This window comes from Tasmannia lanceolata, unplaced genomic scaffold (assembly GCF_043159265.1).
Source record: "Tasmannia lanceolata isolate RefF3 unplaced genomic scaffold, GAP_Taslan_0.1 ptg000011l, whole genome shotgun sequence".
NCBI classification, from domain to species: domain Eukaryota; kingdom Viridiplantae; phylum Streptophyta; class Magnoliopsida; order Canellales; family Winteraceae; genus Tasmannia; species Tasmannia lanceolata.
Genome location: NW_027518688.1, coordinates 24,360,970 through 24,431,698, shown reverse-complemented (window position 1 = coordinate 24,431,698; position 70,729 = coordinate 24,360,970). Strand labels below are relative to the sequence as shown.

Here is a 70,729-nt window from a genome sequence, read left to right as displayed (position 1 = left end):
CCCACTGTGCCCGGAGGACGGTGAGAAAGTCGCTCTGATCGGTTCCTCCCTTAGTAGTAGCATTCAACATCAACTCACCGAGTTTCTCCAGGGCAATGCAGATGTCTTTGCATGGGTTCCTGCCGATATGCCCGGCATCGATCCAGAGATCAGCACTCATAGGCTTGGTGTCGATTCAACCTGCAGACCGGTGAAACAGAAAAGGAGACACTTTGCTTTTGAAAGGCGACAGGCAATAAAAGAAGAAGTGGAGAGGCTTCTGAAGGCTGACTTCATTCGCGAGATTCGATATCCGGACTGGCTAGCAAATGTAGTCCTAGTCAAGAAGACTAATGGAAAGTGGAGAACCTGCGTCGATTTTACTGATCTGAATAAGGCTTGTCCAAAGGACAGTTATCCGCTCCCGAAGATCGATCAGCTCATCGACGCCACGGCGGGTCATGAACTGTTGAGCTTCATGGACGCCTTCTCCGGATATAACCAGATCAGGATGTACGAATCGGATATACCAAAGACCTCATTCGTCACAGATCAAGGGACTTATTGCTATCGAGTCATGCCCTTCGGCCTCAAAAACGCCGGAGCTACTTACCAAAGGCTGGTGAACAGACTTTTTCAGAACCAGATCGGCCGAAATATGGAAGTGTATGTGGATGATATGCTGGTCAAAAGTCGAAGCGCACAGGACCACGTGTCTGATCTCAGAGAAACATTTCAGGTCCTCAAGAAGCACAACATGAAACTCAACCCCACCAAGTGCACCTTTGGTGTCAGTTCGGGGAAGTTCTTGGGATTCATGGTGAGTCAGCGAGGGATAGAAGCAAATCCCGAGAAGATCAGAGCTGTGATAGAGCTTACCGCCCCAAGAACCATCAGAGAAGTTCAGCGGCTCACGGGAATGATAGCGGCGCTGGGTCGCTTCATCTCCAAATCGGCGGAGAGATGCCTGCCTTTTTTCAGTGCGGTTAAGGGCCTCAAAACTGCGCCCTGGACGGAAGAATGCCAGATTGCCTTCGACGAGCTGAAAAGGTATCTGTCCTCCCCGCCACTATTAACAAAGCCGGAGCCAGGTGAGGAGTTATTTCTATATCTCTCCGTTAGCTCCACGGCACTGGCAGCTGTCCTCGTCCGCGAAGAGCACCGCCAGCAAAAACCAATCTATTATGTCAGCAAGGTTCTTCACGACGCAGAAACAAGGTACCAGCGGGTCGAGAAATTGGCTTACGCGCTGGTAATGGCTGCAAGAAAATTAAGACCGTACTTTCAAGCTCATACTGTAAAGGTCTTGACTGACCAGCCGCTCCGGCAAGTACTCCATCGACCAGATATCTCCGGACGACTTGTGAAATGGGCCGTAGAGCTGAGCGAGTTCGACATCCAGTACGCTCCAAGGCCAGCCATCAAGGCCCAAGTACTGGCAGATTTCGTAGCAGAGTGCACCATCCCCCAACCAGTCGCCGACCCTGAAACGGTACAACTCCCAGTTGCAGAGAAAGCGGTTCCTGACGAATGCATAGCAGAAACTCAGACAGAAATCTTGCAACCCCTGGCAGAGCAGGACTCCATGACCAGCACACCAACTTGGGAAGTATATGTCGACGGTTCTTCAAATAAAAACGGCTGTGGAGCAGGCCTCATCCTCACTGGGCCTGAGGAGTTCACTGCGGATTATGCTCTGAGATTCGGATTCCGTGCGTCCAACAATGAGGCAGAATATGAAGCCCTCCTTGCCGGAATGAACCTAGCAATTCAGACCGGCGCCCGGAAATTAAAAGCATACTGCGACTCACAGCTGGTAGCAAATCAGATCCAAGGGGTCTACGAAGCCCGAGATGAGCGTATGGTTAAGTATCTTGCTAAGGTTCATCAACTCTCCAGCCGGTTTGCCAGTTTCGAGGTCATCAGAATACCACAGACAGAAAATGCCAAAGCAGATGTACTGTCGAAGCTGGCTGCTTCTGGATACACCACTCTTGGAAGCATACGTATGGAATTTCTACAAAGATCTAGCATCGAAAGAGAAGCCGCAGATATAATGCAGGTGGAGAACGAGCCGTGCTGGATGGATGAGATCATTCATTACTTACGGGACGCGAAACTTCCCGAAGATAAGAAGGAAGCCCGTAAGGTGATACAGAGAGCCGCCCGATTCTCCCTCAGCGGTGACATTTTGTATAAAAGGTCCTACACTCTCCCGTACCTGAAGTGTCTGGGACCAAGTAACGCCGCGTACGCATTGCAAGAGACTCATGAAGGAATCTGTGGAGAACATCTGGGGGGCAAAGCCCTGGCGATCAAGGTACTCCTCAGAGGATTGTATTGGCCCACCATACGACAAGACGCGCTGAATCTGGTTAAAAAGTGCGAGAGGTGCCAGAAATTCTCCCCCACCATCCACCAGCCTGCTGTGGCGATGGCCCCAATTATCAGTCCACTCCCTTTTGCAGTATGGGGGATGGACATTCTGGGTCCTTTTCCACCGGCTTCCGGAAAGCGCATATTCGTAGTAGTGGCAATCGACTACTTCACCAAGTGGGTGGAGGCAGAACCTCTAGCCCAGATCACTGAGCAGAATATACAGAATTTCTTCTGGAAGGCAGTGGTCTGCAGATTTGGGATTCCCCGTGCCTTAATCACAGATAACGGCAAACAGTTCGACTGCCGGAACTTTCGGAAGTTCTGCTCTGACCTAAAGATTGAACAGAGATTCACTTCGGTTGCTCACCCCCAGACCAATGGGCAAACGGAAGTAACCAATAGGATCTTGCTTCAAGGGATAAAGAAAAGGCTGGATGAAAAGGCTGGCCGATGGGCAGATGAGCTCTACCATGTTCTGTGGGCTTACTGCACCACTCCTCGCACGACGACTGGTGAATCACCATTCAACCTCTCTTTTGGAACTGAAGCCGTGATACCTGTTGATATAGGCACCCCATCTCCCAGAGTCATCAGTTTCCATGAGCAACTGAACAGCGACGGACTCCGCGCCAACCTCGACTTACTAGAAGAAATCCGGGAGGAATCTCGAATCCGGGTCGCCGCTTATAAGCAGAGGGTGTCGAATTATCACGACTCCAAAATCCGCCCCAGAGAATTCAGGACAGGGGATCTGGTCCTGAGAAAGGCAGCCGTCTCCCAGCCGACGAAAGTAGGGAAACTTTCCCCAACTTGGGAGGGACCCTATCGAGTGAAGGAAGTTATCCGGCCAGGAAGCTACAAGCTAGAGACACTGGAGGAGCACCTATTACCTCATGCATGGAACTCCAAAAACCTCAGGAAATATTATCAGTAGTCGAATTATCCGGCGTGAAAAGGTGATCTTGTAAATTTGTATATTTGTTGTTATGAATAAATAATCTTCTTGCAAATTCAGTGTCATTTTTATATCTGGAAACCCAGTTCACAAAACTTGGGTACTCATTGGAAACCCAGTTCTTAAACTTGGGTACGCACTGGAAACCCAGTTCACAAAACTTGGGTACTCATTGGAAACCCAGTTCTTAAACTTGGGTACGTACTGGAAACCCAGTTCTTAAACTTGGGTACGCACTGGAAACCCAGTTCTTAAACTTGGGTACGCATTGGAAACCCAGTTCTTAAACTTGGGTACGCACTGGAAACCCAGTTCACAAAACTTGGGTACGCACTGGAAACCCAGTTCTTAAACTTGGGTACGCACTGGAAACCCAGTTCACAAAACTTGGGTACTCATTGGAAACCCAGTTCTTAAACTTGGGTACGCACTGGAAACCCAGTTCTTAAACTTGGGTACGCACTGGAAACCCAGTTCACAAAACTTGGGTACTCACTGGAAACCCAGTTCTTAAACTTGGGTACGCACTGGAAACCCAGTTCACAAAACTTGGGTACTCATTGGAAACCCAGTTCTTAAACTTGGGTACTCACTGGAAACCCAGTTCACAAAACTTGGGTACTCACTGGAAACCCAGTTCACAAAACTTGGGTACTCATTGGAAACCCAGTTCTTAAACTTGGGTACTCACTGGAAACCCAGTTCACAAAACTTGGGTACTCAATGGAAACCCAGTTCACAAAACTCGGGTACTTGTTAAAAGACCAGTTCGTCACAATTCGACCATCAACGGCCTCACTCACAGGTTATCAAAATAAAAAGACAAAGTCAAGCAAATCACTCAGTTGAGAAGTATCAGAGACAGACAAATTTCATTGATCAGAATATGTGGGGCCTCGAGGGCCATTACAAAATTCACTTTAAACATGCTGGTAAAAGCTGTAGGGTCTCAAGGACCATTACAAAAAGAGGTCAAAACAAAGACAAAAAAAAAAAAAAATCTAAGCATCTGGAAGAGAGGTGATGTCAGCAGGAGTATCAGCAGGAGTATCTGGCTCCTCATCAGTAATCTTCGGCCTGGCAGGGAGAGTCATGTTCTGCATCAATAGATTTGGATTGCAGGCCTGGAGCTCCTGGAGGCAGTCGTAGTATCCAAGACTGTAAGCCTCGCTCGACAGGCTGAAAAGTTCAGCCTCCTTTGCCTCTGTGGCCTCTTTCACTGCCTTCTCCTGCCTGTCAGTAGCCCTTCCTCTTTGAGCCTCCATGGCTTCAGCAGCCTTGGCCAGTTTCCTCTTCTCTGCGGCCAGATCTTCTTTTAACAACTTCCTCTCCTCCTCTATTCGCCCGATGCTCGTTTGAAGCTCCTGCACCTCAGCGGCCAACTTTCCGTTCACCTCTTCAGATGAAGTAATGGCTTGGGAGAAGCTCTTACTCTTCTCCTTGAGGTCATTATAGTATAGCAAGATCTGAAGAAAGAACAGAAAGAAACAGGCATCAGTATGGTGAAAGGAAGAAATGGGCAGAAAGTTAGCAAATCGAAGCACTACTTCCTTACCTGGTAAGCGGAGGACAACACAGCCTCCTCTCCTGTAGCTGGCGGCTCGTAAAGGACATGTTGCTTGTCCTTCTGCAGCAAACACTTGCTCATAAGCTCTGCTGCTACCCGGCTCTCGCCTAAGGCAGTGTCATCCTTCAGAACGGCCCAATTGGGTCGAAAGACTTGCTCACTAATCCCCGTAGGAGGGCGAGCCCCAGAACCGGCTCCGGTAGAAGCACCACCGGACTTAGAAGAGCCACCGCCCTGAGCAAAGGGGCCTATTAGCTTCACCTTAGTCTTGGGCCTCTGGGATAGGGGAGGAATGCCCTGTGACGGGGCCGGACTCCCCAGCACAGTCGCTTTTCTCTTCTGGCGCTCCTGCTGCGCCTGTTGAGCACCTTCTTGTGCTCGCGGTTGAGCTCCCTGCCTGATTTTCTCGACGGTTGATTGTTTCTTCATCTCTGCAAGACAAATGAGCAGCCAACGGTCAGAAGCAAGTATATAAAAAATAAACAGATTGCATAGACAAGTCTAGCTACATACGTCCTGGAGTCGCGGCACTCACGCCCAGCCCGACCAGAATCGCCTCTTCAGAAAACTCCTTACAACGGATGAGGCCCGATTGCTCGATCTCCTTCCGCATCAAGGCGAATGTTATCCTGTCCTCACCTTCGAGGAGCGGCTTTCGACTCAGTTTTGAGGTATCTGGAGTGTCCCACACTAGAGGGACGGACCAGGGCTCACTGGCCTCCTGATCCACAACATAGAAGAATCTATTCTTCCACGAGTGAATCGACGAAGGAATGCCAGTGATTATCTTCCGTTCAGGGCGCTGGCTAATGTAGATCCAGCCCCCTTCTTTATGCTTCTTCAGGTGTGCACAAGCACGGAACAATGACAAAGTCACACTCCTCTCTAACCGACCGTGGACGAGGTATAAAAACCCAACTAATAATCTCCATGAGTTCGGAGCTACCTGGGCCGGGGCTAGTCCGTAGTAACGTAGCACCGCTGAGAAAAAGGGGTGCAACGGAAACCGGAGTCCTGCCCTCAGTGACTCCTCATAAATACAGAGATCCTGGCTCTCGTTGCAGGCTCTGTCTCCCTCTATAGCTGCCCTCAGTTCAAATCTCGGGGGCACGCAGTATTTATCCCTGATATCTCCCAGCATAGACCTGGTGAGGTAGTTCTCCTCGACTAGAGCTCGCAAGTTGTATTTTGGATCGGCATCCATCCGCGCTCTAGCGATCACCTCCACCGCCCGGCCAGGATGGAATGTTGTGGACGCTTCATTAACGTCGCTCTCAACACTCCCTCCTGCTTGCGGGAGACTGCCAGTCAAGGGAGGAGTGGCATTCAGATCTAAGAACACTTCATCCCTATCCCCTCCGTCGTCACTATCTACAAGGTCTATCCTATCAGACGGACTAGCAAAAAAAGGCTCCTGAGGCATCCTAAACTCCGAAATACTGCTAGTGGAGGACCCCGTACCGGACTCGGAATTGGAAGTACTACCAGACATAGTAAAAGGAAGGGCTGAGAGGAATACCGGTGAGTGGAGCCCTTAACAGATCTTGGAACGCGACTGCGAGCTACGAACTGCGACTACGAACTGCGAACTGCGATCTGCAATCTGTGGACTGCGAGCTGCGAACTGAGAAGTGGAAACTCCCAGAGCAAGAAGAGGAAAAAGATGAAAGGTAAAAAGTAAAAAGTGAAGGGGGGTAAACCTCCTTATATAGTTTTTCAGAGGCGGTGGGGCAATAAATGCGATGCACGCATCTCGAGGCCATCCGGATTGCGCCACGTGTCCCCTATTTATGACGGACACATTCTCCCACCATCAATACGATCAAGCACGCGCGTAAACATTCACGTCCCAAAGATGGATCTCCGCACTCCGCACTCCGCACTCCGCACTCCGCACTCCGCATTCAGTCCGGAAAAAACCGTACTGGATATAACGCGTTCTCACAAGACGACAAAAATCAGTCTGGTCCGCACCGAACTGGCCGCTAGAAGACAAAATTCAGTCCGGAAAAAACCGTACTGGATATAACGCGTTCTCACAAGACGACAAAAATCAGTCCGGTCCGCACCGAACTGGCCGCTAGAAGACAAAATTCAGTCCGGAAAAAACCGTACTGGATATAACGCGTTCTCACAAGACGACAAAAATCAGTCCGGTCCGCACCGAACTGGCCGCTAGAAGACAAAATTCAGTCCGAAAAAAACCGTACTGGATATAACGCGTTCTCACAAGACGACAAAAATCAGTCCGGTCCGCACCGAACTGGCCGCTAGAAGACAAAACTCAGTCCGGAAAAAACCGTACTGGATATAACGCGTTCTATGAAGCATCAGAACCCAGTCCGGTTGAAGCCGTACTCCGGACTGCGGACTGCGGACTCCGGACTGCAAACTCCGGACTGGATATAATGTATTCCGTAAAGCGCCAGGAGCCAGTCCGGTTGAAGCCGTACTCCGGACTACGAACTCCCAACTCCGGACGCCGTACTGCGAACTCCGGACTGGATATAATGTATTCTGTGACGCGCCAGGAGCCAGTCCGGTTGAAGCCGTACGCCGGACTGCGAACTCCGGACTGGATATAATGACTCTGTAATGCGCCAGGAGCCAGTCCGGTTGAAGCCGTACGCCGGACTGCGAACTCCGAACTCCGAACTCCGAACTCCGGACTGCGAACTCCGGACTCCGTGCTAAATTCTTCGATTCACCCCCGAACAACGTCTCCCCATCCAGAAAAACGAGTGATCACACTTTCCCAAGTCCTTCAATGACTTGGAAAACTGGGGGGCAACTGATGGGGTGTGAAAACACCAGCCTCTCACAGGCTGCCACCTGTCCCAGAGTAGGTGAGACTCAGCCTCTCACAGGCTGCCACCTGTTCAGAGTAGGTGAGATCCAGCCTCTCACAGGCTGCCACCTGTCCCAAAGTAGGTAAGACCCAGCCTCTCACAGGCTGCCACCTGTCCCAGAGTAGGTGAGACTCAGCCTCTCACAGGCTGCCACCTGTTCAGAGTAGGTGAGATCCAGCCTCTCACAGGCCGCCACCTGTCCTGGACACCTGTCCAGGACACCTCAACAGATTTTCCCTATAAATAGGGGACTAAAGCTCAGACTAATGGGTAATGCGAAAATTCCTTCTCTCCCTAAACTCTTAAGACATCTCCCCTTCACTCCTGCTCATACTGACTTGAGTGTCGAAGGGCCTGTCCGGAGTAAAACCCGGTCTGGTCTTCTGACCTCGCTTGCCTTGTGCAGGACTAAGCACTCACCGCAGGACTCATACTCAACCTCCCTCGTCGCTCGCTCTCAGCTCTTACGCCACTGCTGTACCTGTTACCGATTTTTGGTCTAACAGTGTCCATCTCCTTGTTATCTTGTGTGCTTGTTACTTGTAGTAGAAGATTGTTTTCCTCCCATAAATATTGACATTATTGTCGAACTATATATGAACTCATGTCTTCATTGTGTGTGGCTTGTTGTGTTTACTATTTCTATTATGTGAGGCATGAGGCATGTAGTAGATTTGTACATGGGTCCTCCAAAACTGTGGGAAGTGATAGTACTTTAATTTGGGCATAGTGTGGTTTCATCCATATTAGATAGTGGTCTTTATTTTCTTTTGGTTTTCTACATTCTGTAGACAGTTTAGTCTTGGTATTCTACATCGTAACCTGCTCTGTAATCAAGGTCAGGGTGCCCACATATTAGAAGTTGAATAGCGTTTCATTTCATGTTGATTGACTAGGCCTTAATGGCAATGCCTCAGTTTTATTTTCTTATCTTTTTCTTCTTCTTTTTATTTTTTTGGGTACTCTGGTTCTTGCACAATCTCTGGCTAGACAGCTATCATGTTCTATGTTTCCTAGTGCCTTAAATACAAGGTTCAGCGTACCTACCCTTCCCTCTAATCAAACTTCTCTCCTGGTTCCTTTGGTTCAGCTTAAGGGCCATTGCCTTACATTCCGCCTTGGCTCTTTCACTCCTCTTATCGAATATCCATTCCTCCGCCCTCGCATTCCCTATAATAGTAGAATCTGTAACCCAATCCCCATTTTCTGCCCTGATTAAATCAGTGCCTTTACTATGGCATTCCATTAAGTATGATTCTCTTGTTGATGATTCTTTTGCTTTGCAGTGATCGAGCAACTATGTCAGATCTCGAGTATCTGAATCAGTTATCCTGATAGCCTTTGTCAAAATGCAGGAGATCCCTTGTCACAACACTTGCGCAAGAAAACAAGAGTGCGAATCCCTATAAAGTACAATGAAGAGAGGAAAATAACTAGCTCTCTTGCCTCTTAGTTCCAAAGCACTTCTCACGCTCAAAGAATGATTACTAGTTGATCCTAGTAGTCTCTCAAAGAAATTCACAAGTTAAGGCACTTGAGAGAAGTTGTGAGTGAAGAATTTGATCAAAGTGAAGATTTTTAGGCAAGTAAATGACCCTAAAAGGAATAGGTAAGCAATTGAGCTGGTTTTAAATGAGCCCAATGACCATATTTATAGAGGGGTGGCAAAACTAGCCGTTACTGGTCTCCCAACAGCTAGTACAGAGGCTTCGTGCGGCGCTCTGTTCAAGCCGTTACACAATTTTTTATTTTGGACAGAACCACTGTGCGGAGCTCCTTGGGATTTCACGGAGGTCCATGGGTGGAGGCGGCTATCTGTTTTCCAATTTTGCTTGGTATTTGCTGATTTTTCAATGAGCCTTGAACTCGCTTTTTACTACTTTCATGGGGTGTCATATTTGTCCAACCAAGTTTGGACACTACCTTGGCCATCCACTAATCCAATTTAGTTTTTTTGAGTTTTTTAATCCCTCTTTGAGGGCCTTATAACTTGAAATTCTAATGAGAGACAATACACAATTTAATTTAACAATAGTAAAAAGGAAAATGATATGGTCATATGGAGATCTAGAGTAGGACCTAAAACGGACCTGCAGTGAAAATCTGCCATGTGTTAAAAGAAAATTTACTTTTTGATATTTTCCAACACTTATGGGCCCATTCGTCTCTTTTCAGATCATATAGGGCCTGTTCAGTTGCGCATGGGAAACGGAAACGGAAAAGAAAATAGCTCTGCTTTCTGTGGAATCTCGCTAATTTGGTCGTTTAGTTGTCCAAGATACAGAAAGCGCTAAGAAACCATTAACTTACGTGGAATCCGACTAATCTGACGTGTCGAGTTAATTTCAGAGACTTAGAATTCGAGTCTAACCCTCGGATACCACCTCACCTCTCACACTCTTCATTCGAAGAAGCACTCGCGAGAAAAAAAATACAGAAACCCTAGCGCGTGATCTTCCACCTGCAGATCGGATTTGCAGACCCTCTCCTCCACTCATCCTCCTTCCCAAAACAGGTACGCCTTCCCAACACTTCACTACCCATCATGTTTTGCATGACGATATGTGCAAAATCTTTGGAGATGAGTTCGCGAAAGGGGCCAGGTCTAGGACGCATGAGAATCCAAGCATAGCAAGTTCGCAGGAGGTCAGTCTTGATGACATTGGGGATGACTTTGCAGATGACCATACCCCCATGTCTCACCACCCACCATCTGCAGAAGCAGATCCCACCAATGGTGGTAGTGAGACATCTCCCTTAAGACGGGCTGGTACCAGACGACAGAGGACTCGCCAGGGTGTGGCACATTTGGACAATATGTCGCATCTCTCAATAAGCACGGACAAGGTTGCCGATGCCCTCACAGGTGTGTATGCCCCTGCTTACCTTGCACAACTTCACGAAGCTATTAGAGGGGTTGGGGTTTTTTCGCAGGATATATTATTGAGGACCACAGAGTACCTCACAATAAATCTATCTCAAGCGCATCTTTTCATCATATCCGAGGAAGAGGAGAGGAGGTCGTACATCCGAATGAAGATGACTCGTTTCATCGGGCAACAGATGGATGATTGAGGGTGGTTATGGTGGTAGTTACGGTTATATGAATAATGCTTTTATGACACTTTTTGGGTGGTGGTTATGGTGGTAGTTACTATTATATGAACTTTATAGTCTTTTATTTTGGATGGTGGTTATTTATTTTGGATATTGGTAGTTATGGTGGTAGCTTTTATTTTGGATGTTGGTAGTTATTTTTATCTGTAATGATCTTTGACATTTGGATGGTGGTTAATGGCAGGCGGTGAATATTTTCTATTTTGACATTTGGATGATGCTTTGACATCTTTTCATCATGTGATATATTGTCTTTTTGTTAGGTGAGTATGAGGAAGCAGAAGTACTATGCTGTCTTTAATGGCAGGAGGCCTGGGATTTACTACACTTGGCTAGAGTGCAATGAGCAAGTTGACAAATTTAGCGGAGCATACTACTGCTCATTTGGGACGTTAGCGGAGGCTCAGTCACAGCTAGACGCATATTTCGAGAGAGCCAGTTACCGAAGCAGCGAAAGGGTCGAGGAAGTGCAAAGGGTAGAGGAGTTGCGAAATGAAAGGGCAGAGGCGGTGCCACAGAAGGTGTTACCATGGGTTTCCCTCTTTCTTGTTGGTTCAATTATATTGCTTTTAAAATCTGCTTCTTAAGTTTTTTTTGAGTATTTATTTGTAGTGTGGACTATTTGGTAGGCTTAGAGGGCATAACTTGCTTTATATGTGGTAAATAGCATATTCTGTGCTGTTTCTTTTTCGTTTCCCTAGCAACTGGATGCACATTTCTGTTGTTTCTTTACATTTTCTTTTCCGTTTTCAAGCAACTGAATGCGCACTCCTACTGTTTTCTTAGCAGTTTATTTTCCTTTCCGTTTCTTCTGCCATGTCATTTTCTTTTCCTTTCCGTTTCCTGCCAGCAACTGAACATGCCCGTAGGGTTACGTTCGTAGGGTTAGGGTTAGCTCCGTTCATACTGTAAGATTTTTCCCGTTCTCCGGCCTTGAGAAATCACGTAAGATTTCGGGCATTAGGGTTTTTGGTCTGCGTATCTGTGAAAAACTACACGTAAGATTTGGACTATTAGGGTTTTTGGTTCTTAGGGTTTCAAATCACGTAACAGATTTCGGCAATTAGGGTTTTGTTCTGCATAAATGGCTTCTTCTACGGATTTCATTTCTACAGCCATCAAATCCATTCCTGCTAAGAAGGAATCTCTTCGAAAAGCTTTCGAAGATCTCCAATCTTATTCCGCCTCTCTCTCCTCTTTCACCCTTCAATGGAAAGATATCGAGGCATACATCGACTCGGTTGAAAAATCGATCAAAAATGGCTTCAAAGAGGTGGAATTGAAGGAGATTGCGAAGGAGATTAAGAAGGAGAAAGTTTCAGTGGAAGAAGAATCAGTAGAGGCGACTCGGCGGGCGGAGCTGAAATCCTTGTGTGAAAAAATGGATGGAAAGGGATTGAAATCTTATATCATGAATAAGAGTAGGAATGTGATTGCGAAAATTCGGAATGAGATTGAGGGGGCTCTTAGGTTCGCTTCTGATCCCGCGAAAATGGTTTTGGATGCCATGGATGGATTCTATAGTTGTGATGATCTGAATTCAAAGGAAGATAAGGATGTAGGATTGGCGGCTATTAGACGTGTTTGCATTATTCTGTTAGAGCGTTTGGTCTTGATATCACCGGAGATTAAGAATCCGGTGAAGGAGAGGGCGATGAAATTGGCACTTGAATGGAAGGGGAAGATTAGTCCAGGGGGTGAAAAACTTATAGAAATTGTTGCTTTTATGCAGATTTTAGCTATATTTGGATTGGTTTCTGCATTTGATGTAGAGGAGTTATTGGAGCTTTTCGTTTTTATTCCTTGGCAGATTGATTTGTTTAAGGCGCTCGATCTTGCTGAGAAAGTTCCTGGTAAGGGGACCTGAGGAATAAACACTTTTAGATTCTGTGTTTTTGTCTTTGTGATTTTTCGTGCTTATCTTGTAGAGGAAATGTTATTTGTACTAGTGAAGATATTCAAAAATTTACTTGTTGGTGCTTTTGTCCTACGAAATTTCTCCTCACATAATAGTTTAAATCTTTGTATGCTAGTAATTTTATTTTTAGTCCACGTCTGTATGTTCAAATATTCATTCATATAATTTTAGTATCTGAACCTTTTATCCAGAACTATTGTCTTTTAGATGCTGTGTCAATTACTTCTGTGTTTTTCTCTTTGTGATTTTTCATGCTTATCTTGTAGAGGAAATGTTATTATGTGATTTCCACTAGTTGGGCTCTTCAAAATTTTGCTTGTGGGTGCTATTCTCCAATGTAATTTCTCCACACATGATAATTTGAATCTCCCTATACTACTAATTTTATTTTAATCAATGTCTGTAAGTTCAATTATTCATTCATCTAATTTTAATATGTAAGCCTTTTGTCCTGAAAGATTCTATCTTTCACCAACCCAATTATCTTAATGGCACTCTCTTGGTGATTTCAGCTGTTGGTAACTAGCTAAAAGTTCCCTTTCCTGTTTTCATATGCAGACCTTCGTTGTTTCTTGATTGTATTTCTTTTTATAGTTGCTGTAGTATGTGATGGGGAAGAATATTTTTTATTTTCTTGAATGGCAATGACGGGGAAGATTTTTCTGGGTGGAATTCTCCTTACCATGTTGGAGCAAACAAACCGTGTTTGTACATTCCTTGGTAAACGTCATTGATAAAGCTCTTTGGAGTTGATGGTCCTTTCTGAGGATATCCTCTTTTACAGAGCGGTCTCATATTACATCGCCTTGGGGAGCAGCGTTGCTGCCATTATCTCTTGGGACCGGCCATGAGGCGCACATTTTGTTTGTGCAATCCTCATTTCCATTGTTTGTCTATTTTAGTTTTTGTTCTTTTTCTTATGCAGAATAAATCACTGTGCATTGTCTCTCGATATTTATGTGCTGTTGATTCTCTTCAGTTTATCGATCTATATTTGGTTGCAATTGCCTTTCTAACGTTTTTCTTGCTCATTTTTTTTGTATTTGTCTGGGTGAAAATCTCTTTACCTTGTTGGGAAAACAAATCGTGTTTGTAGAATCCAAAATAAATGTCACAGATAGAGCTCGGAGTTGTGAAACACATTTTTTCAGTCTGTTGACATCTGCATTATCTTTTTCTATTCATTATTTGGTTCCCTGCTGATCCTTTTTATTGGAATAGATCATTTTCTTATATTTTATATGCAGTCTTTAGATTTGTATATACTGTCTGTGTATGTATATGGGTATACGTATATGTATATGTGTAATATATATATATATATATATATATATATATCTTTTCACATTTCTTCCCTTGTGAATGAGAAGTTGAAAAAGGGGGGCTACGCACATGAGTCGCCAAGTGGACCCGGTGGGCTTTTGGCTATACCACACGCCCGCCACCGGCTAGGCTCGGTTTTGCCGTCCTAGTGTGGCCCGAATCTTTTTCTCTTTTCTTTATTTTTTATTTTAAAGTTCATCAACCTTCGTCCCTTTACGACGACATTAAGAGATTTTTTTTTTCGAATAGCAATGACGGGGAAGATTTTTCGTGGGGAAAGTCTCCTTACCATGTTGGAGCAAATGTCGTGTTTGTACATTCCTCGGTAAACGTCATAGATAAAGCTATTTGGAGTTGATGGTCCTTTCAAAGGATCTCCTCTGTTACTGAGCGGTCTCATATTCCATCGCCTTGGGGAGCAGCGTCGCTGCCATTACCTCCTGGGACTGGCCATGAGACACACATTTCATTTGTACAATCATCATTTATTTTGTTTGTCCTTTTTCAGTTTTAGTTATTTTTCTCATGCAGAATAAATCATTGTGCTTAGTCTTTAGATATTTATGTGTTGTTGATTCTTTGCAGTTTATCGATCTGTATTTGGTTGTAATTGCCTTTATATGTTCTTCTTGATCATTTTTTTAGCATGTGACGGGGAAGATTTTCTGGTTGAAAATCTCCTTACCGTGTTGGAAAAACAAATCGTGTTTGTAGAATCCAAAATAAGCGTCACATATAGAGCTCTTGGAGTTCATGGTCCTTTCTATTGATCTCTTTTGCAGTGCAGTCTCATATTCCAGCTCCTTGAGGAGCATCCTTGCTGCGATTGCCTCCTGGGATTGGTCATGAGACACATTTCCATACTAGAAACGTTTTGTAAAAATCACACCAAAAAATTATGAAAAAGGAAAACAGTAGTACACATTGTAATAAAAATAGAAATAAGTAAAAAATTCTACTAAAAAATTAAATAGGTAAGGAACATATGTAAATAATCTGTATTTGCTTCTAATTTTAATAAAAATTATGAAAAAAGTTTGGTGCATTCCTCACATATTTCTCATGCTTCTCATGTATCTTCGTGTTTCTGTTTTATTTCATGTGTGTTTCCCTTGACGTTTATTATTGTTTCTGTCTTTTTGAAATGTTTTTAATGTGTTTATAAGATGTTTCTTAATGTGTTTATCATATGATTTTCTATTGTTTTTACGTTTCTCGTTTCCCCTTTTTTTTCGCTCTATTCCCTGCTTTCGTTTGGCATTTCGCTTCCTGAATTCGTTTCCCTACCTGGTAACTATGGGTGTAACCAAGGTTTTAAATTTTGACCGAAATCGAAACCCATATTATCCGAAAGGCCAAAACGCAACTCAATTTCGAAATTTCTGTTGAAATTTCATTCTCCTGAAATTTCGGTCCGAAATTTAAGGGATTTCACCAAAAAATCTGGAATCTAATACTTTTCCGAAATTTCCGCCAAGCCGGAAATTTCTATGGAATAAAATATTATTTTATTTGATTTCGTGGATTTTGTCCGAAATTTCAAAATTTCGGCCAAAAATTTCAGTTTCGGTGAGGACCGAAATGCATTCCGAAATTGAAATTTAAAACCTTTGGTGTAACTATGTGTTCAACATATTCAATGAAACAGGTTCCTTTTATCATTTTTTCTTCTTTCCACCCTCCATATACCTAATTCTGTGTAGTCATCTGTGCACTCCTGTTTATCTAGCAACTTTGTGTGTTGAAGAATTCTTTATCTAGCATCCACGTTTGCTCCTTTAGATTTCTTGTGAGGCTTTCTGATTGCCGTTTCATGGAAATATTTCCAATATCTGAGTGCTCCTCCGGTATGGAAAAAGCATCTTGACAATATGGCAGTCTAGGGTCTAGAGTCTTCACATTGTTGGGTAGTGATGAGATCATATTAAAAAACACCTTCTTTCGGGACTGAATGGCTTTTGAAGCCTTGATGTTATTCTTCAATTCTGAGGCCTCTTGTTACTTATTTATGTCCATTGCCTTCATCACGTGTTTGAGTCAACTCAACTCAACTCAACTCAACAAGCCTTTGTCCCAGACTAGTTGGGGTCGGCTAAATGAATCCTTTAGAAAAATTCATCACATGTTTGAGTGATCCTCTTTTTTAATTTGTAAAATCTGGAAAATCTCTCTGATACTTTTGCTGTAGTTTTGTATCTTCTTGTCATTGAGTTGCGTTGCATGAATTCGATTTTGCGTGTCGGGATCCGACACGGATTCGAGGTGTCGGATTCTGCAAACCCCAAAAAGTAGGATTCGTGGATTCGGTAATTTTAAAATAGAATAAAATTTTCAAAATTCAATATATATATATATATATATATATATATATGTAGAGAAAACGGTTCCTACACATATGTGTAGAGAGTTCTCTACACACTAGCTTAAAATACAGTGGGGGCCCACATTGTTTGGGTGATCCAAGCCATCCATTTTAAAGGCCCTCACATAGATAGGGTGTCTACAAAAAATCAGATCCATAGGATCATCCCAACCCTACGATTTGTGGAGGTAAAATGGATGTCTTTAAACCTTTACAAATTAGTCCATTTTTTGCCTCCACAGTTCGAATGGTTAGGATGATCCTATGGATCTGATTTTTTGTGGACACCCTATCTATGTGAGGGCCTTAAAAATGAATGGTTTGGATCACCCAAATAATGTGGCCCCCACTGTATTTTAAGCTAGTGTGTAGATAACTTATCTACACATATGTGTAGGAACCGTTTTCTCATATATGTATGTATATATATATATATATATATATATATATATATATATATATATATATATATATATATATGTATGCATTCATGAAAAATTTGAGGGTCGAGGCGAGTTTTTATCGGGAGAGTCGAAGGGGGGAGGGGGGGGGGGGGGGGGGTCGATGTTTGAGGGTCGAGCTGAGTATTTATCAGGATTCGCATTTTAAAAGAGACAACGATGAGTTGGATTCGCCTGAAAAAAACAGGATTCGTGAGGGACACGACTACGACAAGAATCCGGGTGTGTCCAACGCGAATCCATGTTCGATTTGCTTGTGGAAACGTGTCGACATGGATTCGGCATAGGGGGTCAAAGAATCCATGCAACAATATTTCTCTTACTGAACATTCAACAATCCGATAACTTTTAGGTGTTTTACAGTAGTGGTCTTAAACTCACTCTTGAAATCACCAATCGAGGTTCACTTCTGCTTTGGATAATTATAATTTTCTTTTTATTTTTGAATGAGATTATATGTCAGGTTCCATCCATTCAAATCTTATGTGGCTATATCAAATAGTAAAAAGTCGTCACTAATTGTACGAAGTTTTCATCTCTTGGTGTGATATAGTAGTTGGGTTATTTTTTGAAGATTGTTTTGGGCTTGCTTACCTAGCTTTTTGCTGGAAGAATGAATGAGGAATTTGAGATCTTTGCTCATTAGCTTGTGGATAAGTTCTTCCAGTGACCAGTAAGCTTTTTACTTGTATCAGATTTTGTTCAGAAACTGGCCAGCATGGGGAAGCAGCTTGAAGCTGTTAACTTTGTCTATGCTTTTGAGCTTGTGGATAAGTTCCCTCCAGGACCATTGTTGAAAGCATACTTGAAGGAATCCAAGAAGGTTGCTCAAGAAATCCGAAAAGAGGGCAAGCACTCCGCTACGTCTCAGGTATATAGCATCATTATATAGATTCCCAAAATATTTAAATGTCTTTCCTCTCAGTGATACTATATACTGTCTATTCTGCTACAGAGTGAGGCCATTGCAAAAGAAATTGAAGCTTTGAAAAAAGTAATCAAATCCATAGGGGAATACAAGCTTGAATCTGAATTCGCGTCTATGAATCTTGAGAATCGTATTTCTAAGTTGGAGCAGAAGGCTCAGAATGTAGACAAAGAAGCGCAGAAGGCAGCCAAAAAACGTGCTGCAATGGAAGCTCCCACACCTAAACCCAAGCAACAGCCACCAAAGAAGAAGCCTCGAGCTGCTGCAACAACCACCACTTTTGTCCCCCTTCCCACTGCACCTCAAAGAGCACCCAATCAACAACAACCACAGCCTGGTGGGCCGTCGGTCGATTGGATTCCACCTTACTCTGGTTCAGTTGCGCCTTACTCTGGTTCAGTTGCGCCTTACTCTGGTTCAGTTGCGCCTTACTCTGGTTCAGCTGCGCCTTACTCTGGTTCAGTTGCCCCTTACTCTGGTTCAGCTGCGCCTTACTCTGTTTCAGCTGCCCCTTACTCTGGTTCAGCTGGGCCTTACTCTGGTATGGCAGGACCCGGTACGCCCTACTCTGGTTCAGCTGCACCTTACTCTGGTTCAGCTGCGCCTTACTCTGGTTCAGTTGCCCCTTACTCTGGTTCAGCTGGGCCTTACTCTGGTATGGCAGGACCCGGTACGCCCTATGACCACGCAGGTACCAGTTATCTGGGAGCACCTTTGGGTTATAGTGTCCAATGTAGTCCTCCAAAGTCTCATCTCTACCCTTCCGAACATCTTCTTGGATCTAGTGTGTATGATAATAAGCCAGTGGGTTATAGTGGTTACCCTTTGTCTGGTGGTTTGCCATATCATCCAACATACTACCCTTAGTTTGGTGTGATAAACCAAACATAGAATGTTATTTCTGCTGTTGATATAGGTTGTGACAACTGACAATTATGGTTCTGTATATATAATTGTTACTTTGGCTTAGTTCTTAGCTGCTGTGGATCTTAATTGGATGGGTTATAATCTCCTTTGGGTTTTTATTTGCATTAGATGTGGTCTTTATTTTCATTTAGTTTTGTCCAGTCTATACAGAGCTTAGTCTAGTATTCTACACCAACCTGCTCTGCAATCAAGTTCATGGTGTCCCACATATTAGTAGTTGAATAGGGTTTCATTTGATGTTGATTGACTGGCTGCTTAATGACAATGCCTCAGTTTTCTTTTCTTTTCATCTTTTTGGGCACTCTGGGCTCTCTTCATGGGGTACTTGCACATTCTCTTGCTAGACAGCTGTCATGTTTTGTGTTTCCTAGTGCCTCAATTCAGTTTTATTTACTTGACATTTGGGTGCCACTTCAGCAAAATTCCTTGTTTGGTTGCTAAAGATGTCTCTTGGTTATTCGTTGCTTGTGTGCTGATGAGTCACTGTTCTCCCCCTCCCTATAATAACCAAGCCCAAAACCACACAAAAGGTGGAATTTTGCTTGGAATTATTGCCAATGATGCCCTCTCTCTCTCTCTCTCTCTCTCTCTCTATATATATATATATATATATATATATATATATATATATACTAGTAAAAAACCCCGTGCGATGCACGGGCCAACAAAGAACTGTACGGAGGGTTGATCCAAACCGTCCATGTGATGGAACACAACATAAATAGGTTGTGCCCCAAAAATCATTTCCATAGGCTGATCCTAGCCCTCCAATCTATAGAGGTTTCCATAATATGTTGTTCCTCTTAAATCGGATGGTTAAGATCACCCTATAGATTTTTTTATTAAAAAAGCATAAAGGAGGGGGGTAAGATTGAAATTATGTGGCTTTAATGGGTGCCTTCGTTAAAAAGTATAAAGGAGGGGGTAGGATTGAAAATATGTGGGTTTGTTAAAAAAAGTCAAAAAAAGTGATATGTAATTCTCATAGAATTTTCAAATAATTCAAAAAATCCTTTCCTTTTCTCTTCTCCCGCCCCAAAAATCATTTCCATAGGCTGATCCTAGCCCTCCAATCTATAGAGGTTTCCATATATGTTGTCCCTCTTAAATCGGATGGTTAAGATCACCCTATATATTTTTTATTAAAAAAGCATAAAGGAGGGGGTAAGATTGAAATTATGTGGCTTTAATTGGTGCCTTTGTTAAAAAGTATAAAGGAGAGTGTCGGAGTGAAAATATGTGGGTTGAATGGGTGCCTTAATTAAAAAAGGTAAAAAAAAGTGATGTGTAATTCTCATAGAATTTTCAAATAATTCAAAAAATCCTTTCCTTTTCTCTTCTCCTATATATATTAGTAATGACACCCCCTACCACTACTCTGCTAGGTTGACAACCAAATACTACTTACCATTAATCTCCGACAGTCCGACTCCGAGGTAAGTTCCGGGCAAATCCAATGCTTGTCTCCTCCCTATTGACTACTTATTCCACTACCCTTGGTTCTTTCACTTATTGAATATCCAATACTTGGCTCTCACATTCACTATAACAGGTGCGTGTTTAACCCTGTCCCCAACTTCTGCCCTTACAAAGTAGGAGTTAAATCAATGCCTTTTACTATGATCTGGCTTGACATTCCAATGTTTGATCTCAAATATCAGAATCAGTTATCATAAATGTACAAATGATTATGGGGGTTGCTAGCAACACTGGATCCTGTTTTGTAAAAATGCAGGAGATTCTCTTATCATGAGTCCGTATAAATGTAAAAAACGAGAGTTAAGAATCCCTATAAATGTCAAAAACCATGTAAAGTGACCAAATTGTCGGTCATTTTCAATTGCATCTTTAAGGGGATCCCGCTTTAGCAGTGTTTTCCAATGATTATTGTTGAAACTCTAAATTTCTGTCTTTGATCGGTCTTAGGTTTTATGATTAGTAAGATGTCACAAATTTGTCTCCTTATTTGTATAGCTGCTGAATGTCCAAATGTTGCAAGGTTAGTCTGTTCTTTAATCCAACCTTTACATGCCTTGTATTACTGAAATTTTTGTTGCTCTGTTCTGTGTCCTCTCTGGTGAGCTTCTTTCTGAAAACCAAATCACCATCTCCTAGAATAACTTATTACTATATTTACAGTATCATCCATTGTAAGCTACTTCATTCTCAAAAAAAATAAAAAAATAAAAAATCCATTGTAAGCTACTTGAACCTACATTTCTTTAGAATCAATTAGGGACGTTTGGATATGCGAATTTTCGAATCTTGGATTTCCTCCAAGATGGGAGACGAGCAGAGGAGACCTGCTGTCGTTTTCTGTTTTCTCGTCCTTCTTTCTGTCAGCAGGAGAGCAGGAGATCATCCCATGTTTCCAGGTTTAAGAAATCTCAGCATGGGGGAGAGAGAGATTTCTAAAACCTAGATTTCTTACTTTATATCCAAGATTCTAAAGAGAAGTGAAGCAGTCGGTCTCCTCCTTGTCTTGCCTCCCAACTACGATTTTGGGGAAATCCTAGATTCTAAAATCCGTGTATCCAAACGTCCCCTTAGTTTCAGCCAGCCTTGCCCCGTTTGGGTGAACAGTGGATCAACCATAATTTCTCACCTTAGAGCCCAGGTCAATTTGGGCACGTTTAGGTTTGTTCAGTGTTGGATTTACAATTGGTATATATGCCTTGCAGGACTGCAGGAGTCATCAACATCCACTGCACAGCACGCACTTCTACTAATACATTGGTTAATGGTGCCTTCCAGGAGTAATCAACAAGAGGTTTTATAAACTACTGCCAACTGGGCTTTACCAGTAGAGTTTTCATTTTGAAGAATATAGTATTTCATAATAGCATTGAGATAGAGGATCCTGAGCAGTAGATAGAAAGAGTGCATAGACTAAAGTTTTCCATGGCGGTTATTTCTCACCCTTTGCTTCTTTTTCATCTTTCCAACTTCTACACCAGGAAGAGACCAACAGCAACAACGATAGTAGGAGAAGCTATTTACAAGATCCTAACTCACCAATGGAAGCTAGGATCTCCGGTCTTCTATTAGAAATTTTAAAGTCGAAAGTGTTTTTTGAACCCAAAATTTGGAGGGAAGATTCAGAATTGGAATCTACCTTTTTGCTTTTCAAAAATCTTCATTTTCTTCTTCAGAAGAGAGACGGGATCGAAAGGTCTGGGACATCAATAGTAATTGAGACAATTGATCTTGTAGACCATCATGAGGTGACCCATATGTTCGCGGCCCCATATGCGCACGCTTTGGTCCGAATTCTTATGAGGATTTCCTCGGTTCCCTTACCAAACTTGAACAAAAATCAACAGTGGCAGAATATGAAGACCGTTTCGAACAACTGGCGAATCTAACCAAGGATCTTCCGGAGAGTTTTATGTTAGTTGCTTCCTTAGCGGTCTCAAAGATTAAATACGGACTAGTGTGCAAATGTTTAAGCCTAAAACGGTGTTGCAAGCAGTTGGATTAGCTAAGTTGCAAGAAGAGAATCATGAGGCGTTGTCAAAGAAGCAAAGAATAGGAGCAAGCAAAGTTGTGGCGCAGATTAGCGGTCAAGCCAAACAACCGATTGGAACTACTACTCCAATTGTGAAGAAGTTGACACAGGCTGAGATGAAGGAAAGGCGAGATAGAGGGTTGTGCTACAATTGCGATGAGCGCTACACCCCGGGACACCGTTGCAAAAGACAACAGATATTTATGTTGGACCTTGAACAAGATGGAAGTGATGGTGAAGAATTGGTCGAACCCGAACAACAAATCAGTGGTGAATCGGAGGAACCTCAAATTTCCGTGCATGCTCTTTCCGGGTCCACATCCCATCAAACAATGCGAATTCGGGGCTACATTAAGAGGCAGCCGATTATTATTTTGATCGACTCCGGGAGCACCCACAATTTTTTAGATCCGGGAATGGCAAAAAGGCCAACTTGTGAGGTACAAAAATCTCAACCATTGAAAGTTGTAGTGGCTGATGGTGGAAAAGTTACAAGCATGGCTGAATGCAAAGGGTTGAAATGGGTGATGCAAGGAACTATTTTTCAAACTGACGTCAAGTTGTTGCCACTTGGGGGTTGTGATTTAGTGTTAGGGATCCAATGGTTAGCAACTTTGGGACCAGCAGTTTGGGATTTTTCAAGGTTAAGAATGGAGTTTACATTACAAGGTCGGAAGCATACACTACGTGGTGGCAAAGAAAGGCTAGTGAAGATGGTTGGGTCTCAACGCATGAACCATATTTTGAAGAAAGGAAATATGGCCACTATGGCCCAACTTTTTACAACTACAACCAGTCATGATGACACCATGCTTGACAAGGAGATGGAAGAGCTCTTAAGTGAGCTCTCTGATGTTTTTAATGAGCCAAGTGGACTACCACCGCCACGGGCCAAGGATCATCGCATTCCTCTCAGAACTAGCACCTCACCCGTTAATGTAAGACCATACAGATATCCATACGTCCAGAAAAATGAAATCGAAAGATTAATGAAGGAGATGTTGGAAGCTGGAATTGTTTGGCCAAGTACTAGTCCATTCTCATCACCTATCATCTTAGTACGGAAAAAGGATGGATTGTGGCGTATGTGCGTCGATTATCGTGGGCTATATAAAGTGACAGTAAAAGATAAATTTCCGATGCCGATAATAGACAGACTACTGGACTAATTGCACGGAGCAAAATACTTTTCAAAGTTGGATCTGAGATCAGGATATCATCAAATCCGGGTGCACACCGATGATGACCACAAAACTGCCTTTCGAACTCATGAAGGGAATTATGAATTCTTAGTAATGCCATTTGGACTGACTAATGCCCCATCAACTTTTCAAAGCCTAATGAACGAGGTATTTCGTCCATATCTGCGCAAGTTCGTTTTAGTTTTCTTTGATGACATTTTAGTTTTCAATTCTACTTGGTCAGAGCATTTACAGTGTGTGAAGAAAACTATAGAAATTCTACGTGAAAACAGTTTATATGTAAAGAGATCAAAATGCTTGTTTGGAAAACCCGAGTTGGAATACTTGAGGTGCAGGTGTTTCTGTTGACCCAACAAAGATTTCCAGCATGACCTCATGGCCAAAGCCAAAAACTTTGAAGGCTTTGCGAGGCTTTCTAGGCCTCACCGGATATTACGGACGTTTTGTAAAAAATTATGGGAAAATTAGTAAGCCATTGACAGAGATGCTCAAGAAAGATAGTTTCAAGTGGTCCGCTGAGGCAGAAAAGGCATTTGAAGATCTTAAAACTGCAGTGACATCAATTCCAGTATTGGCATTACCAGACTTCTCCAAGCCGTTCATGGTTGAATGCGATGCCTCCGGTGTAGGGATTGGTGGTGCGTTGGCTCAAAACGGTCGTCCCATTGCTTTTACTTGCCGGGCACTATCTAGTCGACATCGTGGTCTTTCTACATATGAAAAAGAACTCATGGCAGTTGTGCATGCAGTTACGAAATGGAGACAATATTTAGTGGGGAGAAGGTTCCAGATTTGTACTGATCATTTAAGTCTCAAATTCTTGCTGGAGCAACGAGTGATGACACTGCTACAACAAAAATGGCTAGCAAAACTGTTGGGGTATGATTATGAGATCATCTATTGGCGTGGGAAGGAAAATTTGGCGGCAGATGCACTCTCATGACAACCTGGAGATTGAGAATATCACAGTCATGGCTATAACCTTTCCTTGTCATGAATGAGTGGAGAAAGTGAAGGATGAGTGGCAGACTGATCCAGAATTAAAGGAACTCATCCAACGGCTTAATGAGGATCCGACAATCCTCTCCAATCTCAAGTGGGAAAACAACAAATTAAGATACAAAGGGAGACTTGTGGTGAGCTTCGTATCTCCGCTAAGGTTTGAAATTTTAACGGCTCTTCATGCAAGTCCGGAAGGAGGTCACGAAGGAATACACAAGACACAGAAACGGGCCTGTCGTTTGTTTTATTGGCGGCAAATGAAAAAAGATATCAGGCGGTTCATAACCGAGTGTGAAATTTGCCAACGGAATAAAAATGAAACTGTGGCTTCGCCATGACTGTTACAACCACTACCGATGCCAGAGCGAAGTTGGAGTGACATAGCAATGGATTTTGTGGAGGGTTTGCCGGTATCACAGGGCAAAAGTGTCATATGGGTGGTGGTTGACAGACTTAGTAAGTATGCCCATTTCGTTGCGTTAGCTCACCCATACACAGCTCTTACTGTGGCTCAAGCCTTCATAGACCACATTTTTTGCTGACATGGAATGCCGAAAACAATTGTCAGTGATCGTGATCCACTCTTTCTTAGCAATTTCTGGCGAGAATTTTTCAGGTTGCAGAGTACTCAACTTCAGATGAGCTCGTCTTACCACCCACAAACCGATGGCCAAACAGAAGTTATCAATCGTTGTTTGGAAGTTTATTTAAGGTGCATGACAGGTGATAAGCCCAAGCAATGGGCAAAATGGTTACCTCTTGCAGAATGGTGGTATAATACATCATTCCATTCTGCTGCAAAAATGACACCATATGAGATTATCTATGGACAACAACCACCGGTGCTAGGCTTATATCCAGATGGAGGTACTAAAGTGGATGCTATGGAGCAAAGTTTACGAAACAGAGATGCTATGATTCGTTTGTTGAAACACAATTTACATGAAGCCCAAAACCGTATGAAACAGCTTGCAGATAGACATCGAACTGAAAAAAATTGAGAAGATGCAGAGAGATTTCCTATGGGAAGGTCTGGAGTCAGGAAAGAAGCTTAAACATTTGCTCAAGTGGGATACAGTCTGCAAATCGAAAAGAAACGGAGGGATTGGAATAGGGAAATTGAGATAAAGAAATAAATCCCTCTTGGGGAAATGGTTATGGAGGTTCGGGTCGGAAAAGGGCGCCCTGTGGCGGTCGATTATAGGAGAAAAGTATGGTAGAGGTTGGGGCGATTGGGTATGTAGAGATCCACCGCGTGGCAAAGGCTCTGGGTCCTGGAAGTCTATTTCTTCCGTCAGAAATCTGTTTTTGCCACTGATCCGGTTCAAGGTTGGTCAGGGGGCGAATGTCCGTTTTTGGCAAGATCTCTGGATAGGAATCAAACCTCTTATGGATACATTCCCGGACTTATTCGGGTTGGCTATTGATCATCAATCAAAGGTGGCGGAGACTCTTGACTTTGGGGAAGGGAATGGTAGAGTGGTATGGAATATTAAGCTGTGAAGAAATCTTAATGAAGAAGAGATCAGTAATTACACATCTCTCCTACAAATGTTGGAAGGTTGTTACTTATCGAGAAACACGGAGGACTCAATAGTGTGGCAACCTGAGCCTGAAGGAAATTTCACGGTCCGCTCTTTCTTTCAGCAGTTAAATACCAACGAAGGGTCTGTTTGTCAATATCACAACATTTGGAGCCTAGCTATTCCGCCTAGAATTAAAGCTTTTGCCTGGACGGTGATTCATAGATGCATTAACACTTGTGACCGTCTAAAACAGCGCTGCTTTCATCTTGCGAGCAGGTGTGTGCTATGCGGCATGGAGGAGGAGTCTATTAATCACGTTTTCATCCATTGCTCGTTTTCGCACAGAATATGGACCTCTCTGTTGCGATCCTTTGGAGTTCAATGGGTGATGCAAGGGGAAATCTCGGAAGTTATTCTAAATTGGGGAGGGGCTTTTTATCACTGCTTAGGGATGGATTTATGGAAACCTCTCCCTTGTGCTATCACATGGTCCATCTGGAAGGAGCGGAACTCTCGCATTTTTTCAGATAAGTCGCAGAATTGGAGGCATGTCGTTTTGGAAATAAGGCTAGCACTTTTCTCCTGGGCTAAGGCGAATGGCAAAATCACCTACTCATCAGGTCTGGCTTTGAAAAATTGGAGCGCTGTAGTGCATGAACGATTGCCTCGGAATGAAATCAAACCGATGTGGGAGCCGCCGGGGGAGGGGTGGTTCAAACTTAATTTTGATGGAAGCTCTTTAGGTAACCCCGGCCCTGCGGGTTTTGGGGGACTGATACGAGACTTCGAAAGTCGGATTATTATGTCCTATTCGAGACCAGCGGGCATCTGCGACTCGAATGAGGCGTAGGCAAGGGGCCTGCTATTCGGACTCAGGTGGTATGCCTCTCACCATTCGGGACCTCTTATCGTAGAGGGGGGCTCCTCCAACGTAATTGCCTGGGCAGGTAATCAAGGTGGAGGGCCGTGGAGAATACACAATATCTTAGACGAAATTTGGGACTTGGTGAGGAGTGTTCGCCCTTGCCTGACGCATCGGAGGAGAACTGCAAATTTCTCTGCTGACTCCTTGGCAAAAGAGGGCGCAGAGGGCGTCCATCTTCCCTCTATCAACGTATTTTTTCCGATTCTATGGCATCTACGCAGGCATAGTCCTGCTGGACTGCCATTCTCGCTATTGTACTGGGACATCTTGTCCCCTCCCATTTTTTCAAATAAATTTACTGTTAGTTTAAAAAAAGAAAAAAGAAAAAGTGGGGGATTGGGTATTTTTACGGTTGCAACCATATAGGCAGACATCAGTCTCTTTGCAAAAATATGAAGCTTGCTCCCAAGTACTACGGGCCATTTCATATACTTCAAAAGGTGGGACAGGTTGCTTATAAACTTTGATTTACCAAGTGAATCGCGTATCCACCCTGTATTCCATGTATCTTGTTTGAAAAAGAAAATTGGAGATGCTATTCAGGTGCAAACCAATTTTCCAGAATTGGGCGAGGATGGAGAAATTAAATTCGAAGCAGTAACTGTTTTGGATAGGCGGGTGATCAAGAAAAATAATCGAGCAGTCACTGAAGTCCTAGTTCAGTGGTCTAATCTTGGGCCTGGAGAAGCTACGTGGGTGCCATGGTACCAGCTGAAAGAAAAGTATCCAAGCTTTCAACCTTGAGGACAAGGTTGCTGCCTAGCGGGTGGCAATGTTACGTATCTAACATTAGGGAGTTTAATTTATGAGTCTGTTTTATTTGTACTTGTGTTATTGTAACTGTTGTGTTTAGATGTATAGTATTTGTGTTATGTGTGTTGTTAACAGAGACATGGGTAGTTATTTGTGCTGCAACTGTGTGGCAACTGATAAAGTAGTGGGTTTACATGGTTAGGTAGTTAGAGTCTGTGATGAGTGGGTCTTGGATTGGGTTTATGTAATCAGTTTTCACAGAGAACAAGTGAGAGAAGTATTTTCCAGAAAAAGAACTCTTGAGGTTGTTCCCCTGGAAGTGGAACTCTTTTCTCTTCTATGTTCTGTATCTTTTAATTCAGTGCAGGTTCTTATCAGCTTTTTCCTCGATTTTGATCTTCTTCATAAATGGCTTCTACAAAGAAGGAATCTCTTCGGAAAGCTTTCGAAGATCTCCAATCGCATTCCGCTGCTCTCGCATCTTTCACCCTTCAATGGAAGGATCTCGAATCGCACCTTGACTCGATTGAGAAATCGATCGAGACTCGCTTTAAGGAGACAGAATTGAAGGAGAATGAGAAAGAACAATCTAAAGTGTCTACTCTGCCGGAGAAAGAAAAGACTCCGGCAAAAAAACGGGTGAAAAAGTCACCGGAAAAAACAAACGAGTTTATGGAGGCGACTCCGCGGCCGGAGATTAAATCCTTGTGCGAAAAAATGGATGGAAAGGGATTGAGATCTTTCATGAATAAGAATAGGAAAGAGCTCGCGGAAATACGGAATGAGATTGTAGGGGCTCTTAGGTTTGCTTCTGATCCCGCGAAAATGGTTTTGGATGCCATGGGGGGTTTTTATAGTTCTGTTTTGAATTCAAAGGGAGATAAGGATGTAGAATTAGCAGCGAATTGACGTAGTTGCATTAGTTTGTTAGAGTGTTTGGTTTTGATAAATCCGGAGATTAAAAATCCGGTGAAGGAGAGGGCGAATAAATTGGCAGTTGAATGGAAGGGGAAGATTAGTCAGGGAGGTGAAAACCCTTTCAGCTTTTTGCAACTAGCTAAATGTTCCCTTCTCTGTTTCTATATGTAGACCTTCGTTGTTTCTAGATGATATTTCTTTGTGTTGATTCTCTTTTCCAGTGCAGTTTCATATTCCATCGCCTCGAGGAAGACCCTTGCTGCCATTGCCTCCTGAGACTGGCCATGAGCCACATTTTTTCAGTCTGTTGATATCTGTATTATTTTTTAGCTATTCATTATTTGGTTTCCAGTTGATTATTCTATTGGAATAGATCATTTTCTTATATTTTATATGCAGTCACTAGATTTGTATATCCTTTTTTATTTTGAGTTATGTTCTTCTGTGATAGGCTTGCATAAATTATCTGCAGTTTAATCTTTAGTCATGTTCTACTGTGTTCGATGGATTTCTTTTACCAGTTGTCTTGTGATATTTACATATTTTTTCTTTGGCAATGTAAATCTGTCTTCAGTTATATTTTGTAAGCCTTTCCTGTGCTGCTATTTCACACGTCTCCGTGTTTAAGCGATCCTGTCCTTTGTATTGGTTTGTATATGTTGGGATTTTCATGTAGAAGATCTTAATTACAAGGTCTTTCTAAGCATTCTTAGTGGTTGGGCTTTCACATCTTTAAATCCATGTCTTTAATTCTACCTTTCCTTATTGTGCTGTTCTCACTCAACTATGTGGAAACTCCGATCTAAAGAGGGACTCACAATATGGAAACCTCTACAGATCGGACGGTTGGGATCATCCTATAGCAATGATTTTTGGGGCACAACCTATTTACGTTGTGGCCCATCAAATGGACGGTTTGGATCATCCTATGGTGTAGGGTGTATCGTCTATTTTGAAAATTACGGGGTGAATTCATATATAGAAGGGGGTGAATTTATCATCGCTCAAAAAAATGGTTGCTGACCCGTAGGAATGCGGGTCATTTTGACCCGCAACCTGCGTGACCTGCACTAGCATGACCCGTGGGTAACCCGACCCACGCATTTACCAGGTCTAAATTGCTGCAGAAAGCTGGCATTCAGATTTGGCTAGGGCTGCAACTCGGGTCGGGCGGGTCGGGTTTTGGAGAACCCAACCCTACCCGAGAAATATCTCGGGTCGGGTTTTTTTTTTTCGAAAACCCACGATTCCCAAACCCGGCCCTAGCCATGATAAATCTTGGGTCGGGTCGGGTTTTTTCACGTTGACACAATTTTTTAAGGAAAATTCTTGTTTGGCAAGGCAACTCAACTCATAGAAGCAGAAATTACACTCACATTACACTTGAATCAAACAATGATGTAATTACACTCACATTACACTTGAATCAAACAATGCTGTAATCGAACAATGTTGTAATTACAATCAAACAATGCTGAACCAAACACTTGAATCAACTCAACTCATAGAAGCAGAAATTACACTCACATACAATAACAGTGGGTGCGTGGGTTTTCACTTTTAACTTTTAACTAACAATAGAAAAAAATGTACATACTATAACTTATGTAACTCGGGTCGGGTCGGGTCGGGCCCCTTCAAACCCGGCTCAACCCGAGATTCATGCGGGCTTTTGAATGCTCAACCCTGCTCGACCCGAAACCCATGAAACCTGAACCCAACCCAGGCTATTTTCGGGTCGGGTCGATGCGGGTTGGGTAAAACCCGGCTCGAGTTGCAGCCCTAGATTTGGCTGCTCGAGCACACGGATTTGAGTATTGAAGGGTGTATAATAGTGAGCAATCATTTTTAGCTCTCCTTTTCTTTTCTGTATTCAGGGTTTCTGTTTCAACTCGATTATGATGAGATTAGAATTAGGGGAGTGATAAATCGACTCCCATACATCTTAAATCTACCCCCATGTGTCTATCTCTCTCTAACCCAGATGAGAGAGAAAGGCACATAGGGAGCCGATTTAAGATATTTGGGAGTTCATTTATCACTGCCCTTTTTAGGGTTCTCTTTCTACTGGTGTTTGTAATATTTATGAGATTATGGGTGTTAGAATTCTGCTTTGGTAGGGTATGGTTATGAATGAGACACACATAAAGGCCGTTACTTACGTAATGGTTGATTGCCATTGATCATTGTTTGAATTTAATATCGGTGTATTCATCCTGTTGTTAAGTGTCCTTTTCTTTTTCTTTTAACTGTTAGTTCTTCTGTTTATAGTTCAACAATCATCACTGTTTTATCCCTCTACTTTTTTTGGTAAATACAGTATTTTAGTCTACTGTTTGTGCCATAACAATCATTTACCATCATGAAAATTTATCAAGGTCACTTGGATGAATATGGAAGAAGATGAGCAAGCCAAACAACACTAGATAGCTGCAACTGCAAGTACAAGGGGAGCTAAAATCTGTGTTTGACCTATGCAAAAGGGTTGCTGATGACGGGGGGTTATATCCGCGCCTATGAATTTGAATGACCTAACTAATGAGTTATGGAAAATGATGCTCAAATTAGCACTAGATAGCCACAAGTCTAAGGGGAGCTAAGCTTTATGTCTAGGGATAGAGCCAGGAATTTGCTCAAATTTCGGATTTCGGTGGAGACTGACACCGAAATCGATAAAAACCGAAACAGTCATTTATTTTGGCCAAAATTTCGGAATTTCGGTCGAAATTTTGGTTTTTCCGAAATTTGACCCAAAAAATCTGTTTTTTTTTAATATTAATTTAATATTTCACCGAAATTACCGAAATTTCAGCCGAAATTTAATATTGAATAAAATATTGGTTTTGGGTTTTGTACCAGATTTCGACTGAAATTTCGAAATTTCAGGGTCCGAAATTGGTACCAAAACCGAAATTTTAAATCTTGGAAACCCTTGACCAAAAACTAAAGCATATAATTGAAAAGCATTCTAATAATAAATTAGAAAAAAATTAAAGAACTTAAACCAAAAACTTGAATATAATTGAAAAACATTCTAATAATAAATTAGAAAAACAATTAAGGAACTTAAACCAAAAACTTGAATATATAGGTAACAAAGTAGAAACCCAAAGTTATGGAAAGAAAGCTCAGACAAACCTAGACCTAGGAGGTATGCTAGAGGAGTTACTCTCAGTCATAACACTAGTATCCCAAAGTCCTGCAAAAATAGTGACACAAAATCCACCTACCCACTCAAGTGACAGAAAAACTAAGAAAGGAGGGTGCGATCTTACTAGTAAAAATGCACTGGATCCCATCATAACTTCGAAGGTAAGCGTGCTTGGGTGAGATTAGTACTAGTATGGATGACCTCCTGACCTTCTGACCTCCTGGGAAGTCCTCGTGTTGCACTCCTTTCCTTTGGGGTTGGGCTTGTAGCTCAATGGTTGAGGTTTTGTTTCCCGACCTTGAGGGCGCAGGAAAGAATCCTCAAACTACAAAAACAGATCTTACCAATACAAAAGTAGAAGAAAAAGAGAAAACTTAAGGTTAATGGTAGTTACTGGACTGGAAATTTATTAGCTGGCGACCCAAATGTTAAAAATGGTTATTAGAATATACATCTCAATATTGCTTAAGGCTAATGGTAGCACATCAGTGACATGCTTATCTGATATATATGTTAAGATTTTACTAATGCATAGTTGATTTTTTTATCTCAGTATAGATTGAATAATTGATACCAAGTTTAGAAACCCAAAACATGACTTGAAACATGAACACCCTAAGTAAACTCAACCTTGAGATTACAGATTCAATCCCAGCTTACCTATCAAAATAAAACCTTAAAACTTCACTGATTAATTGATCTTTTCTTTTTTTAATTTTTTTGAAAGATTTGTGCAATCTGTGTTTTTTGAGATTATTTTTTTTTACTTGTATTGGCCTTTTGAGTTCATGGATTAGTTTTCTCCGGCAGGATCTTAAATTACTCAACTATTGTTTCTTGGGTCTCAAGAAAAATCTGAGCTATCCCTTATCAAGCCAAGAACACACTTGACACAATAGAGAGAGAGAGAGAGAGAGAGAGAGAGAGAGAGTCATAAATGGAGTTTTTATTGACTCTATAGGGCAAAAAACGGATGCGATGCAACGCGGAACATGGCCAAAGTAAAAGGAAGTCAATTTGGGCGAGTTCCGAGTCGAGTCAATGAGTTTTTGAAGACTGATCTCTAGAGAGGAGATTGGGGCATACCACCCTGCTCATTTCCCACTCTCTTTTGAAAGCCTCTTGTGAAGAAGTAGGGAAGAAACCCAAAGTTATGTGGCTGCTTGGAAGGACAGATCATGCACATTACGCTCTCTGTGGCGCATTATCGAAGGAGAACCAGCATTTGAAATTAAAAAAATCTGAAAGCACGAAGTAGACATTGGATTTGTAGTGGTAAGCCGAGCCGACAGAAAAAGAAAAAGAAAAAGAAAGTACGTCAGCAAAAACTGCCACCCAAAGCTAAAAAAGAGGCTCCCTCTCTATTCCAAGAACACCCCTAATCTTCCTCCCTTTAGAGACACACATGTATCCTCCGGCCTTTTCTTTCTCTTCATGTGTTGTTAGTTGTTACCTGACCATACATTTATTTCCAAATGCAGTATATAAGTTACTAGAACATATTTCATCCAAGAAAATGATGCTCAAGAAATCCTAGTTTTAAATGCTACACACAAAAAATATAACTTGAACCAACCATATTCACTTTTTACTTAGAGAGATCATCAATTTAAGAAAATATCCCAATGAATTAGCCATAATCCTATCATTTCTCTCTAGATCGTGGAATGAAAATTTTTTCCTACAAAATTTTTTTCATCATAAATGTTTTTCTGGGTCTAAAGATTTGTCACTCTGACCTACTAATGCTTTGTTTTCTCGATTTACAACCAAGTGAATCTTGTGTAAGAACAATCACTATCATCAAATGGTGAATGATCGACCAAAACCTTGAATTACTTTTCCTTTTTAGTATGTAATAACTTGGCCAGGAAATGGTCAGGTTCAACTAATGCCAACACTTAGCCTTGTAAAAGGAACCTATATAAGGTGATTTGCCCCCGTCAACATTATTCATGAGATCTTAGATTGTAAAAGAAATCATCTAGTTGTGTATATTGCATGATAAAAAAAGGTATTGCCTGATGAAAACAAGGTACTAAATACCTGGCTAGGAAAGGTAGTTGTCAGATGAAATTGTGTATCCGAAGATCTTTACCTGTCTGGGAAACTCTGCTCAAGAGAAATGAACAAATTATGATTATCTCCAGCTAACTCAAGTCCGATCGAATTGTCATTAATCTCTCTCTCTCTCTCAACCAATCCCCATCACCATTCACAATCATCCGTCTCTATTCGATGCACTCCTTAATTAGTATCTATTGTGTGATTGTGTTATCCGAATTGTCGCCATTTATCACTGTAAGCACGTAAACCTTATAGTTTTCAATCACCCCTCTTCTTTGCTGAGAACCCAAAGGAATAGCAAAATTGTAGATTATATTTTCTTGATAAGAGATTGAAACACACTTACGACGCATTTGGCTACAATGATTTCTTTTTTCCATTATAAACCAGAGTCTCCAAGTGGGGATGAGGAAACCAAAAATAGGAAACTAGTGTCTCCAAGTGATGAAAAGTTGCTAAAAATCAAGAAACAAAAAACTATACTCAAAATATGATAGACTTTTTCCTCATTTTTTTCCTGCTCATCTCAATCGTGCTCTCAAATCTCTCTCCTTCTCCCACATTCCTACCCATCTCTCACCATCTGGAGACACTGATTTATCATGAAAAAAAATAAAAAAAATTCCTGGCTACCGGGCATGGCCTTCAAATTCTAACTTCGTACAAAATTTTAGTTGTGGAAAGCAATAACAAAATATATATGATTCAAATACATATAGCAATACAAACGATCCTATCTGAATTAGATCCATTGGCAGGCCTACTTCTGAGTGGAAGCTTATAACTTACAAATACATGTACAATGTGTAGCTAGCTATAGATCCACTACCATTTAAGATGGAGTGTTGAGACAAAGGCTTGTGCCTTTCAAGGGCATTCAATTTGTTTGCCTTGGAATTTTCCAAAGAGCAACAAGAACAAATAAAAGCAAACACACGCACGCGCATGTGCATGCCGAGCCGAGCCGTGCCGTGTCGGGTCGGTGTGTGGGCACGTGTGTGTGGGTGTGGGTTGGGTTGGTTTTGGGTTTTCCCTAAACGGGATTATCTTTTTAACACCAAGAGTCTTTTAAATAATATTTAAAAACCCAAAAGCTATGTCCCTACTAATGTGACCGTTAAAACCCTCTTAATAACGTTGTAACAAACGGCTCTAATTTTGAAATAACGTTTAAAGGGTTGTGTCTTTACACATTAAAGGATATGTACATTTTTAAAAGGGCGTGTTTACTGTTTTAAAAGGGTGTCATCAATAGACACGCTTTTGCTTATAAAAACAAAACATTTCCAACGTTTTATTATACTGTTATCTACACAAGTTAATTTCGTTTTTCTCTTTGTTACTTCTATTGTGTTAACAAAACGATCTTTTTACTTTACTTCTCTGTTACGATAACAGAACACTCTTTCTTAACATAATGTTATATTTACAGGGTTCTGTTTTCTTCTTCTTCTTCTTGATTTTGAGATTCTTTATTGGGAAATCAGAGTGTTCGCCATGTGGTTCAGATCTATCTGATTGTGCAGTTTAGATAGATATCAACGGTGCGTCGGGCTGTTGTATCCTGGAGGTGATTGCGTTAAGATCTGTTACAGCGAAGGTTTTTTTGCAGAGACAGAAATTCACCTTAAAGAGAGCGACCTAGTCCATGCCTCATCTTGCCGCATCGAAAGGTTTCATCTAATCGTTTACTTTTCTGTTTTTTTTTCACAGAAATCAGAAATTAGGTACGCCATATTTTTTTATTTAGAGGAAAATTCTACAACAATTTTAAGGTGAATTCCGTTTCTGTTTTTCTCTTTCTAAAATATGGCATCCCATGATGAGTTTATGTCGGATTCTTCAAATCCGAACAAGCCTTTTCGATTCAGTGGTGCTAATTTTAAGAGATGGAAGAAGAAAATATTTTTCTATTTATCCACAAAGAAAGTAGCCCATGTTTTAGATGACCCAAGGCCTTGGAGATCAGAACTTGAACCCGTTAGGTTTGTCATGAAAAAGAACTGGAAAGATTCTGATTTCCTTTGCCAAAATTTTATTCTCAATTGCCTCTCCGACGAACTATATGATTTTTATAGTGACTGTAAGGATTCCATTACACTTTGGGAAGCCTTACCGAAGAAGTATGATACGGAAGATGTCGGGTCTAAAAAATATGCAGTTAGTAAGTATTTTAGATATCATATGGTGGATGAGAAGACGGTGATTTCTCAAACCCACGAGTTGCTAAAACTTATTCACGACATCCTTGAAGAAGGAATGACTATAAGTGAACAATTTCAAGTTGCAGCCGTAATTGACAAATTACCCCATTCTTGAAAAGAATTTAAAAATTCCCTTCTTCATAAAACTAAAGAACTATCGATGGAGGGTCTTCTTGTTCATCTTCGGATCGAAGAAGAAAATCATAACTAAGATAAGAAAGAAGGGAATATTGAAAATGTAACTAATGTGAATGCCATTTCAGTTGTTAAGAATCAAAACAAAAAACCGCAAGTGAATCTGAAGCCCAAAAAGAAGTTGAAGAAAAAGCAACAAAACCAAAACCGAGGTACCTTCAAGCGTTAGAACCAAAACCCAACTTCTGGAAAGAATGACTATTCCAAAGTTGTATGTTATATTTGTGGTCTTAAAGGTCATATTGCACGGATGTGTCGACGTACCAATTCCTCAAGCCAACGTGACAGAAGAGCCACTTGTGGCTATGATCACTGAAGTTAATGTCATTGGAGGATCTGAAGGGTGGTGGGTCGATACTGGTGCGTCCCGTCATGTGTGTTTTGACATGAAGTGGTTCAAGACGTATGCGCCTGTAAATAATGAGAAGAAGGTGCTTCTAGGGGACTCACATGCTATAAAGGTATTCGGTGTTGCAGACGTTGAGCTTTGGTTCACTTCAGGGCAGAAAGTGATGCTGAAGGATGTTCTTCATACTTTAGATACGAGGAAGAACTTAGTTTCTAATTTTCTTCTTAAGAAGGCTGGTTTTAAATAAACCATAGAGTCTGACCAGTATGTTGTAACCAAGTTTGGATCTTTTGTTGGTAAAGGATATGCATGTGATGGAATGTTCAAACTGAATGTTGAAATAATGAATGAAAGAGATTCTTCTATTTACATGCTTTCTTGTGTTAATTTATGGCATGTTAAGTTGTGTCATATAAATAGAAAATATGTACATAATATGAGTGTATTATGAATGATTCCTAAAGTAGTCTTAGAAGACTTTAAAAAATGTGAAACTTGTAGTAAGGCTAAAATTTCTAGAAAACCTTTCAAAAGTGTTGAAAGAAATTCAGAACTTTTAGACTTAGTTCATAGTGACATATGTGAGTGAGATGATATCTTTTACCACTACCTTGACCCGTAGTGGTAAAATATATTTTATAACCTTTATAGATGATTTCTCCAAATATACTATCATCTATTTAATTAGACAGAAGAGTGAAGCCTTAAAAATGTTCAAGGACTACTTATTAGAAGTAGAGAACTAATTCAATAGGAAGATTAAGAGACTAAGAAGTGATAGATGAGGTGAATATGAGCCATTAGAATTCACTGAATTTGTTAAGTCATTAAGAATTATATATGAAACAACCGCTCCTTACTCTCCCGCCTCAAATGGGGTTGCAGAAAGGAAAAATAGAACATTAGTGGAACTTACGAATGCTTTACTCTTAAGTTCAGGAGCCCCCTCTAACTTATGAGGAGAAGCAATTCTAACTTCATGCTATGTTCTTAATAGAATTCCTAATTATAAAACTAAAGTCTCACCTTTTGAATTATGGAAAAAAAGGAAACCCAATGTGAGTTATTTTAGAGTTTGGGGTTGTTTAGCCTATGTAAGGCTTCCTGATATTAAGAGACCAAAACTAGAAAGTAGAACCATAGAGCGTGCTTTTACAATTACAAGTAAGACATATAGGTTTTTAGACCTTAATAACAATGTAATAGTAGAGTCGGTGGATGTTGAATTCTTTGAAGATAACTTTCCTTTTAAGTTTAGACATAGTGGGGGTACCGTGTCTATTAGAGATAGTGGGGGTACCAAACCTAGGTTAGAGGCAAACCCTCAAGTTGAGATTGAACATAGGCGAAGTAAAAGAGCTAAAATAGCCAAAGATTTTGGCTTTGATTTCTATGTCTTTAGTTTGGAGGGAGATCTTTCTTCTTTAGAAGAAGCTTTATCATCTTCAGATGCCGATTTTTGGAGAGAAGCCATCAATGACGAGATGGAGTCATTGATGTCAAACCAGACTTAGAAATTAGTAGATTTACCACCAGGATTTAAAACTATAGGATGTAAATGGGTTCTTAGAAGAAAATTGAAACCAGATGGATCCATAGACAAATATAAAGCTAAGCTTATTGCTAAAGACTTTAGGCAAAAAGAAAATATAGATTTCTTTGATACATACTCTCTAGTTACTAGGATTACATCCATTAGAGTGTTGATTGCAGTGGCTGCAATCCATAATCTGGTAATTCATCAAATGGATGTAAAGATTGCCTTTTTAAATGATAGTCTAGAAGAGAAGATATATATGGACCAACCTAGTAGTTTCATATCTCTAGGTCAAGAAAATAAAGTATGTAAGTTGATGAAGTCACTGTATGGTCTTTAACAAGCACCAAAACAGTGGCATGAGAAATTTGATAATGTCATTATATCAAATGGTTTTAAAATTAATGAAAGTGATAAATGTATATATTAAAAGTATTTGAGACTTATTGTATTATTATTTGTTTATATGTGGATGATCTTTTAATTTTTGGTTCTAACTTAGAAGTAGTACAAACCAAAAATCTATTAATGCAAAACTTTGATATGAAAGATCTAGGAGAAGCAAATGTAATTTTAGAAATTAAAATTACAAGAACAGAAAGTGGTATATTTTTAAAACAATCCCATTATATAGAAAAGATACTTAAAAAGTATAAGTACTTTGATTGTAATCCAGTATGTACTCTTTTTTATCATAGTATTAGATTGTATTCTAATGAAGGTGATAATGTTAGTTAAAAAGAGTATGCTAGTATTATTGGTAGTTTAAGGTATGCTACAGACTGTACCAGACCTGATATAGCATATGCGGTGGGCATATTATGTAGATATACTTGTAATCCAAGTATAGAACATTGGAATGCTATATCACGAGTCATGAGATATCTTAAACGAACCATTAATAATGTGATTCATTACCATAGGTTTCCTGCTGTTTTAGAGGGTTTTTAGTGATGCCGATTGGAATACTTTGTCAGAAGATTCCAAGACTAATGCTGGTTATGTTTTCACTATTGGTAGTGGTGCGATTTCAAGGAGATCCAAGAAACAGACTATTATTGCTCAGTCCACTATGGAATCTGAGTTGATTGCACTAACCTCTGCGTGTGAAGGGGCTAGTTTGTTGATAAACTGTTTATCTGATATACTTATTTGGGAAAGACCTGTTCCTGCTGTTTTGATTTATTGTGACAGCACATCTGCTATTGGAAGAGTACATAATAAGTACTATAATGGCAAGTCGCGAAAGATACTCTGAAAGTACAGTACTGTGAAAGAGTTGATCTCTAATGGATCAGTTACCATTGACTTTGTGAGATCTGGTGATAATTTGGCAGATCCCTTAACTAAGGCTTGGTCAAGGGAGAAAATTTGCAATACATCGAGAGGGATGAGACTAAATCCCATTTGTAAATAGTTACCTATGATGGATACCCAACCTAGGGACCAGAGATCCCAAGAACTAGGTTTTCAATGGGAAAAACGAGTCATAGTGTAATTAGTGGACGATCATGCTGATTTCGAGTTTATCTCAATGTCCATCCCTATGGTGTAACCCAAGCATGATATCCTAAAGCGTTAGTAAGGCTGAGTTATTACTCTTAATGAGATCTATAGCTCATATGAGTGGGATGTCTAGGCTACAAGAGCATCCTTGATAGACTCACCTACATGTTAGCGTGGAAGTGGGCCGCTTCCAAAAAGAATGAGGGCTTATTCTCTTATGCATACATGGATATGGGGATGTAGCATATGGCCGTAATGTGCGAGCTTTTTGGAACCAATTGAACACTTTAGTATCATGTGTGTTGTGCACGTCTTTCTGTACCCAAGGATTGTAGTTCAAGACATAGTCACTATCAATTCCTTACAGTTAGAATGCACTAACACTAAGTAATGGTTCAAGACATAGTCACCTTTATTATACGTGGTACTTTGCTGATTGCCCTTTACTAGTATTTTTCTATTAAAATAAGTGGGGGATTGTTAATATTTTAATATTAAAAATGAAAAGGACATTTGCCTTTTTAAAAAGATTCTTTTGCTTATGAAATTTTTACCCAAATTTCAAAATTTCAAAGATTCTCTTCTCTTTTAGTTTCCCACCAAAACTTTTGAACTTTTGAAGGAGGCTCTCTTACCTCTCAAAATTTTAGTCCGAGATGGGAAAGTGAGAAAAATTCTCACAGCCATATAAGATGGAGTGTTGAGACAAAGGCTTGGGCCTTTCAAGGGCATTCAATTTGTTTGCCTTGGAAATTTTACAAAGAGCAATAAGAACAAATAAAAACACACACGCGCGCGCTGAGCCGAGCCGGGTCGGGGCGCGGGTGCACGTGCGTGTGGGTTGGGTTGGGTTGAAGTTTTCCCCAGCAGAGTCGCCAGCCTGTGGACCGCGATCCGAGAGAGGCGGGGGGACGTGCCCCCAGATGAGTCTCATGATCATCCACGTGAAGGAGAGCTCCGCCAAGGAACTCTCGAAAGAGTGCCTCTCACAGCATGAGCGGCGATGGAAGCAAACGTCCTCCGGATTTTGCGGGTTTGCCGAGGTGGACTCGGATGATGGTGGTGTGGATGGGGGCTTGCCGACGGCAAGGGAGATTGCCGGAGGAGATGAAGATGGTCGGCGGCTCCTTCTCTTCTTCTACCCCCTCGTAACGAAGAAAATGAGCTACCTCTCTAAAGCCATAATTTGACGCATATATAAAGGGGAATAAATTTTTTTTCCCCCCATCCTCCATGGACACCCCCATGGTTTGATTTATGACCGCTCTTTTTCGCTGGGACAACCCCTTCAAGTGTTATTCACTCCCCCCTTTTACATTGGCCAAATTACAATAATAGCACAAACTTGGCTGGCCCTATTCGCCATTTCTTATCCGATTCCTGCGAGATTTTGCAGGGGCACTCTTAGGAATATTAACAACTTCTCAGGGAATTTGTACCTATAAATGTACACAATAAGTTGGTAAAATTCGGGTTCTCTCCTCGCTTGGATCCACTTTCTCAAAATTTTATTCAACTTCACGGGTTTTATTCGACTTTGGGGATTTTAGGGCCTTGTCAAAATGGGGTGTCTACACTTTGCTTTATGTTAAACTCGTTTTTAAATAATATTTAAAAACCCAAAAGCCATGTCCATGTACGTTTTTAAAAGGGCGTGTTTACTGTTTTAAAAGGGTGTCATCAATAGACACTTTTTTGCTTATAAAAACATAACATTTCCAACGTTTTAATATATTGTTATCTACACAAGTTAATTTTGTTTTTCTCTCTGTTACTTCTGTTGTGTTAACAGAACAATCTCTTTACTTTACTTCTCTTTTACGATAACAAAACACTCTTTCTTAACAGAACGTTATATTTACACTGTTCCGTTTTCTTCTTCTTCTTCTTCTTCTTCTTTATTTTGAGATTCTTTATTGGGAAATTAGAGTGTTCGCCGTGTGGTTTAGATCTATCTGATCGTGCAGTTTAGATAGATATTGACGGTGCGTCGGGCTGTTGTATTCTGGAGGTGATTGCGTTCGGATCTGTTGCACCGGAGGTTTTTCCTTATACACGCAAATTCACCTTAAAGAGAGCGACCTAGTCCGTGCCTCATCTCGCCGCATCGAAAGGTTTCATCTAATCGTTTACTTTTCTATTTTTTTCACAAAAATCAGAAATCAGGTACGCCATATTGTTTTATTTAGAGGAAAATTCTACAACACTTTGTAATGCCACTTTTTCTACATAGTTAATATGGTAAATTGATATATACATCCCTTGTCTTAAATTTCAATAGATATCCTAAAAGAGAAAACGGTTCCTACACATATGTGTAGAGAGTTCTCTACACACTAGCTTAAAATACAGTGGGGGCCCACATTGTTTGGGTGATCCAAGCCATCTATTTTAAAGGCCCTCACATAGATAGGGTGTCTACAAAAAATGGGTGACCAGTGAAAGACCAACAACTATGTTTTTCTAATAGTTGTTGGTCGTAATAACTCATAATCCCAAAATGGGTGACCAGTGAAAGACGTTTGAAAGAGAGAGGCGTATCTAAGAGAAAGGGGGGTTGTAAATATAGCTTGATTCTTATTTTAATGGGTCTTCAAGAAAAAAATTTCTCAAGGTGATCTTTATATTATCTTCATAAAATCTATAGAAAGATTGATTGCATTTCCTTTTAACATCAATCAAATTACAATATCAACAACAAAAGGAACATGATGGTGATGAGTAATGACACATTACAGGGAGACCATCTTGCTAAACAAGTTCAACACATCTCTTGCAAATTTACATGGAACACCTTGATAGGAACACCAAATCCAGAGCAAAGTTCACTTCATATACCTAGCAATAGAGGAAAAAAGGGCACCCAAACGGCAAACTCTCCAATCATAAAATACCTGAAACCTAGTTCAACCCAATTACACTACTCAGAATAGCAGACCCAATACCTAGACCAGACCCAATATCTATGCCAGGCAAAGAACCTCCTCCCATGATACCTTGCACTATGGCCTGCCCTGCTTGTTGACTCAAACCACCCATAAATTCTTGCACCACATGGCCCATCATACTGTTAGCTGACCCACTCCTTCCTAGAGGCTGACCAAACTGATGAATGCACGAACCCAGCATATTCATTTGATGAATCGCTTGATACTCATTTGAAGATCCAATCCCAAGAATTGGAAATTGGGGTGGCATGTATGGAATCTGAACTTGCTGTTCTTGATGCTGGTGATAATGAGGATGAACATAAGGGATTCCTCTATTAATAGATCGAGAACCGTTTGCCGACCCAACTAGTAGTTCTTGAATTTGTGACTGTGGTTGTTGTTGTTGTTGATGATGATGATGACAATGAGTTTGAACACTCTCTTTCGCTTTGGACTTAGCCATGGCGCAATTCATATGTGCATCAAAGTCACACAAGTCGCACCGATAGAGCCAATGGTTCGAACCGGTTTTGTAACATATGTCACATTTGAAAACTTTCCCATTGTAAGGAGGGGAGAAGGTGAGGTTGAGTGGGTGACGGTGAGCTCCATGTTTAACCGATAGCTGCCGTGAAGCACATATGATGTGTATATCGAGATCGCACTCAGTGCAGTGGAAGCAGAACCCGGTGCCTAGTTTCCCGCATGCATTGCACTTGAAGGCGCCTTCAGGGTAGATCGGATAAGGAAAGAGGGTAAGGGAGTGTTTAGGATCAACAGGGTGACTAATTCTTCGCGGCATCTGGGAACAAGTGATGTGGAGGGTGTAATTGCATGTTTTGCAATTGTAAACCCATCCAGAGACTTTGACCTTGCACCCTGAACATGAAGTTATGATTGGGGTTTGTTGTTGGAGATTGGTGAGCTCTAGTGGGTGTTCATGGCTAAAATGGTGAATGATCTGATCAATTTCTACCTTACTCATCTCTCTCCCTTTCTCTCAAGCAGACTTCTAAGAGGTGGTGGATCAAAATATAGAATCAAATAAGAGTGTGTTTTTATTTCTTTTGTTTGTCTGGCCTTGATTTTATCTATGAATATATAATTCAAGTTGATGGACGTTTGAAGTTGTTTTCAATCCTACTAAGCCTTTTTTGATGTTTAGCCTCGAGCTTCTCTAGATAAAGTTATGAATTTTATATCAGTAGATTGGAACCACCTTGTTTATTGTTTTCTGTTTGCATTGATTAACATATTCCCCGTTTTTAAATGGGTTCATTTGGTTTATCGATCAATGTTATGATTCAAGGCATCAATATTTGGGACCCACATGGAAAGTGTATTATCAGGGTAATTGATCTGGTTATAGTGTGAAACCCCCATGTGGAAGATTAGGCAGACAAAACAAAGTCCAAAAGCTTAACTTTGTGAGAGAGAGAGAGAGAGAGAGAGAGAGAGAGAGAGAGAGAGAGATGTGCGTCTGTGTGTGTGTTGGGGGGGGGGGGGGGGGGGGGGGGGGGCGCAAACATTTCAGCCGCTCCCATCTCTTGGTCCATAAAACAGGTGCAACAAGGCAGCCCACGGTGAAGATTAGTCAGGAAAAACAGTCCAAAAGTTTATTCTTTTAGAGAGAGAGAGAGAGATGTAAACATTTCAGCAAGATAGGGTTGTAAACATTTCAGTCACCCCCATCTCTTGGAATATAAACCAGGTGCAACAAGGCAACACAATCCATTGCTTGGGATGTGTACTACGCTGCACTAATTCATTTTATGGCTGCAACTTCGTCCACGGGCATGTTCAAATGAACTGGTGGGCATAACTGATGCACTCCAAAACTAGGGATGTTCCTCTTGTATAGCAGTGGAGGCAAAAAGATAAAGTAAAGAAAAAAAATGGGCCCTTCGATTATCATCTTAGGGTATAAACTACTTTAATCACCATTGAAAGGGATGCTGTTTACTTCGATCTAGTCGAAATCAAGTTTCTCAGAGCTAGTGAAACTTAAAAATACTCCTACAGAAGCTAATCCTAGCAACCCAAAGTTCCCAAAGAACTCCAAAAGCCTGAAGGCCAGATTTTCTAACTTGAGTAAATAATATCATCTGTTCATTTAAATTAAATTAAATCGAAGCACTAAAGTAATCCTAAAATAGAAATCCAGTAATAGACATGTACCATGCCTATAAATTACTTATAATGATGCCAATATCAAGTTTTGATGATACCAAAATCAAGATTTGATGCCTAAAAAGTAGACTACAAATAAAATGACAAAAATAATATTAGAAGAAGAAGGCACTTGTTCTAACTTTGTTTTCAATGACAACCCGCACGTTCTTGGTAGTTTTTGTTTGCATTATTCTTACCTAGTTCTAAAAAATTTTGTCCACGAGTTTTATAGTATCGAAGAATATTCATCAATGGAACTCTCGAGGATCAAACCTTGCTTCATAATCTTCAAAATGGAGAGATAATATGCCTTGATCTTGAACAAGCTTGATTTCATAAATATCCATTGTAGGCTCAATGTATGATCTAATAAAAATAGATTGATATAAATTGATGTGTGATCTCATAAAAATAGATTGATATAAATTGATGAAGAAGTCATTATAATATTTTCAATTCATCTATCTCTTCAATGTCCGTTGATCACCTGATATTTTTATCAGATCCAATTTCTTTTGGTTCTTCATTTCTGATTTCATAGGGTACATCAATCATCGCTTCAAGTGATTTGTTGATCACTTCGTCACCATCAAAAGCCAACGACTCATCTTCTTGAATTGTAGGACATGGGGGACGACAGCAACCCAAGCATTCACACAAGCGATTTTATCATTAACAACAATAAGGCTCAAATATTTCAGCTCAACTTGAATCGGAGAAAAGGCGCAAAGTTTTAGAACACGTCATGTCACACTTCGACATTTTAATATAATGTGGTTGGATATCAAACATTTAAACAACAGGTCTTCGTTATGGGATATTGCAACTGGAGATAAACGATCGAAATGATCTTGTAACAAAATCATGATATAGATCGTTGTTGCAGGGATGCCTATTTAAGCTCTCCACTTTTCTTTATTTTTTTGCAATAAAAATAGTACTTATTTGTTAATTCTTTTCACTCAAGGCTTAGATCCATAGGATCTTTATCCATCAAAACAAAACAAAAAAATATTATTAGTGGAGAAAATCCGCTTACCTGCACCATGGAATTCAAGTGCTTGCTTAGTTGTCCGAGGTCGTCTCCCTGTGTTATTAAGCGCCAAAATCTTACAAGAAGTGCCCTACGCCTTCATTTTCCCTTGTACCAAGCTTAGGTTGATGGGAAAACCTTCCTTCGACATGGAAAACTCCCTATGGGTCTTCTAAAGATTAGGTGCGGGAAGGGGATCTTGAGGATTACTTATATATGAAGATGAGTCTCTCATCAAGCCTCCTCCTTCCAAGAATAAATGTTTCTATTCTAGCTCTCATGTTAGCTAACTTAGAAACATGACAAGCCTCTCAAAACCATGCAAAGGCAAGTTTTCATTTGCATCACTTGCCAATCTAGGCCAAAGCTTATGCAAAGGACACAAAACGATAAGTTTCGAACATTTTCCTAGCTACTTAGCCTATATAGGTAATCTATAGTACCATATGATCAACATACATTATGTGTCCACTACTATGTAATGGTTTTACAAATTTTCTGTTTGAATCTACTAACAATGGATCATGTAATCATTGGATTATTTAATCAACTCAATAATCACCTCCAGTCTCCCGCCGTAGTTACAGCGTGCGTATTTTTCAACTATGTGTGTGATTTTAATTCTGGTTTTGTTCTCTTGATGGTAATCCTTCCATTGATCTTTGCCCATGGAAGAACCAACTTATTCCTCCACAAAAACCAAAGCGAGTGCTAATTTTATGGGGATTTATTAGAGTCCCACCTAGAAGAAGGCCTAGGACCCACAAGCGACTGGATGTATACCCGATTAACATTTTCATTCTTAGATTCGTATCCTGGCTACAGGGAACAGAAGGTGTTAGGCACTGTCTCCACCCCGATGAATACCAGTCTGTTACTTATCCTTATTTCCATTGGAATATTAGATGTTTTTAACGATAAATCCATCATCTATTTAAAGTAATAGGGAGATATGAGGGATTGTTTGCCAGCAACTTGTGATTACAAACTTCGTAGTTATATGAAACTTGTAATGACAAGCATCAGTTGTGATCACATGTCTCCGGCTGATAGTTCCTTGATTTTTGTCGTTTTTTGCCGTTGTTTGATTAAAGAAGGCAAGTGAGGGAGCAGATAGAAGCATCATTTTTTGGATTATTCAAACAGAGATCTACGAGCTTTCTTGATTCTTTAAATGGGAACTAGAGGAACTTAGACCATAGATATGTTGTGTTTTCCTAGATTTCATCAATTAGTAAATAGAAACTAATCTAACCTACCATGCTAATAAGCAAAAGGAAGACAGAAAATCTATAATTCTGTGGATATAGCATTCAGAGGAGACTTTGGGTTTTAGGGTCTAGAATCAAATCATAAACCGCGTGGCTTCCTCCTAAGATACATCATTAATCCTAGCATGATACTACATGGATCTAATGCTAACTAAGAATTGGGACACAAGGAAAGAGGTTTCCTGATCTTTTTTCGACCCAAAGTGATGGATCCAGCAGGCGCTGCTCCGACTCCTCAGTTTCTTCTCGCTTAGTCCTTTATAGAGTAGGAGAAACCTTTGAGGGTTTCTAGGCTCTTTTACCTAGGACTTTGATCGAGGGTCCTTAAAAGATTGTCTTCTCTGATGCTTTTGAGTCTTGGGCCTTTTATAGGCTCCAAAAAATGAGATTTTTGGTGTTTTTTTTCTTTTTCTATTTTTTTCTGTGGGTGGTGGTGTTTAAGAGTGGGTTCTAACTGGGTAGGCTACAGGTTTAAGGATTTTGCCCAAGTACCGAGGATTTGAAGACTGCAAAACATCGTTGCCCATACATTTAGAAGTTGCTCATCATTAGAGTTGTCACAATGAACTATTATCAGTTGAAGCCGCAAATTAGGGTGTCTATAGTCTATATCGTCCCACGGTCAGAGAATTAACATCTTATCAATATGAATATAACTATAGAGATAATTGGTCCAATTTATGTTTTTACCTTCATTCTGATTCTTTTATCACATCCATTAATGTGTACAAAACAATAATGGTGTAGTAGATAATATAAATATCAAAATCAATACATAATGTGATCATCACAATATAAATGTCTGCACCCTCCTGTAAACACACACGATTTAACATAGTCAAACTTCACTAATCTTATATACACTGCACATGCTCCTTAAAGAGATAAGGCGCCTTCATTTCCATCATTCAGTCCTTTATCATCCGATCCCTCATATCTCGGATGGCATGCATGGATTCTGAACTTGCTGCTGTTGATGAATGATGATAATGAGGATGAAGATATGGGATTCCTTGATTAATAAAGCGAGACCCATTTTTCAAACCAGTTGCTAATTGTATTTGCGCCTATTGTTGTTGTTGCCAATGATGATGATGATGATGACGACGATGATGATGACGACGACGACGACATTGTTATTGTTGTTGTTGAATCTGACCGCTCTCTTTCGATTTGGGCTTAGCAATGGTGCAATTCATGTGCGCGTCAAACTGACACAAGTCACACCTGTAGAGCCAATTGTTCGAACTGGTTTCGTTGCATATGTCACATTTGAAAGCTTTCTCATTATAAGGAGGGGAGAAGGTGAGGTTGAGGGTGTGGTGGTGAGCTCCATGTTTAACCGATAGCTGCCGCGATGCACAGATAATGTGGATATCGAGATCACACTCCGTGCAGTGGAAGCAGAAGCCGGTGCCTAGTTGCCCGCATGCGTTGCACTTGAAGGTGCCTTCAGGGTAGACCGGAGAAGGAAAGAGGGTGAGAGAGTGTTTAGGATCAACAGGGTGACTAATTCTTCTCGGCATCTGAGAACAAGTGATGTGGAGGGTGTAATTGCATGTTTTGCAAGTGTAAATCCATCCAGAGACTTTGAGCTTGCACCCTGAACATGAAGGTGTGGTTAGGCTTTGTTGTTGGAGATTAGAGAGTTCTAGTGGGTGATCATGACTAAAATGGTTAATGATCTGATCAATTTCTACCTTACTCATCTCTCTCCCTTTCTCTCTAACCCACCTCTGCAGACTCTAATAGATGATTGATCAAAATATAGAATCAAATGGGAGTATTGTTTTTTTCTTTTGGTGTTTTGCCTTGATTTATCTATGAATATATTGTTGATGGTTTGAAGTTGTTTTCAATCCTACTAAGCCTTTTTTGAAGTTTAGCCTCGAGCTTCTCTGTATAAAGTTATCGAGTCTATATCAGTAGGAACCATCTTGCTGTTAATTGTTTTCTATTAAATATGATTCCATAAAATATGACAAATGGGGAAGTGCTATTTGTTTCCTCCAGCTCACTCAGAATTGGACGACAGCGGTTCCCCGGCAAGTTCGTCCTCATCTTGATCTTGGACATAGTACATTGGAATCCTGAGGCACCACGATGAACGCTAACCTATTCACCATTTTTTAAAATTGAGTTTAATTAACTCCCCGATCACCGTTGGGATTGAAAGGATCAACATTTGGGTCCCACATGCGAGGTGTAATCAGGGTAAACTCTCATGCTGAAAATTAGGCAGACAAAAAAATGTCCAAAAGCTTAACTTTGAGAGAGAGAGAGAGAGAGTAGTCATCAATTCACTAGAGGGGGTGGTCCAACGAAGAAAAGGGGCTGAAGGTATCCCTTCCCATCTCTAAAATATATTCAACATACATACAGGCTGCACCCCAAGTTAGGCTTTTTAGCAGGACCTTCACCCAAACTCACGTTTATGACCTCTCATTTGACTGCATTGTTAATGATTTAACGACCAACACAAAGTAAAAGCTTTCACACCTTGCACCACAAAATGGGTAAGAAAAAGAAAAGCCCCACACGCATTTTGCTTGATGCACCACCTAAAAAATCCAAACAAATAGGGCCCACTTCCCATCACCTCCAAGTCCTTGATTTGAAGGTGATAAGTATGACTTACCGCCATGGTTTAAAATTTCGGTTTCGGTAACCTTTTCGGACCAAACCGAAATTTCAGCGAAATCCGAAATTTCATTCCGAAATTTGGTAATTTGGTTCGAAATTCCAGACCAAATTTTCAAAATTTCGGACCGAAATTTCCTTGTTATGACTTTGAAAGCACCAACCACGTGTAGATTTGAGTCACTTGACCCCAAAGACTTATTGCATTTTAAAAGGAAAATCTCACCAAAATCCAAAATTCCTGTTTGTCAAGTAGAAACGGTGTATTTAAGTCGGCTAAAGCTTCCCAAAGAAGAGAAAAGTAGGAATGTCGGTAAAAGTTTCAAGAAATTACGGATTTTGCGTACCTTTTAAAACTAGCATCAAACATGGGTGATTCTTCAAAAATGGGTGGTAAAAAGACCCCAATACCCTTATGACATCAACAGAAATGTCAATCAGCTTCCTTTTTCATTATTGCCCATTAAATTGGCGCGTTTCACAAGGCTCGTTTGAATGTGTATTTGAATCGACATAACCTTGGGTTCGTTTCTATCTGGGCCGTTGGAAATAACCAGAGACGGATGGATGCTTTACACGTGTTAAATTTTTTTTTTTTGGAACACTGGTACTTCTGTGCACAGCTGGTTTGGTTTGGATTTGAAATTTTCCTCCAAACCCAGAGTCCCTTGGGTTCGTTTAAATCTCGGCCGTTGCCAATATGCATAGGCGGTCGGATCTACGACACGTGAACATCAATATGGAATGATGGCGTCTTCTAACAATACCACCATCTCTCCATATGAGATTTCGCCGTCATACCCATTATTTCTGTTGGCGTACCCCATAATTCCCCCGGCGTACACCATATTTCCGCCGGCGTACTCTAGAATCCGGTGGCGTACTCGATAAGTTTGAAACACATGTTTGAACCCAGAAAATCCGGTAGCGTATTCAATATTCCAGCGGTATACTCTAGAATCCGGCGGCATACTTGATATCTATGAACGGTGGGTGTTCCTTGAATCCGGTGGCGTACTCTAGAATCCGGGAGCGTTATTAGCCAAAAGAGATTAATGTTGCCGTTCTCAACCAAAAGAGATGTGTAAAACAGAATCCTAGAGGATGTAGGTGCGCCACGTGGCACCCCTCATCAAAAAACGTAAAACTCTCTCTATAAGGTGATATATTTGGATTGTAGAAAAAATCTCACCATATCCCACGTTTTTAGCAAAATTGTTCTATTACTCAATATCCCACGTACAATACCAAAAATGTTTCTATTTATTGGATAAAAAATCTCCACTATATCCCATGGTTTTAGCAAAATTGTTTCTATCTCTCAATATCCTACGTATATTAGCAAAATTTTGGCCAATTAGTTATATTTTGCCACGTGCCGTTTTCGCCCAAAAGATAAGTGAGAAATAACTTTAAAGATAATGATTGACGTTGGGGTCTTTTTACCACCCGTTTTTTGAAGAATCACCTGTGTTTGATGCTAGTTTTAAAAAGTACCAGAAATCAGTAATTTCTCAAAATTTATGCCCCATTCCATTCTTTTCTCCCCAAAGAATAAACTTCAGCTTGAAAGTTTTAAAAATTCTGTCTAGGCAAAATTGCAGAATACTTCAACCATAAAGTTAAAAAAGGAAAAATGGAAGAAACTTCCTCCGGTCTTCTATCAATTATTCTTCAAGGCGATTCTTATTAAAAGTTAATGATTTTTGGGCTTGATTTGGCTCCCCAATTGGATAAGAAGCTACATACGAAGTATCCACACCCAAGAAAAAAATGAGAGAGAGAGAGAGAGCTTTCTTATCTCAAGTCATTGAAATTAGAGGTTGATTTATATCCCCAATTGGAGAAGAAGTTACATATAAAGTATCTACAACCAAGATCACAGAGAGAGAGAGAGAGAGAGAGAGAGAGAGAGAGAGAGAGAGAGAGAGAGAGAGAGAGAGAGAGAGAGAGAGATGGGGAGATTGAGTAGCCAAGAGACAACCCTTCAACATTTCAGCCATGTCCATCCCTTGCAATTGTACAATATGCAACAACAAGAGCAAGCTCAGTGTGATGGTTGCCAATTACCCTGCACAGGGTTGGTCTACAGATGCACCTCTTGCAACTATATCCTTCACAAATCATGCACCCAAATCCCAAATCAGATCAAACACCCCTCCCACCCTCAACACTCTCTCACCCTCTTGGCCACCCCATTATACTTCCATGCCACTTTCACTTGCGATGGATGTGGTAAACTAGGCACATCATTCTCCTTCCACTGCGCCACATGCCAATTCGACCTCCATGTAAATTGTGCATCATGTCCTAGAGTTAAACAACACCAAGCTCACCCTCACCCCTTGAACCTCTCTTACACCCCTCCATATGGCAATGTACTTTTCTCTTGCGATATTTGTCGGGGCATCGGGTCCCTTCACTGGGTCTACCGTTGTGCGCCATGTGGGTTCGATGCCCATTTGGGTTGTGTTATCTCCAATACACCACAACCACAACCACAACCACAATTCTATAACCAACAACAACCAAGGGGACAGGGCTCATCCATGGCTCAACCCACGTTTCCCAATCCATTACTGCAAGGCCATATGGCTCAACCCATGTTTGTCAATCCATTACAGCAGGACCACAATGACTTCATGGCCCAAATCATGCCAATTATACAGGGGCAAAGGCAGCTTGCGAATCAAATGATCCAAAATGAAATACAGAGGAACTATAGTCAGCAGTGGCAAAACACACTACAATCTTCACAAGCAAGACCAATCCCTTCCCTGTTTCATTTTAATCCGGTTTCGTACACGGCTCCGATTGCAACCGATCAAAACAACATGGTAGATTCGATCTTGCAGGATCTGGCTCAAATGTCCGTGAACAACAACAACAATGATAACAACGACAACAACAACAATGATAACAACGAGTACAAGTTCACTGTTTGAGGGGATAACATAGGAGATAATGTGGTGTTTACGATTCCTGATAATTTGTCCATGTTGAACAACGCCTATAATGGAGGGGCGTAGAGAATTGTAGCCTTGTTCTCCGTTGTTGGATGATTATGATGTTGGGTATATAGTATAACCCTAATTATGTTATAATTTATGCCCAATAAGATGATGGACCGGTGTAGTGGGCCTACATGGGCTAGAGTCCATTAACAAGTAAATAACCCTAGTGTGTGTGTATATATATATATATATATATATATATATATATATATATATATATATATGAGAGAACGGTTCCTACACATATGTGTAGATAAGTTATCTACACACTAGCCTAAAATACAGTGGGGGCTACATTATTTGGGTGATCCAAACCATTCATTTTTAAGGCCCTCACATAGATAGGGTGTCCACAAAAAATCAGATACATAGGATCATCCTAACCATTCGAACTGTGGAGGCAAAAAATGGACTAATTTGTGAAGGTTTAAAGACATCCATTTTACCTCCACAAATCGTAGGGTTGGGATGATCCTATGGATCTGATTTTTTGTAGACACCCTATCTATGTGAGGGCCTTTAATATGGATGGCTTGGATCACCCAAACAATGTGGGCTCCCACTGTATTTTAAGCTAGTGTGTAGAGAACTCTCTACACATGTGTAGGAACCGTTTTCTCTCTCTCTCTCTCTATATATATATATATATATATATATATATATATATATATATATATATAGAGGAAAATGGTTGTGAGGAAAATGATTGTGAGCTTGAAGCTCATATAGCTTATATGAGCTTGAGGGCCCAAACACATGGGTCTCACATTTTTTGTGGTGATCCAAACCATTCATTTACAAGGCTCCATCATAGATAGGGTGTGTACCAAAAATCAGCTCCATTGGATCATCCTAACCCCTCCAAAAGCGGAGTGCAAAAATGGGCAGATTTGTGGCAAACGGTGTCTGTCCATTTGCCCTCCACTTTTGGATGGGTTAGGATGATCCTATGGAGCTGATTTTTTGTATACACCTTATCTATGTAAGGGCCTTTCAAATGAATGCTTTGGATCATCCTAACAATGTGGGCCCACATGTGTTCCGGCCCTCAAGCTCATATAAGCTATATGAGCTTCAAGCTCACAATCATTTTCCTCATATATATATATATATAGGGTCTGGAGGCAGCAAACTAGGTATTCCAAACTAGATACCTAGGGTGTAATGCTTCAAGCAACCTTGCTTGACTCTAACATATGTTTACTTCCCCTGAAATAAACTTGTCATCAATAATGCTTTCCTTTTCATTTTCTTCTGTAAGTTCTACTGAAAGATTAGTAAGTCATTTTGTTAAGGATAAATAAGTTTTCATTTATTTATTTATTTGATCGATGAGTCAACTCAGAAATGTACCAACTCAGGTCGACTGATTCATTGAACAATTATTTGAAGGAAAATTTTGCCATGAAAATATGTAGAAATATGGGGAAAATGGGCCTGAATTTGTATTTTATCTAATTTATAGACACATCTAAAAAAATTTGGATTTAAATTTGAAAATTTGTAGAAATATTCAAAAAATGGATTCATTAAACGACTTGATGGATTTGAAAAAAAAAAATGGATGTGAATTTTTATTTGAACTAGATGGGTAATTTTCATTTTTTTTTAATGAAAAAATGGATTTCCCGAAGAACATATCCAAACCATCCGTACAAATCGACCAACTCCAAGGATTCAGCCAATGCATCAGGAAATCCTGTCTTTTATGTTGATTTCTCATTACCTTTATCTGCTATTTGCTTTAGAACAGTGCCATTTTTTGATGAATGTGCGTCTTTATACTAAGTTCTGGTTAAGAACTGCACAAAACCAGATGACTGCTGTAGCCAGTGAAGCAAATTAGTTGTCTTAATCTCCACGCCCTTTATCATCTCCCTCAAGTCCGCATAATCAGCTTGATTCATTTTATAATCAAAACGTCATGTGTGATTTCCACAGTTATATTGATCAAACCCATATGTAACTGATCATTCCAATGCCTATATCAAATTGCCTTCAACACAACAAGCATCAAGAACAGTGCAAAAAACCAAAATTCACATGGCTAGGAATGCTTGAAGCTACTCGGCCAAAATTTCTTCATGTCCTTCCTAATCAAGCCCCCTGTATTGTTCCTTTTTCGGAACATTGACCGAGTGTTGTGGATCGTATGGAAGTGCAAGGAAATGGCTGTATGTGACAGCTTTTTGTGTGTTTGGGCGTCATTCATGGGGTCGGCTTGTGTGGAGATGGCTCGCTTGTGTGGAGATGGCTTGCTTGTGGGGCCCATAAAGTGGGAGTTCCACTCTAAGGCGTAGGGCCATCGACCCGTCTATTGTTCAAAGGGGCGATCAGATAGCCATCTTTTGGATTATTTCTGATTTGGTGCTGAAATGATAAGGAAACCCATGTGTCCATCTATTGGTAAAGGCTACAACCCATTTGGCCATATTTTCACTAGGGCACTGAAATGATATGGACAGTCACATTGGCTTTGGGTGGGAATCATTGCAACAAGCTATAAGAAGGGGATAAGTGGGAATGATGCAATGTTTTTATGCCATCTTTAAGTTTTGTTCGTTGGGTTACCTTGAGCTAGTGAAGCCAACCAAGAAGTGGATAGTGTATCCCTTACTTGTAATTGAATGCAGTGAGCATTCCTCTCTTCCATCACCAGTCCAGCAACATTCCACACTTCTCCAACACTCCACTTTCTATCATTTTGTAAATCTTGTGAAATTGAAATCCCAATACCATTTCTGATGTGGTATGAGGTTAATCATGTTATTTCCTTATAATTTTGTAGCCCCACATAGCAAGTGTAAGGACTTTTGTTAATGAAAGTAATGAATGTTAAACTCATGATAAGTTCTGGTTTGTTTCTATTTTGTTGTGATGTTAGTTTCAGATGAGTGTTGTGATTGCAATGGTATAAACATAGAAGAGATTACTAAGGTCCATCACACCCCCAACCATGCCTCCACTAGACATGGAATATATCCTTCTGACATCAACTGTTCCATTAAATAATCCAAGATTGTATGTATCCTTTTAACCTCAGTGTGTGACTGATCACCCACAATGAATTCATGGATGGAACCATTCAGATTGATTGTTCTATTCCTAGGAATCTTCCTGATACCCCTATCCTTCATCATCTTCCTCACTCTTGTAGCCTCATCTCACTTCCCAGTATCGACAAGTACATTACAGAGGATGTATCACTCACAATTCTGCGGATGCAATTCTATAAGAATCCTCCCTACCCGTGTCCTTATCATCTCGACATTTCTATGGATCCTACAAGCATTAAATAAACCACCCCAAATTGAAGGCTCCAGTTTTACTGGTGTGGTGTTGATGAGCTCCACAGCATCAGAGAGATGCCCTGCATGGCCGAGAAGGTCCACCATGCATCAATAGTGTTCTAATTCGGTACATATATGGTAAAATTGAACCATGAGATCAAAGTATTCACGACCTTTATCAATCAGACATGCTGTTAGGACCCCAACAAAGGTGATGCTATCAGGCCTTATGGAGGCAACACCATCCATCTCATGAAAAAGAGCAAGCGCTCTACTCCCATCCCCATGCACCGCATGCCCATTGATCATAGCATTCCAAGTGATCAAGTCCCTATGAAGGGTCATCTCAAAGAGAGACTCTGCAACATCAATGTTTCCTCACTTGGCATACTATACTGCCTTGGGATTGAAGAGTCCCAGTGCATCTTTCTTTGCTTCATGAGAAAGGATATGTGTTCTACCTCTGCTTCTTTATGCATTTCAACTTCATCTCAGTCATCTTTTTATGATTTGATGCCCTTCCCTGATTTGTCTTTTGCACATGGTTGAGAGGTTGAGGGAGCTGTAGTGTCATTGCCATCCTGGCTAGTCTGGTCCTTTTTGTTTTTCTGGAATGATACTTGGAACCAGCTCTTTGAACTTCATTCCTTAGGGACTTTCTGAACTATAGTATTATTCTTTAGTTGATACATCTTCACAGAATTAGCAGAGGCTAAGAGATTGGAAAATTTACAAATGGTTTCCTTGTGGCCGAATTTAAGACAGCAATTGCAGTCATTAGGAATCCTTTCGTAAATGACCTTCAGCCATCTTCCTTTTTGCCAAGGGAATCCTAGCCGTAAATGGTCAGGGAGATCGTCATTGATTCTTAGTTCGAAGCAGAATCACGCGGTGTCAATTCTAGATCCTATGGAAGTAGGGCCATAAATTTTCAGCACTCTTCTAACCAAACCATCGAGATAAGGAAATCATCATTATAGCAAATTAAGGGGAGCCCAGGGAGGGTGATCCAATTGTGGGTTCTTCACCTGGAGCATAATCATGTCAGTATTCTATGATGTGAATACTAACATACTAGCTGAAGCTAGAGCTATGAGAGATGATGGTCTTCGTTACTGTGATGCTTTTTAAGTATTAAAAAAAATAGGATTGAATCGGATAGTTTTGTCCTTTTCACTATCATAAAAGGTAAAGACACTTTCCCATTGGAAGTTTTCTCTGCAGCCTTCACGCCGGCCCCGAGTCAGCTTAGGCAGGAAGAACAGCTTTGTAACTGCATCAGAGAAAGAGTGAGTTTTCAATCCTACTAAGCCTTTTTCGATGTTTAGACTCGATCTTCTCCGTATAAAGTTATGGAGTCCATATAATTAGATTGGAACCATCTTGTTGTTTATTGTTTTCTGGTAATTATGATTCCATAAAATATAAGAAATGGGGAAGGGCTATTTGTTTGATCCAGCTCACTCAAGAATGGGACGGCAGAGGTCCGCCGGCAAGCTCTTTATGATCTTGGACGCAATACATTGGAATTCTCCAGCACCACCACCAACGCTAACCTATATTCACCATTTTTTTAAATTGAGTTTAATTAACTTATTGGTCAATCACCGTTAGGATTGAAAGGATCAACATTTGGGTCCCACATGGGATGTGTAATCAGGGTAGACTCTCATGCTGAACATTAGCCGGACAAAAAAATGTCAAAAATCTTAACTTTGAGAGAGAGAGTAGTCATCACAACACTAGGAAGGGGGGGGGGGTCCACCAAAGAAAAAGGGCTGAATGTATCACTTGCCATCTCTAAAATGTTGGTGGGATCTGGTGTTGATGCAGATTTAAGATCATTAAGTAGTGATGCTTCAAGGCGCGTAATCGCTTTCCTTAAGACAAATTTCGCCCCCACCAGTAGTGTGCAAAGGGGATCTGCGAATTGCCTCCAAGATACAATGAAGCCTTATAGGAATATCCTACAAATGTTTGATGGCGCTTTGCACAAGCGGAATCACATAGAACATCAAGTTCTACTTCTTAAAGCATGTAAATTTGCACATCTAGGAATATGCACTCAATACCCTTCCTTCCTAACTTCTTATTCATGTTTGGCAACTTAACACAAATACCCTATAACCTAAGTTAGGTTTTCCATTTCTTTCAATTTTTATAATGATACACTGTATACATTTAGCGATTGTTGAAGCTTTACCCACTAACTAGGATTTCTGCTAACATCCTATTTATTAGTTTTGCTTCATCTATGTATATATAAGGCAAAACTTATTTCACATCTTTCCTTTATATTTTCACAAAATCAAGAAAGAGGTAATTTACCTTAATATAATACCTAAGACATAATTTATCAAGATTGTTCACATACTTTATTAAAGATCATATACGTATCATCATGTATAGTTTAAATATTTATTTTGAAAATAATTTATACTTTAGAAAGTATAAAAACATGCATTTTCTAATGATAACCATGTTTCATTCTATGTTATCATATTTGAAGTTTTCAAATAATATCAAGATTAAACATGCAACATATCATGAAATTAATATTTTCATACTAACAAGTATGTGAGTAATATAACTACTTGTATGACATCAACATTATACAACCGATTATTCTCAAACTATCTTGAAAGATATTACTCGTGTTATTTAAAACAAGTTTACTCCCACTTTATTATAAGTGTCACTAAAGACTACAATATCTTTAGTTTCTATCAAGCAACTTATATCAGAAAGACCAAGGAATTTTCTTAGAATAAATTCTAATTCCAATCCTTATCCTTTGACTTCATTAGTGACAATTGCCTTTGAAGAGAGTGCTTTCATTCTGAATTTGATTCTTAAATCAAAACAGGCCATTGTTACTTGTCATACCCAAGTCAAATATCAAACGTTTTCATCTTCGAGGATATAACCTCGGATATCATGGCTTCATAATTCTTTTATTATATTGTGCATCTAACTTCTTCCAAGAAGTATACACCAACTTAGGCCAACTTTACCCACAAGGAAAACCAAGCCATACATGTTCTTATCAAGAACACTAAACATGTTTGTTTCTCTTTCCGATTTCCAATCAATGAATAAAAGGCTATAAAATTAACTATATCATACATGAACATCATTCACTTTTATCAATTATTATGTTCTAAATGACATTTCAAATTGAAAGTGAATATTCTCATATGCCTTAAATATATCTTCACATAAATTTCTCTTTTTACAAGAATTACATATTAAACAAGAAAGTGTTATTTATGCCCTTTCTTACTTATTCACCAATTGACCGTGTATAAGATGGTAAGAGTTTACTCTACTTTCTCTAATTATTGACATTCAAACCAATTTTCTTAAGAGATTCAACCATCTTAGAGGTAAGAGTGTTAAACTCTACTTTTCTTTAAATATTGACATAAAGTCAATTTTCCAAGAGAATTAAACCTCCTTGAAACACAGACTAGTACGATAGTCATTTTCAATATGGTGGATTTCATTCTTTTAAGGGAAATATGAAGATGTCACAAAGCATATAGAATTAAACATAATTCCATGTGCTTAACTTGATCAAATCAAACATGATTTATAATCCGAAAAGCGTACCTTATGTAATCAAGTCCAACGAAAGTGATTCATACCATTATATCAAATTCATCATCTTGTCTTCTTGAAAACCTGCCTTGAAGATCTCCACGAAAATTTGTCTTAAGAATGTTGGAGGGATCTGGTGTTGATGGAGATTTAAGATCATTAAGTATTGATGCTTCAAGGAGCGTAATCGCTTTCCTTAAGACAAATTTCACCCCCACTAGTAGTGTGCAAAGGGGATCCGTGAATTGCCTCAAAGATACAATGAAGCCTTGTAGGAATATCCTACAAATGTTTGACGACGCTTTGCACAAGCGGAATCAAACCCAAAACACCCTTTAAGAATTACAAGCCTTAGAGAAATTCACTAAAACTGTTTCTGCAGAAAAACAGTATTTAATGCACTGTTTTGAATAAAAATCAACCTCTAAAAGCAAGAGAGTAAGGGTTTCATGAGAGAAAAGATCCAGCAATAACTAACTTTTTAAAAGACAGATTTTCTGCTCTTTTTATAGAGCCACAGATGTCTTTTCAATGTGAAAAGCATCCCTTCAAAGTACCCTTTAGATTGGTTTGTACAATGCCTGTTAGATCGCACTTCTTCGCGATATAACTAGTCTGGATCATCCATAAAGTGTCCATTGAGTTTGAAATCATCCATGACTGTTGGGAAACAAAAGGACACAAAGATATTCAAATTTGGAAGTGAAAAGATGTGTCCATTTTTCTCCTAACGGATAGATTTTTGCGCAGTCGCGGTCGATCGGGCTACTCACAGTCGCTCGCCGATATGCTTCTGAACTTATTTTTTTCGATCCAAAGAACTGCGGTCGACCGACCATACCTTTCTGGAAATCATTTATATTTCCAGATTCCAATCTGCGGTCGACCGTACCTCCATGGTCGACTGGCCCTGTTTGAAAATCTGTTTTAATTTTCTCATTTTATTTGATAAAACACTTTCAAATATTTTGTCTTTACCCAAAACATTTTGAAAATTTCTAACATAAAATAAGTTCAACATATATACAGGCGGCACCCCAAGTTAAGGTTTAGCAGGACCTTCACCCAACTCACGTTTATGACCTCTAATTTGACTTCATTGTTAATGATTTAACGACCAACACAAAGTAAAAGCTTTCACACCTTGCACCAGAAAATGGGTTAGAAAAAGAAAAGTCCCACATGCATTTTGCTTCTTTAATCACAAAACAATGAGATCTTAGTGGGCCCCCTCTTGATCCACCACTTAACAATCAAAACAACTAGGGCCCACTTCCCATAACTTCCAAGTCCTTCATTTGAAGGTGATAACCATGACTTACAGCAAAACTTTGCTGTCAGTGCCCAACACCGAATCATTCCTTGTTTGACTTTTGAAGGCACCAACCGCATGTAGGCTTGAACCCAAAGCCTTGTTGCAATTTTCTTAAAAGGAAAAGCTCACCAAAGTCCAAAATTCCTGTTTGTCAAATAGAAAAGCTGCATTTAAGTGGGCAAAGCCTTCCCAAGAATAAACTTCAGCTTGAAAGTTTTGTTATAAAAAATTCAGTTGAGGCAAAATTGCAGAATACTTCACCCATGAAGTAAAACGAAAGAAGAAACTTCTCGTCTCATATCATATCTTCTTCAAGGTGGCTCTTATCAAAAGTCAATGATTTTATAGCTTGATTTACCTCCCCAATTGGATAAGAAGCTACATACGAAGTATCCAAAACCAAGAAAAAAAATGAGAGAGAGAGAGAGCTTTTTTTATCACAAGTCAATAAAATTAGAGGTTGACTTATATCCCCAATTGGAGAAGAAGTTACATATAAAGTATCTACAACCAAGAAGGCACAGAGAGAGAGAGAGAAGTATCTACAACCAAGAAGAGAGAGAGAGAGAGAGAGAGAGAGAGAGAGAGAGATGGGGAGATTGAGTACCCAAGAGACAGCCCGATTCAGTACCCAAGAGACTACCCTTCAACATTTCAGCCATGTCCATCCCTTGCAATTGTACAATATGCAACAACAAGAGCAAGCTCAGTGTAATGGTTGCCAATTACCCTGCACAGGGTTGGTCTACAGATGCACCTCTTGCAACTACATCCTTCACAAATCATGCACCCAAATCCCAAATCAGATCAAACACCCCGCCCACCCTCAACACTCTCTCACCCTCTTGGCCACCCCATTATACTTTGATGCCAAGTTCACTTGCGATGGATGTGGTAAACTAGGCACATCTTTCTCCTTCCACTGCGCCACATGCCAATTCGACCTCCATGTAAATTGTGCATCTCTTCCTGGAGTTAAACAACACCAAGCTCACCCTCACTCCTTGAACCTCACCTACACCCCTCCATATGGAAATACACTTTTCTCTTGCGATATTTGCCGAGGCATCGGGTCCCTTCACTGGGTCTACCGTTGTGCTCCTTGTGGGTTCGATGCCCATTTGGGTTGTGTGATCTCCAATACACAACAACAACCACAACTACAATCACAGCCACAGCCACAGCCACAATTCAATAACCAACAACAGCCAAGGGGACAGGGATCATCCATGCCTCAACCCACGTTTGTCAATCCATTACTTCAAGGCCATATGGCTCAACCCATGCTTGTCAATCCATTACTGCAGGACCAAAATGACTTCATGGCCCAAATCATGCCAATTATACAGGGGCAAAGGCAGCTTGCGAATCAAATGATTCAAAATGAAATACAGAGGAACTATAGTCAGCAGTGGCAAAACACACTACAATCTTCACAAGCAAGACCAATCCCTTCCCCGTTTCATGTTAATCCAGTTTCGTACACGGCTCCAATTGCAACCCATCCAAACAACATGGTAGATTCGATCTTGCAGGGTCTGGCTCAAATGTCCGTGAACAACAACAGCAACAACAACAACAACAACAATGATAACAACGACAACAACAATGGAAACGATTACAACAACAACAACAATGGATACGACTACAACAACACCAACAACGACAATGATAACAACGAAAACAACTATGGAAACGACTACAACAACATCAACAATGGAAGTGGTGGTGAGGGGATAGGGCTGCAAGGTAACATAGGAGCTAATGTGGATTTTACCATTCCTGATAATTTGTCCAATTTGATGTAAGGTAACATAGGAGCTAATGTGGATTTTACGATTCCTGATCATTTGTCCAATTTGATGAATGCCTATAATGGAAGGGCGTAGAGAATTGTAGCCTTCTTCTCCGTTGTTGGATGATTATGTTTCCTTCCCCTGAAATAAACTTGTCATCAATAATGCTTTCCTTTTCATTTTCTTCTGTAAGTTCTACAGAAAGATTAGTAAGTCATTTTGTTAAGGATAAATAAGTTTTCATTTTGTTTTTTATTTGATCGATGAGTCAACTCAGAAATGTACCAACTCAGGTTGACTGATTCATTGAACAATTATTTGAAGGGAAATTTTGCCATGAAAATATGTAGAAATATGGGAAAAATGGATCTGAATTTGTATTTTATCTTATTTATAGATCCATCTAAAATATTTTGGATTTAAATTTGAAAATATGTAGAAATATTGAAAAAAATGGATTCATTTAACGACTTGATGGATACGTAAAAAAAAAGGGATGTGAATTTTTATTTGAACTAGATGGGTAATTTTCATTTTTTTTAATGAAAAAATGGATTTCCCGAAGAACATATCAAAACCATCCGTACAAATCGACCAACTCCAAGGATTCAGTCAATGCATCAGGAAATCCTGTCTTTTATGTTGATCCTCATTACCTTTATCTGCCATTTGCTTTAGAGCGGTGCCAATTTTTTATGAATTTGCGTCTTTATACTAAGTTTTGGTTAAGAACTGCACAAAACCAGATGACTGTTGTAGCCAGTGAAGCAAACTAGTTGTCTTGATCTCCACTCCCTTTATCATCTCCCTCAAGTCCGCATAATCTGCTTGATTCATTTTATAATCAAAACGTCATGTATGATTTCGACAGTTATATTGATAAAACCCATATGTAACTGATCATTCCCATGCCTAGATCAAATTGCCTTCATCACAACAAGCATCAAGAACAGTGCACCAAACCAAATTGAGCACATGGTCCCTAGATTTCTGCTTGATTCATCACAACAGCTGAATTCTCATGCTTGTGGCTAGGAATGCTTGAATCTACTTTGCCAAAATTTCTTCATGTCCTTCCTAATCAAGCCCCCAACTATGCCTCCACTAGACATGGAATATATCCTTCTGACATCAACTGTTCCATTAAATAATCCAAGATTGTATGTATCCTTTTAACCTCAGTGTGTGACTGATCACCCACAATGAATTCATGGATGGAACCATTCAGATTGATTGTGCTATTCCCAGGGATCTTCCTGATACCCCTATCCTTCATCATCTTCCTCACTCTTGTAGCCTCATCTCACTTCCCAGTAACCACAAGTACATTACAGAGGATGTTTCACTCACAATTCTGTGGATGCAACTCTATAAGAATTCTCCCTACATGTGTCCCTATCTCGACATTTCTATGGATCCTACAAGCATTAAGTAAAGCACCCCAAATTGAAGGCTCCACTTTTACTGGTATGGTGTTGATGAGCTCCACAGCATCACAGAGATGCCCTGCATGGCCGAGAAGGTCCACCATGCATCAATAGTGTTCAAATTCGGGACATATATGGTAAAATTGAACCATGAGATCAAAGTATTCACAACCCTTATCAACCACACCGGCATGGCTACATGCTGTTAGGACCCCAACAAAGGTGATGCTATCAGGCCTTACAGAGGCAACACCATCCATCTTATGAAAAAGAGCAAGCGCTCTACTCCCATCCCCATGCACGACATGCCCATTGATCATAGCATTCCAAGTGATCAAGTCCCTGTGAAGGGTCACCTCAAAGAGAGACTCTGCAACATCAATGCTTCCTCACTTGGCATACTATACTGCCTTGGGATTGAAGAGTCCCAGAGCATCTTTCTTTGCTTCATGAGAAAGGATATGTGTTCTACCTCTGCTTCTCTATGCATTTCAACTTCATCTCAGTCATCTTTTTATGCTTTGATGCCCTTCCCTGATTTGATCTTTTGCTGATGGTTGAGGGGTTGAGGGAGCTGTAGTGTCATTGCCATCCTGGCTAGTTGGGTCTTTTTCGTTTTTCTAAAATGATACTTGGAACCAGCTCTTTGTACTTCCTTCCATAGGGACTTTCTGAACTATAGTATTATTCTTTAATTGATACATCTTCATGGGATTAGCAGAGGCTAAGAGATTGGAAATTTTACAAATGGTTTCCTTGTGGCCGAATTTATGACAGCAATTGCAGTAGTTAGAAATCCTTTCGTAAATGACCTTCAGCCATCTTCCTTTTTGCCCAGGGAATCCTAGACATAAATGATCAGGGAGATCGTCATTGATTCTTAGTTCAAGCACAATCTCGCGGAGTCAATTTTAGATCCTATGGAAGTAGGGCCATAAATTTTCAGCACTCTTCTAACCAAACCACCGAGACAAGGAAATCATCGTTATAGCACAATAGTGGGAGCCCAGGGAGGGTGATCCATACGGGAGCAATTGGGGGCTCTTCACCTGGAGCATAATCATGTTAGTATTCTATGATGTGAACACTAACATGCTAGAGCTATGAGAGGTGATGGTCTTCGTTACTGTGCTGCTTTGTAAGTATTAAAAAAAATCTGAATTGAATCGGATAGTCTTGTCCTTGTTAATATCATAAAAGGTAAAGATACTTTCCCTTGGCACATTCACTATATTATAAAAGTGATAAGGGAAACGTCCCGACCTCGCTATGTAAATATTGTCCGGTTTTGGGTTTACCACCCTCTCTGGTTTTGTTTTCCAGCAGCACTAACCGTGCCCAACCCACTCTGCAGGGCCCGCCCCTTGGAGATGCTGAGAACACATCTACATAGGGAGAGGGAGTCCACACATATATAGCCCAGAATCTTTCCCTCCCCTTCCGATGTGGGATCTCACAATCCACCCCACTTGGGGTCAACGTCCTCGTTGGCACACTGTACTAGGGGAGGTCCGCTCTGATACCATTTTGTCACGCCCTGACCCTGTAAATATTTCCCTGTTCTGGGTTTACCCACGCTCCCCGGTTTTGTTTCCAGTAGCACTAACCGTGTCTGACCCACTCCATGGAGCCCGCCCTTTGGAGATGCATAAATGCTTCTGCATGGGGAGAGGGAGTGCACATATATATAGCTTAGAATCTTTCCCTCCCCTTATGATGTGGGATCTCACATTATCTACTATGGATTTTGTTATTACTCACATTTTCAGGGAGGGAAATGATATTTACGCCCCTTTCATCACCAGGGACACCCATTTGCCAGTGTACTTTGCAATCAAAGCCACTGGATTTTTCTGACATAAAGTGCATCAGCTCCCTTTTGGCCATTGATACATTGACGTTGGGTGTCCCTGGTGATCAAAAGGGGCGTAAATATCACTTCCCTTTCAGGGAAGGTAATCTTGTTGCGGATAGCTTGGCCAATCATGCTTGTGACACCAACACTAATGCAGTCTTTTGGTAATGGGCTACACCCCCAAGAACTCTAGAGGATCCGTTAGATGCTACCAATTATGCTTTCTTTATATTCGCACTGAATAAATATTGTTTGTTTCTTTGTAGAGGGGTAAAGGGGGTAAAGGGCATATATTTTTTTTCCTCTTCTAGTATCATGTTTGGGTTGTAGGCAAGGTTATATGTCCTCCTCCTCATTAATAGAATTTAAGGTGCCCCCGGGTTCCTAGATAAATTCCGGGTTAGAAAAAAAGATCTCCACCTTAAGAACTGGAGTAGGAGAACTTGAATCTTGATGCTGTCTGCCAACAGACTGCCATGAAGTCACTATCAGTGCCAAGTGTCACGGGCCAAATATTTGAGCAACGGAATAACCCGTGCGGCGCCCCAACATGCACGAATGCTAGGGCCAGCCTTCAATCGTGCAAGCCTTTAAAGGCCCTACTCGCCAACACCCCTTGATGCTTCAAATGTGCACACAAACTCTAAGCTGTTCAACAGGCTACTTGGCTCAGATCTTGACATGCGCTTCTAGATACCCACACTCATGATCAGCCTGCATCACGAGTACATCGAACATAAGGCCTTGGGGCCTAATGCAAAGTCCATCGAGTACGAGGCATGACGATGCCACGCACCACCCGCCAAGCACTAGGGCTTGGTCATCCAAGGAGCAAGATGCCCCATGGACTGATCCGCAAGGTGTACACCTCGCGAGGGCAACCGAAGTCGCCCCGGCACGAACCCATGGAAGGCCTAGAGAATGGCCTACCCACGAGACGTACCGCGGTGCAGAGGGGCAAACAGTATAAGTAGCCCCCTGCACCGGTCCGCCGCGCAATGCATGTGGGAACCCAACCCAACATGCACTGTCTTTGGCCCCCATCCTCAACCAAAGAAACTGGAGCATCCCTATGGATAGCTCGCAGTCCGCACCCAAAGCTCCCTTAGGGCACGCCTACGAGTTGAAGTATGATTTCCTACTGTGTGCAACAGATGCACAAGTAAGTCCTCTTGCAACTCATGAGCAAGCCACCAAGGCTCCTGCCCACACCTGCTGGGCCTAACGGGGGAGGAGTCAGCAAGTCACGGGGTCAACTCCTCCTATAGAGTTTGGCCAACCAACCAGCTTAGCGGCGAGTGGCGACCAAAGGTGCTATAAACAACGCATTTCCAAGACGCAACGAGACGAGACGAGATGGATTTTAATACCGGTTGTGTCCTGAACTGTTTCCCCGTGACACAAGCCTGGCGAGCTAAGACAGGCAAGCATGTGTCTCTGATTCACAGTTGTTCCTATGGGATCTTCCGAGAGATAGAGCTTCTGTTTTAGTGTTTTCTAACCAGGGCAAGAGGAGGTCTTCTGTTGGAGCATTTCACACTTAGCGAGAGATGGAAGGGAGCAGAACCCTTCAGGATATCCTCTCCCTTGAAATAGATTGCAGGTTCCCCATTGGGAGTTTTCTCTGCAGCCTTCACGCCCTGACTCAGCTTAGGAAGGAAGAAACGCTTGGTAACTGCATCAGAGAGAGAGAGAGTTTATTCCCTCACCATTGTTTTAAGGCTGGCAGAACGCCCGCAGAGGAGGATTCTAAAGGTTGCATCGGCCTTTCTCTAAGACTATTTCATCGAACAATTGGAGGTTTAAGATGTAGTTACCGATCAATGGCACAAAACAAAAATCACCCGCAAAACACATAACAATACTTAAGGGACCACAGCTTTGGACAGACTTCTTGGTCGGATTTTTACCTTTTTCGGCCAGGAATCGCTGATCTTCAAGCTTTGGCGCAAAAAGAAAAATCCACCTCTCTGCAGCGGAAGTGAAATTTTTGCAGGGGAGAGAAGTCATGACGGAATGCGTGAAATTCCTCTATCTCCCATTCGATAATCATTTATTTTCTTCTTGTTCTTAGTATATTTCAATTTGGTCCGCATGTGAATCCAACTCTTTGTCCAATGCTGAAGAGTTGGTAATAACAAAGTTTAAAAGGACATGCAAAAGACGCTTTTCATGGGCTGCAATCCATTTTATTATATGTTTAACGGGATTTTCTAGGGACTATCTCTGAGACGCATTTCGCAGCCTGCTGTTGTTGTATGAGAGATCAGCCAAATGGGTCACTTTTCAACAGATTGTCTTTTTCATTTAATTAATCTGAGGTGGCTGGTCTCTAATGCAATAGCCCAACCATGAAAGGCCTTCTACAATGGTCCCTAGCAAATCCCATCATATGTTTAATATGTTCTTGCATGCGGCTTGTGTAGAGTGTAGACATCCTCAAAATTATGCATTATAGCCATGTCAGTTTGTTGGTGAGAAAAATGCTTAATTTTATGACTGTCATTACCAATTCTCTTCCTACAAACTTTTACCATCATCTATTAAATTTCAATGATTTTGCTTACTACACGCTATTTACTATGTCTAATCTGTATTTAGACTTGTTTACCGAGCTGGATTTTTGCAATGCAGGGAAGGGAAACTGTTTGTTTGGGCAATCTGTTGCTTAGCCAGATTCTTAGAAGCTTTAATAATTGGAAGACTCAGATTGTTTCCTAAATAGATTATCACTTGGAGGAAAGATCCAAAGCTATGAATATTCTTGATTGTTATCCTTCCACTGTTGTAGAAGGATGAATTGCAAATGCAGAGCTCAAGTAATGAGGAAGAAATACTGATATTCTTTATTTTTCTTTATCTTTTTCTTGCATCCAAATGAAGACATACAACCCAACCTTTTGTATAGAGAAGTCAATGAGACCTTCCAAGTGTCAGTATTAGTAGAGAATGTAAGATATCATTTCCTAAACTTATCATATTCTTGGCATTCAAAAAAAATGAGACTTATCATATTCTAGACTTGGACATTTCCTTTTTTTCGAATGTTAGACGAATTTCATTAAAACCAAAGGGAAGACCGAGATGATCAACCCAAAAGAGACACAAGAAGCATCATAGACAAAAACAACAGAAAGAAAAGGAGAGAGAAAAACATCAAGGGGGGAAGAAAATCGAACAACTGAAACCCCTCCTTATCTACACCGTCCCTCACTAGTTTGTCCTCCACACTATTTGCAGACCTTCTGACATGGTTAAAGACTATTGATGACCCTCCTACTCGGTCTAGGATCTCGTCAAAAAAGGGCGCGAATCTTTAAGGGGGCACAAGGAAACCTCTAAGCCACCAGATGACATTGAGGGAGTTTCCCTCCACTATCACCCTTCCAACGAGCCCTGATCAAAAGTACTTTATCCGTTGGTGAACTGCTCGAACCTCCGCCTTGCTAGCATCTGAAACGCCTATAAGCCCTGCAAAAGCCCATATAACCATCCCCTGCATCCCATAGAACACCACCGATTCCTGCCCGACTTGGATTTCCCCTACTTGATCCATCAAAGTTAAGCTTAAAATAACCTTGAGTCGATGGCTCCCAAGGTTGCACAACCAAAGGATGCTGTGCCACACTAAAACAGATCTCCCTCCATCCAATCCAAAGATCAAAACGAGATACGAACTTAAAGCAAGGAAGACTTAGACATTTCCCAGACTTCCAAAATACTCATTTATATGACAGAAGAAAAGTATAGAAAGTACATTAACTCTTAAATTCCACAAACTTTAACAATCACTCAGGTTAATTAAAAACCTCCAATGCAGAACTGGATTAAATTTAATAATCCAGGATCCAGATGGAGCCATCATATCATACTGATGCAATCATATCTCAGGAGAGTCAAAAAGAGTTTTGATTGACATGGTAGAATAAAATGCAGGCTCGGGCAAGAACTCAGCCAAGATAAAAAAGGAGTTGACTCGCCGAGTTGATGATTGACATAGGGAGTTTTGAAACAATGCATATGTTGATTCTGGAGATTGAAAAGAATTAGCAGATGGACGTCGATACATCGACGGCATCAAGGCCCAGGAAAGAAGGAGAACAAAAGTTCCTCCGGTGGACAAAAAAAAACAAAAACAAGAACATGTTTACATACGAAGGGTTTTATGTTGTTTGGCACAAGAAATTAAATTGGCATTGAAGAAAAAGATAAAATCAAATACTGACTGGAAGGTGCGGTGGTGGCAAGGAAGAAACCTTAGGAAATGGAGTGACAAGCCCTCGCAATGGGTAGAACCGGAGAGTGGAAAAAGAAGAATAGATGATGAGAGAGAGAGAGAGAGAGAGAGAGAGTTAAATGACATGTGCTGGCATCTAGATGACAGGTGCTGCTGGTCTGGGACATAATAGCAACAGGTGTTGAGTTGTGCGAGAAGAGAAGACGGTGTTTTTTGGACGTTTCTTCGAGGGTAAAACAGGAGGGGAAAAGACATAAATGCCATGGTGTAGCCGACGCATCAGATGACTTCACTAAAAGCAAAATGGAAATCAAAGGTCATGGGAGATATAGCTGCCGGGACACACAAGGAATTAGAAGGGAAGTTGGTTGACGAAATTGCAAGGTCTAGGCTTTTAGAATAGTAAGGATTAGGCATGGAAACATAAGTGGTCAAGTTTGTTGACTTACCATCAAATCGAATATCGACTAGGACATCGGATTCATTTACACCATAGCTACTCATTGAAACTTGCTTGAGGGAGATCATTCCATTTACGTCC

At 40.7% G+C, this 70,729-nt stretch overlaps 7 protein-coding genes, 1 non-coding gene and 1 pseudogene across 8 annotated transcripts; 7 read left to right on the top strand and 2 right to left on the bottom strand.

Annotated features, from left to right (window-relative positions):
- Window positions 1-4,183: 4,183 nt before the first annotated feature.
- On the bottom strand, window positions 4,184-8,975 carry LOC143886069 (uncharacterized). The gene is made up of 4 exons (XM_077390050.1): window positions 8,777-8,975; window positions 5,205-5,311; window positions 4,869-5,096; window positions 4,184-4,779 (listed from the first exon to the last, which is right to left on the bottom strand). The coding sequence occupies exons 1-4, from the start codon at window positions 8,973-8,975 to the stop codon at window positions 4,315-4,317; spliced, it is 999 nt and encodes a 332-aa protein (XP_077246165.1). The 3' UTR covers window positions 4,184-4,314.
- Window positions 8,976-11,647: 2,672 nt separating this feature from the next.
- Window positions 11,648-18,872, top strand: LOC143886744 (FRIGIDA-like protein 1). Its single transcript, XM_077390850.1, has 3 exons — window positions 11,648-12,699; window positions 17,606-17,781; window positions 17,866-18,872. Exons 1-3 carry the CDS (start codon window positions 11,931-11,933, stop codon window positions 18,703-18,705), a joined length of 1,785 nt encoding a protein of 594 aa, XP_077246965.1. The 5' UTR covers window positions 11,648-11,930; the 3' UTR covers window positions 18,706-18,872.
- LOC143886964 (small nucleolar RNA SNORD96 family) lies at window positions 15,993-16,081 on the top strand. Its single transcript, XR_013253954.1, has one exon. It is a non-coding gene; the product is annotated as a small nucleolar RNA SNORD96 family (small nucleolar RNA).
- A 3,334-nt stretch (window positions 18,873-22,206) lies between the features above and the next one.
- On the top strand, window positions 22,207-24,418 carry LOC143886068 (uncharacterized). Its single transcript, XM_077390049.1, has 2 exons — window positions 22,207-23,356; window positions 23,811-24,418. Exons 1-2 carry the CDS (start codon window positions 22,207-22,209, stop codon window positions 24,416-24,418), a joined length of 1,758 nt encoding a protein of 585 aa, XP_077246164.1.
- A 3,671-nt stretch (window positions 24,419-28,089) lies between these two features.
- On the top strand, window positions 28,090-28,590 carry LOC143886067 (truncated FRIGIDA-like protein 1). Its single transcript, XM_077390048.1, has one exon. It carries the CDS (start codon window positions 28,090-28,092, stop codon window positions 28,588-28,590), a length of 501 nt encoding a protein of 166 aa, XP_077246163.1.
- A 3,270-nt stretch (window positions 28,591-31,860) lies between these two features.
- Window positions 31,861-31,995, top strand: LOC143886974 (5S ribosomal RNA; annotated as a pseudogene).
- Window positions 31,996-42,228: 10,233 nt separating this feature from the next.
- Window positions 42,229-48,821, bottom strand: LOC143886065 (uncharacterized). The gene is made up of 2 exons (XM_077390047.1): window positions 48,153-48,821; window positions 42,229-43,531 (listed from the first exon to the last, which is right to left on the bottom strand). The coding sequence occupies exons 1-2, from the start codon at window positions 48,721-48,723 to the stop codon at window positions 42,510-42,512; spliced, it is 1,593 nt and encodes a 530-aa protein (XP_077246162.1). The 5' UTR covers window positions 48,724-48,821; the 3' UTR covers window positions 42,229-42,509.
- Window positions 48,822-51,513: 2,692 nt separating this feature from the next.
- Window positions 51,514-52,826, top strand: LOC143886746 (uncharacterized). The gene has a single exon (XM_077390853.1). It carries the CDS (start codon window positions 51,610-51,612, stop codon window positions 52,597-52,599), a length of 990 nt encoding a protein of 329 aa, XP_077246968.1. The 5' UTR covers window positions 51,514-51,609; the 3' UTR covers window positions 52,600-52,826.
- Window positions 52,827-61,205: 8,379 nt separating this feature from the next.
- LOC143886300 (uncharacterized) lies at window positions 61,206-68,880 on the top strand. Its single transcript, XM_077390238.1, has 2 exons — window positions 61,206-62,622; window positions 68,586-68,880. The coding sequence occupies exons 1-2, from the start codon at window positions 61,464-61,466 to the stop codon at window positions 68,621-68,623; spliced, it is 1,197 nt and encodes a 398-aa protein (XP_077246353.1). The 5' UTR covers window positions 61,206-61,463; the 3' UTR covers window positions 68,624-68,880.
- Window positions 68,881-70,729: the final 1,849 nt, after the last annotated feature.

Bases quoted from the DNA above. Each gene is read 5' to 3' on its own strand.
- LOC143886069 (XM_077390050.1), bottom strand. From the start codon at position 8,975: ATGGAATGCCATAGTAAAGGCACTGATTTAATCAGGGCAGAAAATGGG. The intron at 5,097-5,204 runs GTGCTGGGGAGT...GGCTCTTCTAAG, and splicing joins GCCAGAAGAGAAAAGCGACT to TCCGGTGGTGCTTCTACCGG. The intron at 4,780-4,868 runs GTAAGGAAGTAG...TTCTTTCTTCAG, and splicing joins TGTTGTCCTCCGCTTACCAG to ATCTTGCTATACTATAATGA.
- LOC143886068 (XM_077390049.1), top strand. From the start codon at position 22,207: ATGTTTAAGCCTAAAACGGTGTTGCAAGCAGTTGGATTAGCTAAGTTG. The intron at 23,357-23,810 runs GTATGTGCGTCG...CTTGAGGTGCAG, and splicing joins GAAAAAGGATGGATTGTGGC to GTGTTTCTGTTGACCCAACA.
- LOC143886300 (XM_077390238.1), top strand. From the start codon at position 61,464: ATGGGGAGATTGAGTACCCAAGAGACAGCCCGATTCAGTACCCAAGAG. The intron at 62,623-68,585 runs GTAACATAGGAG...TTTGCAATGCAG, and splicing joins TGAGGGGATAGGGCTGCAAG to GGAAGGGAAACTGTTTGTTT.
- LOC143886067 (XM_077390048.1), top strand. From the start codon at position 28,090: ATGGCTTCTACAAAGAAGGAATCTCTTCGGAAAGCTTTCGAAGATCTC.
- LOC143886746 (XM_077390853.1), top strand. From the start codon at position 51,610: ATGGGGAGATTGAGTAGCCAAGAGACAACCCTTCAACATTTCAGCCAT.
- LOC143886065 (XM_077390047.1), bottom strand. From the start codon at position 48,723: ATGAGTAAGGTAGAAATTGATCAGATCATTAACCATTTTAGTCATGAT. The intron at 43,532-48,152 runs AACAATGTCGTC...CTTGAGAGAAAG, and splicing joins TCAGATTCAACAACAACAAT to GGAGAGAGATGAGTAAGGTA.
- LOC143886744 (XM_077390850.1), top strand. From the start codon at position 11,931: ATGGCTTCTTCTACGGATTTCATTTCTACAGCCATCAAATCCATTCCT. The intron at 12,700-17,605 runs GTAAGGGGACCT...TACTTGTATCAG, and splicing joins TCTTGCTGAGAAAGTTCCTG to ATTTTGTTCAGAAACTGGCC. The intron at 17,782-17,865 runs GTATATAGCATC...ATTCTGCTACAG, and splicing joins AGCACTCCGCTACGTCTCAG to AGTGAGGCCATTGCAAAAGA.